Genomic DNA, 57,474 nt, shown 5'->3' on the forward strand with positions numbered 1-57,474 from the left:
CCCGGGGAACAGAGATCATACTCTGATCAGATCAGATTCTAAAAATGTCTTCTACATCCTGACAGTTTTCGGGGGAAAAGCTATGTTTCTATGTCAGTCGTTCTCGATTTTTCAAAAATAGCAGACCTACAAGCTCGCTATGAGCTTGTAGATCTGCTATTTTTCAATAGCTAAAGCATAACATAATGCTAACACCAAAAGGGTTTCCCGCCCAAAATGGGTTAAATTGTGTTTGATTTTTAATTATTATTTAAGTAACACATCAGTAAGACCACCTTGTCCAAGCAATGGACAGATCCTCTCTTACATCTCTCTCTCTTTCTTTACACATTATGTTAAAACATCAACACATTAACAAAACAACATTAACTTATTTATGGTATTTCTTTTGGGATTATCGTTAGTATTAGTATAGTATTATTATGTACCAAGAAAAGGTAAATGCATCTAAATGTGCGACTCACCCCATTGTGGTCTTGAGGGAACTCTTCAGAAACCAGCCATACGGAGGAAGAGACGAGCAGGAGAGTGTGAAGCAGAGACATGGAGGAAATGCACAGCAACAAGACTTGCATTTTGCTTCCAACTACTCATGGTCTAATATATCCATTTCATTCTTATATATATATATATATATATATATATATATATATATATATATATATACTTCCACTATATTCAAATACAATGATGCAAACTAATTGCTAATTAGTGGGCTATATATAAAGGTTTCTTTCATGGCATAATAAAGCATTATTCACCATGAGGTGATTTTGTGACGACATCACATCAGTGATTTCACTTCTGTATTTCTCCATTCCTCTCTGCTCTTATACCCATGTTCTTTCTTCAGTTCTCATTGAACAAATTTAATGAATGAACTTATAATTTACTTTGTAATTCAGTACACCGCATGGCTCCAGTTGCCTTCATTTTGGAGATTAAATAAGGCCTATCATTCTCAAGTATTCACTCTCAAAGGGCACCTACGGATGTCTGCAATTCGAAACTGCCCCCCGTAAAATCTGAATAATATGATATATTATGTCTTGATAAATGTAAATGCACAAAGGGTGCTATAGCACCTGTAATGCCAGGCTCTCTGTTAATTAGTTTCACTGGTCATTATGGATGCCGTTGAAAAACCACATCTCTCTTAATTAAATTAGTAAAACCCTAATGTTGAATGATGAATTGAAAATGGTGGACCATGTTGTAAACGAGTGCAACGTTTTATCATGTTGTTGTCCACAGTAACAGATTTTGCATTGACGTGTGCTTTTGTTTGAAATGTACCCGTTCTGCATAATACTGTTAAAACTATTTTCAATCAATCAATCGTCTCCGCTAGGCCAAAAGGCACGGCTGAGACTGTTTTGCACCCGGTCCGTAAATGGTAAATGCATGGTAAATGGTGCATTTATATATCGCCTTTATCCAAGGCGTTTTACAGAGATTGTGCATTACATTCACACACACATTCACACACCGATGGCAGCGGAAACCATGCAAGGCACCGACCAGCACATCAGGAGCAATTAGGGGTTCAGAGTCTTGCTCAAGGACACTTCGACACTAACTCTGGGGGAGCCCACAGGGTTCGAACTGGCAACCTTGCGGTTACCATCCACCCACTCTACCTCTGAGCCACCGCCATCCCTGGTCCGTCCGTCCCTCCGTCCGTCCGTCCAAAAGTCTGTAACACATGGCCACCAATCCCCAACACTTCCTGCTCCACTACTGCCTCTTCCTGTACACACTTCCTGGGGAGAGAGAGAGAGAGAGAGAGAGAGAAACCCCCTATAGCTCCTCTACACACTTCCACTTGGTTTGAGCATAAATATATCGGGAGGGGAATCCCAGTGCTGTCTCTATTATGTTATATATCTATACTCAAACCAAGTGTGTAGGGCGAGTGGCCAGGAGTTATTTCTAAAAGTGAGTGAGTGAGTGAGTGAGTGAGTGAGTGAGTGAGTGAGTGAGTGCGTGCGTGTGTGAGAGAGAGAGAGAGAGAGAGAGAGAGAGAGAGAGAGAGAGAGAGAATGAGAGAAAGAGAGAAAGAGAGAAGAGAGCGTGAGAGACATAGAGAAAGAGAGTGAAAGACATGTTCTGTATGGATAGAAATAGTTAAGTTAGGTTAATGTTTACCACACCCCACATTATGCAATTGTTTTCACAATCACAAACATGGAGTTAATTATATCCTTCTGTGTGCGTGTGTGTTTGTGTGCGTGTGTGTGTGCGTGCGTATGTAGGCGTGGAAGAGGCGGTGGTTCGTGTTGCGCAGTGGAAAGATGACGGGAGACCCAGACGTCCTTCAGTATTACAAACACCACCAGGCCAAGAAACCCATCAAGACCATCAACCTGGACCTGTGTGAACAGGTGAGGACAGCTTCATTCAGTCCTGTAACGTACATTTACTGTACTGTGTACCTACTGTACTGTTTTTTACTTTACCGGAGTATTTCCAATTTGCAGCACTTTTACTTCTATATACTCCACTACATCTCAGAGGCAAATATTATTATTTTACTAGTAACTTTAGTTACAAAACATGGACTAACCACTTCAACATGTTGGGCAGCTTGTAGATCTGCTATTTCCTAGTAAACTAGTACCAGCAAGGTCGACTGGTGGATTTACTAGTGGACTAGTTGCTTAAAGCCTATAGCATGCGCATAATTTGGCCCCAAAATATAAGGCACAAGGTTCAAAGACACAACACCACGCCCATGGGAGCACAGATGGGTACAGTAAGTACAGTAAGCGATTGGTTTTGGTACTTAGTGCACAACGTAGTAATAGTAATTAAACTTGTGCTGCGCCTTGCACCATTTTGTGCCAGGTGTAAGGTATCGCCCTCTGTCTGTCTGTCCCTTTCGATCTCTCTCCTTCTGTCTCTCTCTCTCTCTCTCTGTGTCTGTCTCTCTCTCACTCTCTCTCTCTCTCTCTCTCTCCTTCTGTGACTCTCTCTCTCTCTGTGTGTGTGTGTGTGTGTGTGTGTGTGTGTGTGTGTGTCTCTCTCTCTCTGTGTGTGTGTGTGTGTGTGTGTGTGTGTGTGTGTGTATGTGTGTGTGTGTGTGTGTGTGTCTCTCTCTCTCTCTCCCTCTCTCCAGGTAGACGCGGGCCTGTCCTTCACCAAGCAGGACGTGGCCTGTAGCTTCGTGTTCGACCTGAAGACAGAGGACAGGGTGTGGTACCTGGTGGCAGACAGCCAGCAGGACATGGACACATGGGTGTCCTCCATCTGTCAGCTCTGTGGATTCAACCCCACAGACCAGGGTAGGAGGGAGGGAGGGAGGGAGGGAGGGAGAGAGGGAGGGAGGGATAGAAGGAGGGATTGATTGATTGAAATATTTATCAACAGTTTGCAGAATTACAGTACATTTCAAGCACAACTCAATACAAAGACTGTTAACTGTGAGTGGACGACCCAATAAAGCATTACACTTGTTTTTCAAGAGGGTCCACCTTGTTCAATTCATCAAAACATTTAGAGACGTACAGATGGACACTTCTATATATAGCCAAAGAACAGAACAGGACTTCATCATAAAATGGATAGGAGGGGGGAGGGATGGGTTGAGGATTGGGCTATAGGGATCGTTTTTTAAATTAAATTCAGTGGGGGGGGGGAAATGACTTAAAAGAGTTATAGGTGATATTTCTTGTTAAAATAAGTGTTAGCTCTTTATTATTACAGCAATCACTGCTGTGCAGAGCATTTGGTCAGAGCATTTGTTCAGTAACAGGGACCTCTGCAGCTCTTTAGTTAAGAGAAAATAAATGTTCAGGTCAGGACGCCAATTTCCTCCAATCAGGAGAGGGTACAGGACTAGAGCGTACATAGGATAAATGCCAATTTCCTCCAATCAGGAGAGGGTACAGGATAAACAAGGGAAACTGTCTGGAAATTATGAAACACAAACATTTTCTGTTTCATATTTTACTGCCTATTGTGCCCAAACATCCATCATAGTGATTTCTCATTGGCTAAAGCAGTGGTTGTCAACCAGTGGTCCTTGAGGGGGTTCCATGTGGTTCCCAGCTAAATTATGGAGAGTTGGTAACCAAATGGACCCTTAATTAAAGATCTTTAAATACTACAAGATGTCGACACAATTAGAATGTAGACAATGATCAGCGTTGATTAAATAATGGGCCTTCACGTGGAAAAGGTTGAAAACCAAAAGGATTTTACTAGACATTGTTTTCTTTGTCTTTTTCTGCAGTTAATGAAAGGCCCCGCCCTGACTCCACCCCCTCTTCTGTCACCACGACAACCACCGTTGGCCACGCCCCCAGCTCTACGGTAACAGTAATGGCCTCGGTCCCGCCTCCTTATGACCCGGTGAGTGTGCGCCACCTGGAGGTCAACAGGAATATTGAAGAGGACTATCTCTGGTTGGATCAATGTCAGAGCCACAGGTACGTATACGCACGCACACACGCATGCACAATCGCACACACACACACACACACACACACACACACACACACACACGCACGTGCATGCCGCACGCACACACACACACACACACACACACACACACACACACACACACACACACACACACACACACACACACACACACACACACAGTGGTGGACAGTAAAATTTGTTTCATTTACTTGTCTGTAGTAATAGCTCATAGAGTAATATCTCAGCTATTGTCACTGCTTGTTTGTAATGATTTGGGGGGGAAAATAACTGGAATTTCAAAATAAATTGCACTATGCAATTTGTACTTTTGAATACCTTAAGTATTAAAAAAGTATTACTCTAGGCTTTTGCTATTGCTTTATCTGGAGTAAATGTTTGACTGAGCAACCTTCACTTGGAGTGTATGTAAACAGGGGTCGATTACTTTGCCCTCCACTGGACACATAATACTACTGCCAATATTACAGTATACAAACAGTGGTGGAATGTAACTAAGTACATTTACTTAGGTACTGTACTTAAGTACCATTTTGAGGTATTTCTACTTTACCTGAGTATAGTTTTACTTATACTCCACCACTATTTATTTGAAAACTTTAGTTACTAGTTAGTTACTAGTTAGTAGTCTTTTATTACAAAAGATACACTAAACCACTTCAGCCCTATATACATTTCAGCCATTTGAAAATATCAGAACTACAAGCTCTCCCCCTCTCCCTCTCTCTCTCTTACCCTCTCTCTCTCTCTCTCCAGACCCCCTCTTGTCTCCTCAGACAACTCCTCCTCCTCCCCCTCCCCCCTCCTCCCCAACGGCGTTGCCCCTCCTCCATCCTGCTGCACCGGCTCCACCCCCTGGACCGTCGTCGTCGCCGCGGCGACCGACCTCCGCGGCCAATCGTCTGACTCCGCCGCCAAATGTGACGACCTCGGCGGCAAAAGTGTGGAAGGCGCGGCGGCGGCATCACCTCGCCTCCTCCTCGCCTCCCGTCCTCTTCCTCGCCCGGTCCTTCCCTCGTCTCCTCGCCTCCTCCTCGCCTCCCGTCCTCTTCCTCGCCCGGTCCTTCCCTCGTCTCCTCGCCCGGTCCTTCCCTCGTCTCTTCGCCCGGTCCTTCCCTCGTCTCCTCACCCCAGGAAACTCTCCCTGGACTTCTCCTCGGCGCAGCCCGTGGCCATCTCGCTCGCCGACGACGACGACATGCACGACGCACACACTGCCGACGCACACACGTACGTCAACAACAACGCGCACAACACCGACAACGGCGGCGTTCCCCGTTCCGGCTGCGCCGCGCCCCGCCCGCTCGCCGCCGTCCACTCGGACACGGAGCCCTGCACGAGCCTGCAGACACCGCCGGCGCCCCCACCGCGACCGCCCAAACCCACCGCCAGAGCCAAGGGAGAGACGCCGGACGCCCGCTCGGAGCCAGAGGGGACAACAGGAGGAGGAGGAGGAGGAGGAGAGAGACAGAGGGACGAGACAGGAGGAGGAGGAGGAGAGAAACAGAGGGATGAGACAGGAGGAGGAGGAGGAGAGAGACAGAGGGACGAGACAGGAGGAGGACGAGGGGAGAGACAGAGGGACGAGACAGGAGGAGGAGGAGAGAGACAGAGGGACGAGACAGGAGGAGGAGGAGGAGGAGAGAGACAGAGGGACGAGACAGGAGGAGGAGGAGAGAGTCTAAAAGCTGTCCCCACGTCGTCTACGTGTTCAGGTGAGCTGACGAGGAATCAGACCCACATACTTACCCATTTAGACCTGGGGCCAAAAAAAATGGCTTCTAAATCCTGACAGTTTTCTGAAAACCCATGTTTCTATGTCAGTGGGTGCTCAACCTTTTTCGTGTCAAGGACCCCCAGAATTATCTGTATTTGGCCGCCGACCCCCATCTCAAAATATGTTGTTCCAGGAACCCTGCAGGGCAGCAAAGATTTGAGTTAAAAACATTCACTCTGAAAGATCTTTTTTTTCTTCAAAAATAGCAGACCTACAAGCTCGTTGCACTGCACTCTGTGCCACGCTACGAGCTTGTAGGTCACCAAAATTGGTTCCCACCCAGAATGGGTTAATGGTAAATAAATAGTGAATTGTGCATTTATATAACGCTTTACATAGATTGGGAGCAATTAGGGGTTCAGAGTCTTGCTCAAGGACACTTCGACACTAACTCTGGGGGAGCCCGGAATCGAACTGGGAACCTCCCGGTTACCAAGTGGCCACTGTTTCTCAACATGGTATAATTTACATGTGGTCAATGGGTGAGTTCGGGTGGTCCAAGTTCCACCATTTATCTCCACTAGAATGAACTAACCTATTCCTTCATACAATCTGTGCGTGACTAGATGGCGAGTGTTACTCTGTTCCCAAGTCGGACAGAAGCAACTTGTTTGAATTCAGCGACTGCTTCAACAAATACTTTGTAAGTTCATGCAGCATAAAAACTCTAGTACACATAAATATATAAATATACTCTCTAGCCTACTACATATAATGTAGACATAATGGTCTTACATACAAACACAGTAGAGACAACAGCATGCAATAATAAAACAGAATAAAGTGCAATAGAATAAATCAGTACATTCCAGTAATATCACAGATATATTCACTTTTTTCTCCACCTCTGTCTCTGTCTCTCTCTATCTGTCTGTCTCTCTGTCTCTCTCTCTCTCTGTCAGATGAATAAAGGCCTGCTTCCGCTGGGCAGTGTTTGCAGTGAGGATGCTGATGCTGAGGCTGATGAGAATTACGTCCCCATGAGCGCTGCCACCACAGAGCCCCCTCTGAGGACAAACACCAGGTGAGGAAGGTCAGCTCTGTTCTTCCAAACATACCGTACCAGCCAGGGACGTGCACACAAAGGGGGCTTCAGCCCCTGCCCTTTTACCCGTCTGTAAAACAATTGCCTTCTCCAGGCCACTCCTTTCCTTTCCATGCCATGCCGGAAGAAGGCAGTGTTCAGGGGAATTGCTTTTTCCCCCCCGAAGTCTCCTGAACTTGAACAACATGTATTTTGCGTTGAACAAATTTGTTTAGAAATCCATGTTGTTACACCGAATCTCCACTATAGCTAAAGAGTGCTGGGTTGCACCCCGAAAATAGCTGATCTACAAGCTTGTAGCTTAACGGGCCAATGAAGTAAACAGTAATATAGTGACACCACACTATCAGCCCCTCCCCTAACCCCTCCCTCTTTATCATACAACTACAGCTGTGGGTGCGGCTTCAGTTCAGGTGGATCACCACCCACCAGGCAAACCAGGCATGCTTAATGAACTGGTGGGCGTGTCCACATATAAGCGTGATTTTAACAAATACTGTACACTTTTTGGAAAAAAGTTATTCCCCCTTATATTGTAATAATACCTGATGATCATGTTTTAGGGTGGAAAAAAATGGTGGCACTCCATCTTTAATGTCTCCTTTCCAGGTCAGCCCCTCCTCCCCCTCTCCCGGCGACCATACAGGACCCCACCTACGTGTCCATGACGCCGCTCCCCCCTCCCCCTCCCCCGTCTGACCTGGCGTCGCTGGGTCGCCAGGTGCCGCCCCCTGTTCACCTGGGCTTCCGGCCCTCCACCCTGGGCCTCCTGCGCGCCCCGCCTCCCCGGAGACGACCACACCCTATTGGTGGGGAGTCGGCGCCGGTGGCTCCGCCCCCAGCGCCCCACCACCAGCCCCCGCCCGTCCACCGTAACCTGAAACCGCAGAGGAAGGGTGAGTCGTGGTGTCGTCAACGACGTGAGACGCACCGCATGCACACAACGCGACACGCACCAATGGAATGCATGCGCCATGCACAGGTCAGAGACAGAGTGTAGAGTAGGAGACATGCTTTGATAGTTCCACACATTGCTCCTATGGCTGGAACTATCCCATTGAGATAGAATGAGCACTTCCACATTCCATTGTTACAATAGGTGTCACCACTCTCTTACTATATTACTCTGGCACAGGTAACCCCGATTATATAGGCCTAGTGTATATCTCTCGCTCTATTTCACTCTACTGGAGTAATAATAAGTTATTTATTCTCTCTCTCTCTCTCTCACTCTCTCACTCTCTCTCTCTCTATGGTTAAATTATTTAACCATTTTTAGTTTTATTCATTGCACTGCACACACACAGAAACACTCACGCATGCACATTGGTTTGATGACGAGGTCAGATCAACAAATGGATTCATTTTTTTTGATAAGATATTTTTTGCGGCTTACCTTTTATTGATTTTTGAAGGGACAGACAGTAGGCTGACAGGAAACGGGAGAGAGATGGGGGATGACATGCAGTAAAGGCCATGTTGGGCTCGGGAGTCGAACCCGCGGCACACTGCGACTGGATTACCAGTCAGGTGCCCAGACGGTTATGCCACGGCCTGGGCGCATATATGGAGATCTAAGGGTGGCAGTGGGGAAGGGGGGGGGGGGGGCAGTGTACAGGGGGGAGCTTTCAGGAAGAAACCAAAAATACACAGGGTAGAAATATTTGAATATTATAACCAAACCTGGGGGTCTATTAGAGTAATGTTAACTCCATAGAGACAACACCTGAGGGTCTATTAGAGTAATGTTAACTCCATAGACACATACACAACACCTGGGGGTCTATTAGAGTAATGTTATCCATAGACACATACACAACAGAAAAAGTTTTAAAAAAAAATCACGGCATCCATCTTTAAGAAATAATCAGTCAGAAGCTTAGTTTAAGGGTTATTATTATGATGCAGAATGTGTTTCTTTTTGGTTACCTTTACATGTCCTCTCCTTTGTGTGTTGACTTCTAACCATCTCATCCAGTGCGGTCTAGTATTTATAAGTCCTCTGTTTGTTGACTGTTAGCTCACCATCTCATCCAGTGCGGTCTAGTCACTGCTAACCATCTCATCCAGTGAGGTCTAGTCACTGCTAACCATCTCATCCAGTGCGGTCTAGTCACTGCTAACCATCTCATCCAGTGCGGTCTAGTCACTGCTAACCATCTCATCCAGTGCGGTCTAGTCAATGCTAACCATCTCATCCAGTGAGGTCTAGTCACTGCTAACCATCTCATCCAGTGAGGTCTAGTCACTGCTAACCATCTCATCCAGTGCGGTCTAGTCACTGCTAACCATCTCATCCAGTGCGGTCTAGTCAATGCTAACCATCTCATCCAGTGCGGTCTAGTCAATGCTAACCATCTCATCCAGTGCGGTCTAGTAAATGCTAACCATCTCATCCAGTGCGGTCTAGTCACCACAAATATTTCCTGGGCTTTTTCCTCCTTTCTCTAGCATCTCCCTTCATGCACCTTAAAGTAACTGTAAACAGGAAGTCGGCCTATAAACAGGAAGTAGGTGTGCAAGCAGTATTGTGTATTCAACTTTTGTCAGAGCACAGAATGATATGTTATAACTCGCCCTGTCTAATTAGAATGATTTTAAAATGGTTGGTAGAGAATTCCACAGAGTAGGACCATATTAATGACTAAAAGCAACTTAACTTGATTTAGAGTTTATCCATTTTATATTGAGGAGACCTTTAGGTCGGGTGATCTAAGAGGTCGGGGTGGTACGTATGGGTCAAGCATGTCAGAAACATAAGAAGGAGCTAAAGCCATTGATAGATTTAAAAACAATGAGAAGCACTTTAATCCATTTTGGGATGGGAACCCCTTTTGGTGTTTTAAGCATTATGTTATACTTTAGCTATTGAAAAATGACAGATCTACAAGCTACTAGATCTGCTATTTTTGTTTTATTGTGAAAATGTGGCGCAAATATTTGAATATATATTCTTTCAGAGCGTACGTTTTTTAACTTTGCTTCTGGGAGGTCCCTGGAACAACATATTTTTTACATATTATTTTGGGGGTCCTTGACATGAAATATTGAGCACTACTGATATAGAAACAGGTAATTCAGAAAGCTGTTAGGAAGACATATTTTACATTTCGACGTCAGGCCTAAATGGGTTAAAATCAATTATTTGTTTCACTGTGAAAGAAAATATTTCAAAAGTAGAAGAAGCTAAATTAGTTATGAATATGGAAATCTAAATTGTATGTTGATGTGGTGCCATAATAATCAAAAAGGTTGCCCATGCAGCCCTGCTCTAGGCCTGGCGCAGGGTTCCCCAAAAGGTGGCCCGCGGGCCATTTGCGACCCGCAAGAGGCCCCTGTACGCGGCCCGCACCCCTATTTATCAGCATGCATGCCTGATTTTACATTCACTATATCTGATGGGAAAAAAATTACTCTCACTCTCTCTTTCTCTCTCTCACTCTCTCTCACTCTCTCCCCTCTCTCTCTCTCTCTCTCTCTCTCTCTCTCCCCTCTCTCTCTGTCTCTCTATCTCCAGCTAAGCCCCTCCCACTGGACATCACTCCATCGCAGGACTGGGAGGAAGTCCCGCCCCCTGTCCACTCACCCGTCACTCGCACCTTCACACGAGAGTAAGTGTGTGTGTGTGTGTGTGTGTGTGTGTGTGTGTGTGTGTGTGTGTGTGTGTGTGTGTGTGTGTGTGTGTGTGTGTGTGTGTGTGTGTGTGTGTGTGCGTGCGTGCGTGCGTGCGTGTGTGTGTGTTGACATTGAGTGCTCCTGTCACTATGCAAGAATGCAACAGTCAGACAGAAATGCAGAATCAGCTCAAATTAATTATTTATTATAATTGAGAAAGAGAGAGAGAGAGAGAGAGAGAGAGAGAGAGAGAGAGAGAGAGAGAGAAAGAGAGGGAGAGAGAGGCAGGTCCTGTTTGTGGACATTTCTGAAACTGACTCGAAGTGCAGAAATGCTGTTATAATAACCTACTCAAAGTCTCAAACCCAACCTGTGTGTTTGTGTGTGTGTGTGTGTGTGTGTGCGCGTGTGCGTGTGTTTTTAGCCCCTCCTCCCGGCCGTCTGTGAAGGGTGGCTCCGCCCACAGCTCCTCCCCATCCTCCGACTCAGATGACCCAGACGACAACTACGTTGCCATGACAACTGCATCCTCCCTCCACCACAGTACCGGAGAGTCGGTGCGCTATACCGCCTGTCACTCAAACTACACCGCCTGTCACTCAAACTATACCGCCTGTCACTCAAACTACACCGCCTGTCACTCAAACTACACTGCCTGTCACTCAAACTACACCGCCTGTCACTCAATCTATACCGCCTGTCACTCAAACTCACTTATAGGCTAGTGCATGGTTCTCAAACTTTTTAATGTCAAACAACGACCCCCAAAATGAAGGAGAATTCCGGATTAACCATTTTTCTTATAAACCAATGACGAGTGGTGCAGGTGAAATGTTACGTAACATCCATAACGCACTGCAGCACCCGACCGACCCCGCACTTTTGATTGCTCTGGTTTTTCTTTTTTCTACACATCTGTCTTTCATAATGACCAAATATGATGCACAGTGTTTTGTCCCAAAGGGGCTTCTGTAAAAGGGCCTCTGACCCATAGCACACACGCTCTGAGGTACGGTGCGTTCTGGATTTTTATTTTTTTCAATCATCTAATGTGATCCTGGGCTCTACACACCCTCCACCAACCTATATATGGGGGGCATGGGGGAGCAACGGACTTGAACTCATGCTTCCTTCATGCCTGAGTGTCCAAGTTGCTCCTTTACACCTGACAGGGGGGAGTTTCCCTGGTTGGACGTAGCGCATGGAAGGAACACGTTATTCCAACCAGTTCCTTTTCCCTCCATCAGGCGCCCCGGCTGGCCAGGGGGAGGCAGTTTAGAGACCAGGATTACTGCATGTTTTTTGTGAGGGTACCTACCCTAGGGGATGGCAGAACATGCAAACTCCACAAAGAAAGGCCATTTCGCCAACCCCGCCTTCGGGTGTGGGCACTGATGACGCGGAGGAGGAAACATGCAGTTGTATTTATTTTTATTTTTATTTTATTTTTTTGTATTTTTTCTGTGTGTGTGCGTGCAGTCTCTCAGGTTGATGTTCCATAGAAGCGGTGAAGGCGGGGCCAGCAGCCCCGCCCTACGGCGAGCCAGAGAGGTCAAACAAGTAGAATACCTGGATCTGGACCTGCACACTGGACCCACCAGAATGGTACGGTACAGCAACCAGCCACTAGAGGGCGGGCTTCACCATGCTTTTTAATTTACAACCTAAGATGCATTAGTCATAGTATAGGACTGTTGACATTACAGAAAATAATAATAATTACAGAAAATAATGAAATAACTCATGGAAATTTAAAGGGAGGTATTTGTACTTTAATTGAATATTTCCAATTTCCAGTATTTGTACCTCTACTCCACTAAATCTCAGAGCCACAATTTGTACTTTTACTCCATTAGAATTATTTGAAAACTTTAGTTACTAATAGTTACTTTGGAGATTTAAATTTTGATTAGAAAACATACATTAACCACTTCAACCCTATACATTTCGGCCATTTGAAAATAGCCGATCTATAAGCTCACAACGCGACGCATTGAGAGCTTGTAGATCGGCAATTTAATAGATTTTGTACACATTTTGAACTTGTGAAATGGGACATTCTGCAATATGAATACTTTGAAGTACTTTGAACTTTCAGTACATTTTGATGCAGATACTTTTGTACTTTTACTCAAGTACATTTTCAAATCCGTACTTTTACTTGTAACGAAGTAGTAGTTCTAAAAGTAAAACAATTGAGTACTTTCTCCACCACTGACAACAACGGGCATATATAGGTCCAGTACCCACAATTCACCGTGATTCCATTCCGTGTTTTCCAGAATCGGTGCGCGGTAGACTCTGGAGGCGGAGTCAAAGGCGTTGGCGTGTGTGAGGAGCGTACGGCCTGTGGCGGCGGCGGCGGCGGCAGGCGCTCACGGGTCGACTACGCCCTGGTGGACCCCGAGAGGACGCAAGCCCTGAGGAACACCAGGGAAGCATGGCATGATGGGAGAGTTTCCACGGAGAAGGACAAATAGTGTACTGTGTGTGTACGCACACGTACGAACGTACAGTACGCACGCAAGCACGCACGCACGCACGCACGCACAAAGGTGCTTCTCTAGAGCCAAATGGCTCTTTGTCAGGTCAAACAGTTTATTCATAAGAAGATTAGGTGCTGTCAAATCATCACTAACTCCAATTTAACCAAATGGACATATTTACACTCTACATTTGTACATTCTACAATTGAATATCCCTTTGCTATGATATAGTTCCCTATAGTTACCTCTCTGTACAACTTTGGAATCCAAACATGCTTCCGTTTTTCCAGAAATCCCTCCTGCTCCCATTAGATTATGATCATGTAAAATGAAGTATAGTTCCTGTTTGTTTGTCTCCCACTTATCTGTGACTCTGAAAATAAGACTCTTCACTTCCTGAAGAGTATGATAGTGAATAAATCGTGAAAATCAGTGGTTATTCTTGTGGTTATTCTTTATTTACAAATGAAAACTGGTATTTAAACCCAGACAATTATGTTTATGTGATTTTCATAATAACAAACAAACTTGATATATACAATATTTCCGAGTGAGTTGAAGTTTGAGATTGAGGCAGCAGGGAGGAGTGAACAGCTGTGTTTTATATTCCCCCTCTTGTGTATTTAGTTTTTCTCTTTAGCCAATAGTTTTTTGTTTTTTTTATATAATTTATATCCTATGATTTTGCAACCCTTTTTTATTCACCCACTGTCAATTATCTAATGTAATCCTGGGCGCTACACCTGGGAGAGCAACGGACTGACCTCATGCTTCCTTCTATGCATGAGGAGTCCAAGCTGCTTCTTTACACCTCACAGGAGGGAGTTTCCCCGGCCGGACGTAGTGTGTGGAAGGAACACGTAATTCCGACCAGTTCCTTTCCCCTCCATCAGGCGCCCTGGCTGGCCAGGGGGAGGTAGTTTTAAAGACCAGGATTACTGCATGTTTTTTGTGAGGGTACCACTACCTACCCTAGGGGACACGGGGAGAACATGCAAACTCCACACAGAAAGGCCCTTTCGCCAACCCCACCTCGGGTATGGGCACTGATGACGCGGAGGAGGGAACACGCCCACAGCGTCCCCAGCGGGAATCGAACTCTTTAGCCAATAGTTTGTTGTGGAAGTGAAGAGGAGGAGAGGGAGAATGGGGAGGAGGAGGGGTTGGGGCAGGGGGTCATGTGATCGTTGGGGCAGGGGGTCATGTGATCGTTGGGGCAGGGGGTCATGTGATCAATGGGGCAGGGGGACATGTTATCGTTGGGGCAGGGGGACATGTGATCGTTGGGGCAGGGGGACATGTGATCGTTGGGGCAGGGGGGGGACATGTGATCGTTGGGGCAGGGGGTCATGTGATCGTTGGGGCAGGGGGACATGTGATCGTTGGGGCAGGGGGTCATGTGATCGTTGGGGCAGGGGGACATGTGATCGGTGGGGCAGGGGGTCATGTGATCGTTGGGGCAGGGGGACATGTTATCGTTGGGGCAGGGGGACATGTGATCGTTGGGGCAGGGGGACATGTTATCGTTGGGGCAGGGGGACATGTGATCGTTGGGGCAGGGGGACATGTGATCGTTAGGGCAGGGGGACATGTGATCGTTAGGGCAGGGGGACATGTGATCGTTGGGGCAGGGGGACATGTGATCGTTAGGGCAGGGGGACATGTGATCATTCCAGGCAGGCTCCTCAAGACTGACCTCCATAAAACACTGGCTGGAACCCACTGGGAGAGGAGAGGAGAGGAGAGGAGAGGAGAGGAGAGGAGAGGAGAGGAGAGGAGAGGAGAGGAGAGGAGAGGAGAGGAGAGGAGAGGAGAGGAGAGGAGAGGAGAGGAGAGGAGAGGAGAGGAGAGGAGAGGAGAGGAGAGGAGAGGAGAGGAGAGGAGAGGAGAGGAGAGGAGAGGAGGTTGTGTCACAGGTTTTATCAAAGCTAAAGAATAGTAATCTAAATTGATTTTCAGTAACTGTTGGGAATTGATGATCCTTTATAGGCTGTAGAAGTAAAAGGTACAAACGCACAGACACACACATGCACGCACAGTCGCGCACACACACACACACACACACACACACACGTTAACTTACATGGATTGTTGTTGTTTGTGTTTTGCTGTTCAGTAAAAGACACGTCGCTAGGGCTCCCTGCAGAGCTCCCTGGTTGGTCGAGTGTCACGTCGTCGATCGCATCGACATCCAATGAGGAGTCAGTTACACTGCTCATGGGCGGGGTCTCCATGATGACTAATGCCTCCCCACTGGGAGCTGCGCAGATGGAGAAAGAGAGAGAGAGAGAGAGAGAGAGGTAGTAGTATAGGTAGTATAGGGCCTCCTGTCATTCTGACTCAGAACACAATAGTTCCGCCTTAGAGAATTTTGGTTCCTACCTAAACTACTGCGCTGCGCTATTTAATGCAGCTGGTAATTGAATATATATATATATTTTTTTACCATGATGTCCAGCAACGCCTGTCACTCCAGACTGTGTATCCTTTCCATTGGCTACTGGGGATGAGGGGGCGGGGCTATCACTGAACACACTGCCTAGGACGGAGGAGTTATCTGAGATGAGACACACGCACAGTCGCACACACACACACACACACACACACACACACACGCACGCACGCACGCACGCACACACACACACACACACACACACACACGCACACGCACACGCACACACATGCACACATCATCACATGTATATGGCAAGATGTATCCCTGCTTACGGAGACATATTTATACACACACAAATACGTACGCAACTACGCACACACGCACGCATGCACACGCACGTGACGCACACGCACGGTACCTAGGTCCTCCAGGTGAATGAGTTCGTAGGTTCCAGTGTGTTCTGTGAAGGGGGCGTGGTCTTCAGGTCCTGTCCAATGCAGGTCAAACGAATATGTCTGAACACGCAGACACAAACACGCACGCACACACAACATACACACACACACGTGTATCATTATTTGACATTGAGCCTGTGCTTCCCTCGTGTGTGTGTGTTTGTGTGTGCGTGCGTGCATGCGTGCGTGTGTGTAGATATATATTTTGTATAAACTATAAACAATCACAACTGCTGCAACAACTGAACATTTGTTCAAAGATTGTTGGACAACAACTTCAGAAACTTTATACATCCACATATGATAACAGCATCCTAAGGTTAGCAAGGAATATCACCTCTAATACTAAGCATGTGTTGTATGGAGAATATAGGTTGCTGCCTTCAGGAAGGAGATATGGTGTACCAGCATACAATAAGGTCAGACTAAAGAGGTCCTTTGTCTACCAGTCGACCTTGAGGCTTAATCAGGAGATGTAGTAGCCACAGGATAATCTAAGCGGTGGATATTGCTCATGTCTTTATGTATGTAAATTGTCTTGTTATTTGTGTTTTGTATATGTGTTTCTGCATACTTGGCTGCTGTGTCGCAAGACAAATTTCAGTGTGAACTGACAATAAAGTACTATATCATATCAATCTGTTCAACAATGCGAATAAAGGTTTGTACCTGCGAGTATCGTCTGAGGTAGTAGAGAATACCACACAGAACCATGACGGCCAGACAGAACATCACCAGAAGAACACGACCTGCAGACAGACAGACAGACAGACAGACAGACACAGATAGATTTTTTTTTAAATAATTAAGAAGTAGTGAAAATCGCTGATCTACAAGCTCACTGTGCGCTTGAACCACTTGAAAAATAACAAAATAAAAATAAGTTAAACAACAACAAAAAAACGATTCACAGTAGGCTTGTGTGTTATGTTCAAGAATAACAGTATTACAATGTGTGTGTGTGTGTGTGTGTGTGTGTGTGTGTGTGTGTGTGTGTGTGTGTGTGTGTGTGTGTGTGTGCGTGTGCGTGTGCGTGTGCGTGTGCGTGTGCGTGTGCGTGTGCGTGTGTGTGTGTCTCTGGGCACACTGAGGTTCTACCTCCGTGGCTGACTGCCGTGGAGGAGAGCGTTTCCGGGAATCTGTCCATCGCGTCAGTCAGCCGCGGAGGTGGAGCTTCTTTTCCATCCACCAGCTGTCTAAAAACTCGGAAATGACGTAAAACACAGCTTCTTCTGTCTGCGGCTGTCCGCTAAAGTGTGCCCAGAGGGTGTGTGTGTGTGTGTGTGTGTGTGTGTGTGTGTGTGTGTGTGTCCATTTCTCCTACCTGAATTGTTTATCAAAGTCTCTTCATTGGTGTCTGAGGTCTAGAACATGTTGATAGAAACACAGGTTAATCACAATCAATTTATAAACAACAAATACATATGTACTATATGTATATATTGGTGTATATATTTTTATTCTTTACATTTGGGGGTAAAATTATATTTTATATAAAGGTAGACCCACTTCTTCAGACAGCAACTAGACTAAAGGTGGCCTTACACTAGCCGATTAATTTCAATCTGAAATCTGATAGAACCACACACTACAGGATACTCGGGCCCGATGATCTTATCAGATTATTTTATACAGCACACACTACACGATTTTAAAACTGGCATGCAGCTCACACCACACGATTATCGGCTAGTGTAAGACCACTTTAAATCCTTTTATTTGGTGTGAATTCCTTATTCATTTGGTAGCTTTGTTTCAAATATAGTAATGATTTTATTTAACAGCTCTAACATTTATATAAATGTATATAGTGTACAGGTAGCAACTCTTTCAGTGTGTACGTTAACAATAAAACAAAGTAAAATGCCAAAGTAACAAAAAGAAAAAAAAAGATTTAGATAGATAACTGTGATTGGCTGCAGCCGTTACCGTGACAGCGGAGGATGGCTTCTCCAGCACTAGGGTGACTGAAGCCCAAGTGGAGGAGGTAGGAGATGAGGAGGTAGGAGATGAGAAGGCAGGAGATGAGGAGGTAGGAGATGAGGAGGCAGGAGATGAGGAGGCAGGAGATGAGGAGGCAGGAGATGAGGAGGTAGGAGATGAGGAGGTAGGAGAGGAAGACATGCTCTGGTGTTCAGCTGTAGATGAGATGCTGGAGTCTTGTGGTGCATCAGTGGCTATGATGAGACAGGCCAACACATTTCTCATTTTCTGTCACTCAATGCCCCTGCCCAGGGATGTGCACACTTAGCCCATTCTGACCTGAGATCAGATTCATACGAGGTTTCCACTGGACACACGCTGGTCTGACGAACCCATTCTGACCTGAGATCAGATTCTAAAAATGTCAGTCGCTCTTCGATTTTTCAAAAATAGCAGACCTACAAGCTCGTATCGCGCCACTCGGTGGCGCGATATGAGCTTGTAGATCTGCTATTTTTAAATAGCTAAAGCATAACATCATGCTGACACCAAAATGGGTGCCCGGTCAGAATGGGTTAGACATCAAAGGGAGCTTCAGCCCCAGCCCTTTTAAGCGTTATTTATAGTCTAATATCTTTGGTGGTGAGGTGACCACCGAACTACAACATGACGTCACTGTTCCGCGGTGAAGAGCAAACCACCACCGCTCTGCCCAGCCCCTTCTCTCTGTTTTTACTCACCACCGCTCCACGTTATTACAGCTCCGGTGGTCACCTCACCACCGAAAATCCAGACTATGAATAGGCCTTTACCCGTCTGTAAAACAACTGCCCTCTCCAGGCCACGAATGTAGCATTTACTAACATGGTGACAGAAATGCAAATGCCACTCCTCTCCTTTCCATGCCAGCATTCAGAAGAATAGCTTTTTTTCCCCCAAAGTCTCCTGAACTTGAACACAGTATTTTGCGTTGAACAAATTCGGAAATCCAATGTCATACATACCGCATCTCCACTAGCTAAAGAGTGCTGGGTTGCGCCCCGAAAGTAGCTGATCTACAAGCTAAATATAGAAATTAGTAGTGGAGGTACTTCTGTGGCCTACTGGCAGTGTACTGTACTGTACTGTACTGTACATACAAAGTGTGGTGCAGATTGGTCCAGTGGTTTGTGAGATTAGTTCAGGAAACACGCGCACGCGCACTAGCTGTAAAATGTGAATATTAAGAATAAATAAATAACCGTAGCATTTATAATTGACAGGACAGAGAGATGAATACTTACTGAGCACTACAACCATGTCAGTTTTGTTCTGTGTTCTGCCGTTCATCTCCGCAGAATATTCTCCACCGTCGTCTTTGGTCATGTTGTTCCCGTAGTCATCCACTGCAGTGATGTTGGGACCTGTAGCAGTTGAAGGAAGAAACTTATATCAGTCAGTTTGAACAGCTGATGTTGGCTACTGTAGGTCAGAGGGGTTCCATGCCAAGCACCCCCACAAAAACGAAATAGCCTTTGGCTGTATAGCCCTCTATTGCATGCAACACCAAACAACAGTGCAACACAATACAGCAATGTAACACAAATAATGCATGCAACACAACAATTCAAGGCAACGCAACAATGCAAGGCAAGGCAATGCAACAATGCAAGGCACACAACACAACAATGCAAGGCAACGCAACAATGCAAGGCAAGGCAACACAACAATGCAAGACATCTCTGTATTAAAACTTACTGATTGTAGCTCCAGTCGTGTTCTGAATCCTGGAGAAGAAAAATACTATAGCGGGAGAGGGAGAGAGAGAGAGAGACAGACAGACAGACAGACAGAGAGACACAGAGACACATGGAGTCAGTGGAACTGAATTCGTATGTCGTTACTGTCTCATGGGTGTAGCGTCTGTCCTGTAGGTCAGTATTCGTATGTCTTACTGTCTCATGGGTGTAGCGTCTGTCCTGTAGGTCAGTATTCGTATGTCTTACTGTCTCATGGGTGTAGCGTCTGTCCTGTAGGTCAGTATTCGTATGTCTTACTGTCTCATGGGTGTAGCGTCTGTCCTGTAGGTCAGTGCAAGGTTCCCAAACTTGTTCATGTCGAGGACCCCCAAAATGACTCATTATAGCCCGCAGACCCCCATTTGAAAAGATATGCCAGGGATTCCCCCCCATAAGAGAAGATTTGTACGGCTCTAGTAGTGATTCTCAACCCGTTTAATTTCAAGGACCCCCCCAGTGTAACATGCATTAGTCTATACGGACCCCCATTTAATGGCATTTCTATCTTGGAGACTCCAATCAATATTGTAAAATCAATGTTAATTTAACTCTGAGAGTGTACAAATGGAACCAATTTGGTTCCATGTGTACACTCTCAGAGTTACAGACCCACAAGGGCCCATTTGGTTCCAAACTATCATTTAGCTGGGGACCCCCTGGAACTCCCTCAAGGACCCCTGGGGGTACTTTGGGGTCTCTCTATGGCCTGTATGTCATCGTCAATATACTGTCCCGTTGGTCTCACTCACTACCGTCTCATAAAGCAAGTAGGCCTAATAATCATCCATTAATTAAGAGAACTTACAGAACAGACACAGGTGTTTCCATGTGATGATCATGACGACGATGACAATGAAGACCACCACGCAGCCTTCTCTGTCTCTTTATATCTCCACGTAGATGTGATGGTGTTGTTGCAGTAAGTTATAGTCAGTAAACCAGTAAAGTTGACCTAACGGTCCTAACCTAATAGGTAACTAATGCTAACTAATAGGTAGACGTAATAAGCTTATAGGCTTCAGTCTATGCCTTTTTTTCCCCAGACTAAGGAAAAAAACTGTGATGAACTAAGAATGTTTTTGTATGAAAAAAAAAACTAATAAAACTAAAAACTAAACTATCCAGTTTAGTGAACCAGTTTAAAGTCAACCCAGCTACTGTAGGTGACCAGTTAGTCGTTCACCCTGCAGTCAAAAGTCAAACTAAGCAGTCTTGCAGTCAGTTAGTCAACCACAAAAGAGACCAATAAAGGCTGCATGTCAAAAGTACAATGTGTGAACAGGATGCTGCCTGTCACCTCTCTCTCTCTCTCTCTCTCTCTCTCTCTCTCTCTCTCTCTCTAGCCCCCATCGCCCCTCCTCTTCTCTCAGTATGTCTTTCCGGTAATCTCCACATCGACATGATAATGTCAAGAGAAAAACGTACAATAATGAGTAGACATGTAAGGCATATATAAATATGCAATAAAAGGCCAAAGCCATTTTCTGCAGCAGATGTTTGATGTTGTTTTCTCATGCAGTTTGTGCATGAGATGAACTCCAAACCCACAGACATAATATCCAGCCTCATGCCTTGGGCGTCGTCTCCACTAATGTAATAATGCTCAAAGTCACTCCCAGATTGTGTGCTAAAGTTTTAGTTCATTTATTTGTCAATACAGGAGTGCATGCAATTATGATTTGAGTGATGTTACAGTGTACAGTACAAACAACTAAAAAGAGGATCTGTCCTGATCTTGCTTGGGGTCAACAGTGCTACTGTAAATCGAAGAACGTGTAACCTGTTATTGGTTTAAAACATACAGACGTCACCTATACACACATCACCCACTCAAAGATTCTGTTTTTTTAAAACGTGTGGTGGTGATGGAGGTGGTGGGGGGTCTGAGGGCAGGAAGCCAGAGAGGAGGGTAATAAGTTATCACCCTCCTCTCTCATCAGTTATCTGATCAGTTAGCTGATCAGTTATCAGTTAACTGATCTCGGTTTAATACTGACGTTTCAGCAGAAAGGACAGCCAGCATGTTTGTTCGTCCACATGCGTAATATAATATCCTCCTGGTGAAACGTAACTGTCTGGTGAAAAGACACTATAGTGACTTGATCCTCATCTACATCCTCATCTGTTTCCTCAAACTATGGGCCGAGACCCATTTGTGGGTCGCAGACACGTTTTTATGAGGCACGAGTGAATAACCCTTTTTTTTTTGTATTATTTGAAATTATTTGAAAAAATGAATAAAACAAACAAATAAAAACTTAAGTAGTGAAAATAGCAGATCTATATAAGCTCACATCGCGGCACGCACACAGACGCCTAAATTGGGGCCTTTTAAGTAATCACTAAATAGTAAAATACACACACTGATGACTTGTCGATATACCTACCTATGCATCAGTGGTGGAAAAAGTATTCAGATGTTTTACTTCAGTAAAACTATAAATACTGCACTGTAGAAATACTTACAAGTAAAAAATAAGTCTGGAATAAAAAATTTACTTGAGTGAAATGACCAAAAGTAGAAGGTACGCATTATGCAGAATGTCCCCTTTCACAAGTTTTCAAATGTTTCAGATTAGTTTTTATACGTCCATATAAAATCTTTTGAAAATTGCAGCTCACAATGACACATGTGACACAATCATTGTATGATATAGCACAGCTATTTTCAAATGGCTGAAATGTATATTAACCATTTAGGCGTCGACATAAATAAAAAGTCTTCTGAAAGAATATATATTCAAAGATTTGTTTTTGTTTTTTCACATTTTTTATGATTTTTCAAAAATAGCAGACCTATAAGCTTGTAGCGCTCCACTCGGTGGCACGCTATGAGCTTGTAGATCTGCTATTTTTCAATAGCTAAAGTATAACATAATTCATTTAGTTAAAACACCAAAAGGGGTTCCCGCCCAGAATGTATTAATAGGGGCTGAAGTGGTTCATGTATATGATTTGTAATAATAATCAAAGTTTTCAAATAATTATAGTGACGTAAAAGTAGATTTGCCTCTGAGTAGAAGTAGTCTAGAAGTATACTGAAAACTGGAAATACTCCAGTAAAGTAAAACAACCTCAACATTGTATTGAAGTACATGTACTTTGAGTAAAAATACTTTACAGTTACTTTACATCACTGTGCATCAGTGTTTCTACTGCTGCATGTCAGTGTTGATTTCGTCGACTAAAACTAAGACGAGAAATGTCCGTCGACTACCTTTTTTCACTGACGAAAAACTAAATGGAAACTAAATGAAAACTATAAGCTACGATGACTAAAACTAAGACTAAATGTATTGACAATTTCGTCAACAGATAAAAACGAAAATAAAATATTAGGAAGGGACTAGTGGACAAGAGAAGTAATTTTACACTTGGTTGCATGCTGAAAATAGCCGATCTCCAAGCTTTCAGCAAGTGTAAAATCAGTCATTAAGACGGCATCAAGGCCCAACAAAACACATTTTAGTCGACTAAATCAACTGTAGAGATATTTAGTCGACTAAAACTAGACTAACACTAAAACATTCCAGGTGACTAAAACTAAATGAAGTTTCAGTCCAAAGACTATGACTAAAACTAAAATAGAAATGTGCTGCAAAAAACAACACCCCTTTACCCCCCTTTCTCTCCACTACACCTCACTCTCTCTCTCTGCTGCATGTCATAGTCTCTCTACCATCCATCAGAGGTGCAGGAAGTGAGCCGTGGCGGTGGCGTGAACCACAGAGCTAGCTAGCGTGCAGCCGACCGGATGCTAGCAGCAGCAGAGCGCTTATACTCTCTCCCCTCCTTCACCTTTTGAATGTCGCTCAACCATCACATCTTATTGGGGGATTCATTCACTCACACTGAGTCGTCCGTTTGATTCAAACGTGGTCCCACGCTATAGCTGGCCACGATTCACATTGGCCTGGATTCTTTCCGCACCCCGAGTACAGTTCATTCAACTGGCCGGCGGCCTAATATTACCTATATTTTTGGGGGTCCTTGACATGAAAATGTCTGACATAGAAACATGGGGTTTTTTTCAGAAAACTGTCATGATATAGAAGACATTTGTAGAATCATTTTCTCAGGTCAAAATGGGTTAAATATCAATACAAACAGTGCTCTCTTCCTATTTCCGGGTCCCTTCTATACTTCCGCCACGTGTTACCGATGACACTAATGAAATGCTCTGTTCCATTTAAAGTTTTTAAATGTCAAGGACCACTCATAACTCCACCGTTTGTACACTCTCAGAGTTACACACCCGTATATACGTCGTACGGGACCGTTTGGAACCCACCCAAGGACACTTTGAAGCCCACTGGTGTAACAGTTTTTTTTTAACCCATTCTGACCTGAGATCAGATTCTAAAAATTTCTTCTACATCCTGACAGTTTTCTGAAAAAGCTATGTTTCTATGTCAGTGGTTCTTCGATTAAAAAAAATAATAGCAGACCTACAAGCTCGTAGCGCGCCACTCGGTGGCGCGCTATGAGGTTGTAGATCTGCTATTTTTCAATAGCTAAAGCATAACATAATGCTAACACCAAAAGGGGTTCCTGCACAAAACATATGTTTATTGATTTTTCTTTACAACATAGTATTTTCAAAGCAATTATTCACATATATATTTCCCCCCCACACACCCAAATATTCAAAGAATCATCAGGATATGTCCATGAATACAAAGCAAATAAAAACGAGCAAAGAAAAACCCCACATTACATACAGTTAAACAAACAAATCCCCATCACAGTTCCTTACCCCCACCCTACAGCTGACTACTCCAAATGAACCACTATACATCCAAAGCCTCTTCACCCTGACACGGGTTGACCAGAATGGAACAGAGCCTTCATTAAACAGTAAGCCTTAGCCCCCTAAGGTCTTCCACTGCTGGCCTGCTCGCTTTGCCTAGAAAAATGGCAACTAAAAAAATACGGGGAAGCAGCTTTTTGCTTCTACGGGCCGTCGGCATGGAACAAGCTCCCACTGTACCTTCGTCAGGCAGCCTCTGTAGACATTTTTAAAGCTCAGCTCAAGACCCACTTCTACAACATTGCTTTTAATTGATCTTTTATTTTATTTTGTTATTCATGTCCTCACTGTATTGCATTACTGCTTGTTTTTTAATGTCGTTGCCTTGCTTTTCTTTTATTCTCCATTGTTCTGTAAAGCACTTTCAGCTGCATTTCATGTCATGAAAGGTGCTATACAAATAAAGTTTTATTATTATTATTATTATTTCATTAGTATCATCGGTAACAACTGTGATGGAAGTATAGGGATCTTTCCAAAATGGCATATTATACTGTATGACATACATTTAGTTAGTTTATTTATCTCAGTCATTTACATTACAGTTGAACATTCAGAATGAGGGTTACACAATTACAGTTTGACTGAAAAGGTTTGGGCTGAAGCCGAAGCTTATTATGCCCACCTTATTACCTAATTAAAAAGAACAGAAAAAAACAAAAACAATGTGAGGACTGACAGACCAGACCAGACCAAACCAGACCAGACCAAGCAACCAGGACGGAACCAATGGAGGCTATGTGCATGGGCGGAGGAGGAAGAGGATACGGGCCCTTTGGTGGAGGGAGAGGAGACGGGCCCCTTGGTGGAGGGAGAGGAGACAGGCCCCTTGGTGGAGGAAGAGGAGACGGGCCCCTTGGTGAAGGAAGAGGAGACGGGCACCTTGGTGGAGGAAGAGGAGATGGGCCCCTTGGTGGAGGAAGAGGAGATGGGCCCCTTGGTGGAGGGAGAGGGGGGTGGGTCAGTGGTGCTGCCTTCATCATCGTCATCTTCACCGATGTGTTGGGGATCTCCAAGCGGCAAGGTGAGTGAGATGGCTAAAAGAGAGAGACAGGCAGACAAACAGATTGAGAGAAAACAATGAAGGCCGATGGAGAGACATACAGAGTGACAAAAAGACGTGCAGGCAGACAGACAGAGAATTGAAGGCTCCAGCTCAGCGCCACCCTTACCCCTTATCCCTAAACGTATTTGCCATTTTTAACTATTTTGAAAAACATTTTAAAATAGTTCAACTAGCCGATCTACATCGAGACATTGTGAGCTTGTAGATCGGCTATTTGAACTATTTTAAAAGGTTTTTTTAAATAGTAAAAATAAGGTTATAGGGATAAGGTTTAAGGGGTGGCGCAAGATATAGCCCTATATCTCTATCTCTTGCAGAATACCTGCAACATAAGAAACTGAACAAAGAAAGAATGATATTTCAACTCAAGCCTCTTCAGTCACAAAGTCACATGCAGGGTATTATTTGACTAAATCTAAATCAAAACTATAATAATAACCTTGGTAAGATGACTTCAGATCAGTGCAAAAATAAAGGAACTCACCTAGAATCAAAAAGTAGAGTTGCACCTTCAACATGATGGAAGTCTAGTCTCTTCTGTCCCCAGTGTGTCCGTCTGCTTCAACACAGGGTTGCTATAATTAACCCAAATTAATGAAATAACCTAAACTAGATTTTGGTTAATTGAAGAAAAAAAAGAAAGAAAAAAAGGGGTTTTAAAAAAAAACTATAACTATAAACTAAAATCACAGAGAAACTTTGCTCAGTTTTAGACTTTACCAGTTTACTTTTCTTTGACGACAATAGCAGATCTATAAGCTCAAGGACACATGCTATTTTTGAATAGCCAACACATTTTAAAATCACACAGAATGTTTTCCCTGGTTTTGATGGGTTAAGAACTAATCAAACCTTAACTGAAAATGAATAAATAAATAAAATAAATCAATTAAACTTTCAAAAAATGAAATTAACCTTAATTGGTCTCCAGCTTCTCTCCTTCTACTTGAGAATGATCTATCCTCTGTCTAGTGTCTCTCCTCACCTACAGTCTGTCCCGACAGACACACAGCGTGAACAGTGAATGGCTGGGTAAGGTTTACTCAGCCAGAGATGCTTATCACAAAATCATGCTATCTTCGTGATCTAATAACTTCCTGTGTTCGTTGCATTAACTACGTCATTTAGATATAATGCTAGTAACACAGGATGTAACCTACATTTCTGGTAAGTAGATCACAATCACACATAGATCATGAGTTCTCGAATTCGGGTCCACGGAGGGACTATCAAATGAAAATCTTGAAAGAGTTAGAACAGGGGTGCCCAAAAGGTAGATCGTGATCTACCAGTATAGATCACAATTAAAGGCTGTGCAGGTAGACCACATGACATGGCCCTAAAACATATATTCATAAACAAAAATCACAAAAAAAAGAAATTGGCATCCGTCACTTCAATTAAGGTGACTTGATTGACTGACAACAGGGCCTGTCACCCGAAAACATACGACTAGCACTGCACATAATGGGCTGAAGACGTTTCTCCCCACTTACAACGCCAGTGCCGCTATTGCAGGTCAATGTTTTGGGGGTGGGGTAGATCATGTTTGAGCTGCCCATTTTAAAAGTAGTACTCAAGTCCAAAGACTTAAATAGCATTTGATACAGACTTATGTTATGATTTTATATTCTAAGTACTTGGACCCTCGTCTGGTTCTGGTGTGTGACGACCTGGTTGACCCTTCCATGGTTACGGCGGCGGACAGACGGACAGACGGGCAGGCCTGCTCCGGGAGAACAATAATTGTACGTGAATATGCAATGTACTTATATGTATGGTGCACTGCCTGAACTGTAACATACTTTAGGGCTGTGTTAGGGGCACGCTGAAGGCCGCGTGCTGCAGGCAGTGATTGTGATGTCTAGTCAGTGACGTCAGTAGGACATGAAGTATCCAAGCTATATAAGATTCTGTATGTATAATAAACTGGGTGAACGTTTTAATGTGACAGTCGTCTCGTGTCATGTTATTGTTCTCTCCCGGGCCGGCCTGTCCGTCTTGCCCATGGAAATGCCAAAGGTCGTCACACACCAGAACCAGACGAGGGTCCAAGTACTTAGAATATAATCATAACAACTTATAGCATGTTATGTAGACAGCACTAGAATTGCATTGTATGTAGTCATAGCACATAGTATAGTATTTTTCTTCTCATTAACTAGTCAACTAGTACCAGCAAGGTCGACAAGTGGATTTACTAGTCGACTAGTTGAATAGTCGACTAGTTGCTTAAAACCCTAGTACTGTGTAGTACATACTTCTCCACTTATCGTCGCCGCCCCAGAGGAGCTTTTCCTCCAGCTGCAGCGCTTTGTGTTTTAATTCATCACGTGTTATTGTATGCAGAGTATCTTCAATGAACCCCAAGAAGACGAGGGATCCATTCCATTTAATAAACAATTGTCTTTAACCCTCAATAATTGTGTGATGGTTTCTTGCAATTGAACAGTGATGGAAGTAAAAGTTACTTAAAAGTAAAAGTATCAATACTTAAATCTCTCTTAAAAATGTACTTGAGTAAAAGGTACAAAAGTATTGTTATCAAAATACTTAAAGTACCAAAAGTAAAAGTATAGCCTAATGATTAGGCCTATGCAGAATGTCCCATTTCAAGTTTTTCAAAATGTATACAAATCTTCTGAAAATGGCAGATCTACAAGCTCATAACGCTGATCTACAAGCTCATAACGCGTCGCATCGCGAGAAATGGATTCATGTCAAACCAGAATCTGGATTTGTGTCACATTCAGGATCAGAATGTCTCTAGAAGGTGGAATAATAAGCAGAAAGGACAATCTACTGGGCAGCAACATACAACAGAAATACAATGCCCCCTGGTGGCGATTCAAAGACATCACCTGCCATGACCTGCCTGCATACTCTGGCTGAAGTCAAACCATTTTAAAGGGGAATGTAAAAGCCTGCATTGTGAACACATCTAGTCTAATGTCTATCTTAATATTATCGCAACCTGATTTGGTGACGACGGGGGAAAGGCGGTCAGATCAGAATCAGATCCAAATCATCCAACTCATGTCCAGTCCACCAAGTAGATGAAGTGGTTTAACCTCATTGTAATAGTATTGGTTTCCAATGCACCTTGTGTACCGGTATATACAGGCATCTGTTATAACACACCCATATGTACATTTGTAACCCTGGCCATTTGGAACCCTGGTGTAACTACAGTGTTTCCAGTGAGCCGACATGCACAATAGCTGCAGCACCCTGACACTGCTTTTTTTTTAAACATATGTTTATTGATTTTTCTTTACAACATATTATTTTCAAAGCAACTATTCACATACTGTATATATTTCCCCTCACACCCACATGGAAGCATGAACACTAAACTAAATCTTCAAAGAAACATCAGGATATGTCCATAAATACAAAGCAAAGAAAAACAAAAGAAAAACAAAGAAAAGATAAAAAAGAATAGATGGGCGGCTTGGTGGAGGAAGAGGAGATGGGCCCCTTGGTGGAGGAAGAGGAGATGGGCCCCTTGGTGGAGGAAGAGGAGATGGGCCCCTTGGTGGAGGGAGAGGAGACGGGCCCCTTGGTGGCGGGAGAGGATATGGGCCCCTTGGTGGAGGGAGAGGAGACGGGCCCCTTGGTGGAGGAAGAGGATATGGGCCCCTTGGTGGAGGAAGAGGAGATGGGCCCCTTGGTGGAGGAAGAGGAGATGGGCCCCTTGGTGGAGGAAGAGGAGATGGGCCCCTTGGTGGAGGGAGAGGAGACGGGCCCCTTGGTGGAGGGAGAGGAGATGGGCCCCTTGGTGGAGGAAGAGGAGATGGGCCCCTTGGTGGAGGAAGAGGAGATGGGCCCCTTGGTGGAGGAAGAGTAGTCAGTGGTGCTGGTGCTGCCTTCATCATCGTCATCGTCATCATCGTCATCTTCACCGATGTGTTGGGGATCCCCAAGCGGCAAGGTGAGTGAGATGGCTAAAAGAGAGAGACAGGCAGACAAACAGATTGAGAGAAAACAATGAAGGCCGATGGAGAGACATACAGAGAGACAAAAAGACGTGCAGGCAGACAGACAGAGAATTGAAGGATCCATCTCAGCGCCACCCTTACCCCTTATCCCTAAACGTATTTGCCATTTTTTAACTATTTTGAAAAACATTTTAAAATAGTTCAACTAGCCGATCTACATCGAGACATTGTGAGCTTGTAGATCGGCTATTTGAACTATTTTAAAAGGTTTTTTTAAATAGTAAAAATAAGGTTATAGGGATAAGGTTTAAGGGGTGGCGCAAGATATAGCCCTATATCTCTATCTCTTGCAGAATACCTGCAACATAAGAAACTGAACAAAGAAAGAATGATATTTCAACTCAAGCCCCTTCAGTCACAAAGTCACATGCAGGGTATTATTATTATATATTATATTATATATTATTATTATATTATATAGTTGACTAAATCTAAATCAAAACTATAATAATAACCTTGGTAAGATGACTTCAGATCAGTGCAAAATAAAGGAACTCACCTAGAATCAAAAAGTAGAGTTGCACCTTCAACATGATGGAAGTCTAGTCTCTTCTGTCCCCAGTGTGTCCGTCTGCTTCAACACAGGGTTTATAATAACCAAATTAATGAAATAACCTAAACTAGATTTTGGTTAATTGAAGAAGAAAATATTAAACAAAACTATGCTAACTATAAACTCAAATCACAGAAACTTTACTCAGTTTTAGACTTAAATTAAAATTACACTGATGTTTTCCCGGGTTTTGATGGTTTAAGAACTAATCAAACCTTAACTGAAAATGAATAAATAAATAAAATAAAACAATTAAACTTTCAAAAAATGAAAGTAACCTTGGTCTCCAGCTTCTCTCCTTCTATATTGAGAATGATCTATCCTCTCTCTCCTCACCTACAGTCTGTCCCGACAGACACACAGGCAGCGTGAACAGTGAATGGTTGGGTTTACTCAGTCAGAGATGCTTATGTAGCCATGCCGCAGTCAATACTTGGTTCCCCAAAAATGTATCCTGCATCATTTACAAAAGACAATCTACAAGGAAGCACAGGGGGGGGGGGGGGGGGGGGGGTCGTAAATACAAAAAGAATACAGGGACCTTGTTGATTTCTGTTTAGATACAGTTTACAGATCTGATTGAGTGACCGGTTAGGGACAGTAGTCCACGTGTGTAGCAAGGATGGTGCGAGACCAACTTGTGAAACTAATACCGCCGACGGACCTGTCATGCTGAAAACGGAATACTGTAGTGTAAATAGTACCTTACAGTACATGCAACAAAGCCCACTGGGAGGGACGCCTGTTTTATTTATTTTTATTTTTATTCCACGGATATAATTAAGGGCTGATATAATTCTGATACTGCACTATGGTATATTGGGAATGAGTTAGGACATTGCCTTTGGTTGATGATATAATCCATTGAATTAAATCCTTCAATCAGGTAACGTCATTGACTGGGATGCAAATGGTAAAATGAAAAGAGAATGATCTGCCACACAAAGATCAAGTGCTTTTCAAATGCAAGTCTCCCCTATGGTTTAATCCTGCAGAGTCCTATATAAAAATTAGTAGAGCATTAATAACTCTGAGCAAAGATGACTTGTCTATAATGGAGTCAGTGTTGGGTTCAGCTCATACCTTCCCATATTATACACATCAGCCAATGTGTGTTCAGTATCAGTATTATTAAATAATATGGCCTAAAGCCCAAAAGTATACAGTATACCCAGCCCGAAATGAATTGTGCACGTTCAGCGACATGGCAAACCCCACCCAGGTATACATTTGACAAACACTGAGTCAAGCCTGGTGGTCCCTCAACCCCGCAAAAGGGGGGAGGGGGTCAGTCACCCAAGTGCTGTGCTATCACCCTATCATTGCCAACTGTTGACCTGCAGGTCTGCCAGACAGCATCAGTGGGGGGGGGGGGGGGGGGGGCAGCATCACAAAGTGCTGCAAGACATTATTTTCTAGCCAACCAACTGGAAAATATATAAAGGCTCAATGATGTTGGTATCCAATGAATTGTTTGTAGTTTCTTTAACTGTAGTATCGAGACAAAACTCTGACCTCTACCTAAACAATTAAAAATGTAACTACATAACCATAGGTTCTAAGCAAGAGGTTTATGTTTTAAACCATAACTAGATCAGTCTGTTGCCACTCCGGCAGGAACAAGTGAAGGCATGTATTGGCTCATACAAATGACATTATTTCGAGTAAAACACAAAAATATCTAAAAGAAACACACCCTCGTCAAGTGGGTAGGGTCCATTCACTTGTGTTGATTAATACTAGTTGGAAAGTCTTTTTGTAGTTTTTGGTTCTAACAGTAGTTTTTGGTTCTTTTGTTTTGTTTATTTCATTTTGAGCGGCTTAATCCTTCACCAAGAAGCCGATCTCTAGTGCTACCCGTCCTAGCTAGGTCAGGAGGGGTCACTTTCACTTAGCCCCTGAAATGTAGATAAGCTGAGACACCAAGTTCCTTCCTGTGAGCCAACACTTCAGTGGGCCCTCTCCTGCGCCCTAGCTGACCTAGGGCTGACCGGAAAACGACCTTCTTTGCCCAAGCAAAGCATCCATCAGCGTAAAATAGAGAGAAGTCTTGATAAAGCACCGTCACTGGAAACATGGATGCGCATCGCGTCACAGAATTGGCTCTGACCAAGAGTACAATTGAATAACAACAAATGTGGATTAAAACTGTGTATGCTATGATATTCTGTGACCTAAGAATGTATACTGTACTACAAACAATATTTTAACTGTGACGTTTCTAAAGGTGATGGTTCTCCTGTAAAGTACATTTCTTGATTTCTGACTTTCTATTTGACCCCAACCTGTCATGTTTGGTAACACACATAACTTATTACATCTTCTGCTATACAACTGATCTACAAGCTCATAGCACGGCACAGAGTGCCACGCTATGAGCTTGTAGAGCTATTATTTTGTAATCGTGAAAATAGTGCAAATCTTAGTTTTAATATTATAATTAATTCTTAGCAAAACGTACTTACAAGACGTTTTTAGAATCGGCCTCAGGTCTAAATTGGTTAACCAAGGACTTTATATGATGCACCTTTATGCACGTTATATTTCACACTGTTCATAGAATGTCTGACCTGTTTTGCTGTTCCTTGCCTTCTCCCCCCCTCTCTCTCTTTCCTTCTTTCTTCAAACTGCAAAAATAATTTCACTAACTTTCACCTGGGCTGGAAGTGATAAGGGTTTACAAGCAATGCTGACGAGAACATAGTGGAAACAACATTTATTTCACTCCCTCATAAAAAAAAAAGAAAGAAAAAACAATTTTGACAGTTTCAAGGCATTTTTCAAAGCTCCGTTTACAAAATACACCATACTACCCACCCCTAAAGCCCAATTCCCCAGATCATATATCACCAGTTGTAATTCACAAAGTTCTCCCTGCCTGGTTGTTTGTTTGTTATCGGGGGCTAGCCTGCATACCAACAGTCTACAGTTTCTTCCTCTCGTAACATCATAAACCTCATGATGATACCGCCGCGATATCTTTCACGCTGGTTTCATAGAGCATACATCAAGAAAAACAGAATGCATTGCACACATAATCAATGTGTGACCGTATTCATTTCAGAAATAACACAAGGAATGCAATCTGTCAAATGCAACCTGGACTTTAACTAGATTCTGTATGCTATAAATGATCATGTTCAAATTCTATACAATGATTCTATCAATCAATCATTCATTCATTCTTTCAGTCATTGCAGCTACAGTAACATAATTTTGCCACAAGGTGTCACTAACTACAAACCACACTACTTCCATGATTGAAGTGCATTGTCCAATATGGCATTGTCCAGTATAGTTTCATTATTGTTATCAGTGTTAAAGAAAAATACTGTGTCCCCACGTGACTGACATGTCTCAGCCACAGGACATCAGAAACAGAATGCCATATTAGCTCAAGATGGTCGGTTATTCATAATTAATGCTAGACCTACAAAAATGCACAGAACAGATTTCACAAACAGCTAAAATAACGTACTTAGCAGCCGAGAATGCTCAGTTTTTGGCTTTTAAGTGTTGAAAGAAGACGAGGAAAGGAAGAAAGAATACTATTGAGACACAGCCATACGCGAGACCTGGTCGGATTACAATTCTAATACCCTTATAACTGCAACCAGTGCCTTCTATCATTGAGTAGTTGATTTCATTGAAGATTGAAGTGAAAACTGCTTTCAAGCCCGTTGCAAAAACAGGCCGTTTGGCGGTCCTTTACCCATCCAGGTCTTCTGTGCTGAATGATGTTCACTGGACATGACTTTAACCCATGAGGTATCCACTGAAAATGGTAAAAGAAAGAAGAGAAAAGTGAGAAAAAGGGTAAATTGTAAGCACACAGTAACACCCCAAACATGTTCTACTGCAAATGCCTTTCGTGTGACACAAAATGTTATGATTAAAGTAACTTGTCAGCTTCCTCAACATTAACACTGCATATTTTGACAGTGCGGCATGTATATAATCTATTTTATACTTTTTGTAATAAACAATTGCACCGTGAAGATATGACAAATAACTGAAATAATTATATAAAGACTTTTATTACTTGCCTATTCATTATTTTTTAATATACTTAAATAAAGGGTAAAAGAAAATAGCAGAAATCTACAAGCTGTAAGCTTGTAGATTTCAGCATTTTTTTTACGTACATTCCGAACTTTTTTCAACATGGAAACGATGACAAAATAATTGCAATCATTTCAAATCATTGCAATTAGACGATTATGTAATAACTGCGACAGACCTAGCAGGAAAAACCAGAGAAGAAAACCAGCACTCACGGCAATGTCACTTATTTATTTTTGCAAGGTATAGGTAGGTTAGGTATGGCATTTGCAAACAAGCAGCACACAGCGAACGAGTTTCACATTTATAGTGTCCGTGGTTATGTGACTGCACTTTTGGTAGTTTGTATTGGCTGGACGTTGTTGGACAGGGGATGGTGTTACAACCACGGACACTGTAAATGTGACACCACACATTTGGGCATGTACAACTTCCTGGTCTCAACTGCGCATGTTTCTTTCCTTCCATGGAGCACCATGGAGCAACATGGCGTCGCCCGTACGGTCTTCGCGTCTCATCCTCTTTAGACAGTCCTTGCCGTGCACCCGGTAAAATGATTAAAGTGAGTGAGACGAGATAAGAGTCGTGCATGCTGTGCATACCTATTAGAAAAGACTTAGCAGGAAGACATTTTTATGTCTCCTTGAATGCCAGAGGAGAGTTGGCAATCTTGACCTCACGCTGCTGCAGTGGGAAGACTTTTTGGATAGACAGGTTCAGTCACTTAACTTAACCCATTAAAAACTAAACAGGAAAGCCTCCGTGTCATTCTGGATTTTTTTGAGTTGGCTATTCAAAAATGGCAGATATACACAAGCTCACAGCGCGCTCACTTTGTGCCATGTTGCAGGCTTGTACATCAGTTATTTTGTAAGTGTTTTTGAATACTTTTGCCTTATGAAAAGGTTTGAGAACTACTGATTTAGAAGGCATTCGTAGAATCGGCCTCAAGGCTTAAATTAATGGGCTAATGGTCTTTATGAGGGAATCTGCCCCCCCAATTTCCTCTTGCCAATATTTCATTTCATTATACTCATTCCACTATATTTACAGATTTACTTTTTGAGGGGCGCTAGCCCCTCCTATATACAGGTTTAATGTTTAATTCCTTAGACAAACATTAAAAACGCCATTGACAATGAACAGAGTTTAATGTTTGTTTTCTCACTTAGGCCCTACACACACCGTCTGCGAACGCTGCGCGTCAAAACAGCCGCCTACGTTATTTTCAATGAACCTATCCCACACCGGCAGCGTCCGACGCGCGTTCACGCCTCGCCTGACGCTCCGATACGCCACTGTTCTATTTTGCAAGGCCTGTGCCGCTGCGCACCTGGGCTTAACACAGACATTAAATGCCATTGACAATGAACAGAATTTAATGTTTGTTTTGTCTGTGTTTGTTTTGTCCTCGATGTTGTAAGACGGGTGTGACTTTTTTTGAATAGAAACAAAATACTTCAAATTATTAGACATTCAAGTTTCTAAAGCATTTAGGTTGGCGGGGGAAGAGAGCTAGCGGTGGCTCAGGGGGTAGAGTGGCTGGATGGTAACCGCAAGGTTGCCAGTTGGAACCCTGTGGGCTCCCCCAGAGTTAGTGTCGAAGTAGCCTGAGCTAACGTGTTAGGTTTCTGGTCTAGAGGGGCGGGTCGCGGCTCAGATTTGCACACGCCCTGATTGGATCTCATCGATCTGTCCATCACCCCAGGCCCCTCCTCTCCCCCTAGTGCAGCGCTACGTCACATCATTTGGAGTGACTCCCACCCGGAAGGGTTGACTCCCACTTTTAGACCAGAGCGGCCAATGCGTTCCTCCAGGCTTTCAATTTTTGCACCAACAAAAATTAAAGCCTGGTACCGCTAGTGTCGAAGTGTCCTTGAGCAAGACACTGAACCCCAAATTGCTCGTGATGTGCTGGTTGGTGCCTTGCATGGTTTCCGCCGCCATCGGTGTATGAATGTGTGTGTGAATGTAATGCACAATCTCTGTAAAGCGCCTTGAATAAAGGCGCTATATAAATTCCACCATTTACCATGTAAGAGAGCGAGACTTACGGTAGTTTCATCCTCATGAACACCCTGGCCATGAAGAAGCTCAGCAGCACGCTGACGAAGCCGATGAAGAGCAGCAGGAAGCGGTTGAGCTTGGGAATGTTGGGCGCGTTGGAGCGATCCAGAATGATGAAACCCAGGCCCCCCATGGTGAAGAGGAAGCTGGACGCCAAGCCTTCCATGATGTACTGACCGTTCACTCTGGAAAAACAACAAGAGAAGCCTTCCATGATGTACTGACCGTTTACTCTGTCAAACAACAAGTCACGTTGTGTATTAGATCATAGCATGCATGTTTAACCCATTTAGACCTGAGGACGGTTCTACAAATGTCTTCTAAATCCTGACAGTTTTCTTGAAAGATCCATGTTTCTATGACAGTCGATCTCATACATTTTCATGTCAAGGACCCCCAAAAATATATGTAAAAATGTTCGCTCTGAAAGAATATATATTCAAAGGTTTGCACCACATTTTCAGGATTTAAAATAGCAGATCTACAAGCTCATAGCGCCGCGCTATGAGCTTGTAGATCTGCTATTTTTCAATAGCTAAAGTATAACATAATGCTTTAAACACCAAAAGGGCGCCCAGCTAGATCAATAGGTTATCTCCCCAAAGTAACATGAATAATCACAAATATTAATAAAAAAGGTAGGTGGGTGGCTTGGTGTTTGCAGTTTGCAACACACTTCAAAGACCCTTTAAAATCACAATTTAGCATAAAACAATTCAATGTCAAAGTCTCAAAGATAAAAACTAAAACAAATAAGAAAAATATCCAGTGATGAACTCTGCATTTTCATAAATTACACCTCAATCAATGCCTTTAATGTACGTTATATGGGGACAAATACAATGAAAGACATCCAATCCAACACTCTCTGTAGTGTAGTCTTGAGGAAGTCAAGACATTGTAGTCAAAGTGTCAGAGAGCGATCAGGAGTTCTCCACTCAACCAAGCAGGGGTTTTAGGATGCGTCCTTGTGGACTTACATGGAGGTCTTAATATGTGGCCTAAATACTGCACGCTTGAACTCTGCTAATAATAAACCACAATGACTTACATTCAGACACTGACGTTATGCGATTCACATATTTCAGCAGGTCACCAATTCAACCACCATGCTGGAGTGGCAGTGACTGAGTGTAAGTGAGCGAGTGGCCGAGATTTTGGGTATTGGAATTTGTCTCTTGTTGTGTTCTCTGACTCACTGACCTGTAGGCCAGAAAGGCCACTGGCCGCTGGTGACCGTGCTCATCTGTCATCGAACCCACACTCGGTGGTTCCACAATGACGTCGTAGATGATTCCTGCAGAAAACAATCACAGAGACAAACATTGCATGAGGAACACACTAGTTATTTATTGTACAGTATGTGTGCTGCTTATTTATATATTTAATGTATTTATTTTTACCTAATACAAATTAACCAATCATCAATCAATACAATTCTACTTAGAAATCTAGCTAAGTAGGTTAAAGCTTGATGAATTGAACAAGGTGGACCCTCTTGTAAACAAATGCTTTATTGGCTGTTAACTCAGTTAACAGTCTTTGTATTGAGTTGTGCTTGAAATGTACTGTACTGTAATTCTGCAAACTGTTAATAAATACTTCAATCAATCAAACAAATTGATCTTGTGTATAATTAAATGGGTAGTTCCAACAAATCACTCTTGAAGACTGAAATACAAATGTTAGGAAGCTCGCTTCAAATTACATTGGACTGCTAGCCCACTGCAGATCAATTCAAGACTCTCGTAGTTTTTCAGTATTTCATCGATAAAATACGAGTCTCTTGATCCATCATTCTAAAAGGTCATTAGACTACCATGATTTTGTCCATATCCATGCTCTCTCTCTCCCATTATCATAAAAGCACATAGACTTTTGGGATTATGTTTTATTATAACGACACGCATACCGAAGTCTCTTCTTGTATTATTGTGTTAACCTTAGTAGAAGAGCTGGGGTTTTTTTAATCGCATTTCAAACAAATCAAAGTCAACGGACGGTTCTATTTCAACAATGAATCATGGAGGCACATGAATCAACAACAATAGACACATCATTATTATTAGTATCTCCTGTAGCGTTATAGTTAGCATCTTACCTCCAGTGATGAGAAAGTAGGACACAATAACGATAGCATAGACCGTCATTGCAGACGGCATGTGCAGCCAGGACGGTTTCTTTAGCTTGATGTTCGGACATTCTAGCACGGCGAACGGCATACCGTAAAAGGACTCCATGATTTATTAATTAAAAAAACCCAAATAACAAAAAATAACACGTCTTGTTTCGGGTTGGAGTCTTGAGTTCGCAGCCAGCAGCTGAGTTGACGTGTCCCGGAAGCTCTCAGTGTGACGGCAGCGTCTAGTGAGCTAATCTAGTGAACTAATTTAAGACTTCCGGTGGACGATCTCTTCAAAATAAGAGTACCCTCTAGAGTATTGAAAAAAAGTTTAATTTGCACATTAAAACTACAAATTAAGCATTTAAATGATGCTATATGATGCTATAAGACACACATTATGTTTCTGTGTAAGAATAAGTAATTAAATCCTTATAATAATAATAATAATAAAGTTATCTAAATGGATAAATGCTATTCACTGGAGTGCATGGACTTTATAAAGTGGACACTGGACAAAAGACGGCTCCGCAAGGCAACTATCTGGACATACCCACGCGTTCGGGGAGATGTCCTATACCACACCCCCACTCTCCGCTAAGCGGGAGAGGTGTAAAATTCACAGCAGCAGACCTTCTACTGGGGTCAAGGCTGACAAAAAGTACCGTTTCCGGACCCAGAATGGACACTGGACAAAAGACGGCTCCGCGAGGCAACTATCTGGACATACCCACGCGTTCGGGGAGATGTCCTGTACCACACCCCACTCTCCGCTAAGCGGGAGAGGTGTAAAATTCACAGCAGCAGACCTTCTACTGTGGTCAACGCTGAAAAAAGTACCGTTTCCGGACCCAGAATGGACACTGGACAAAGAGGCCTCCGCGAGGCAACTATCTGGACATACCCACACGTTCGGGGAGATGTCCTCTACCACACCACACTCTCCGCTAAGCGGGAGAGGTGTAAAATTCACAGCAGCAGACCTTCTACTGGGGTCAATGCTGACAAAAAGTACCGTTTCCGGACCCAGAATGGACACTGGACAAAGAGGCCTCCGCGAGGCAACTATCTGGACATACCCACACGTTCGGGGAGATGTCCTCTACCACACCACACTCTCCGCTAAGCGGGAGAGGTGTAAAATTCACAGCAGCAGACCTTCTACTGGGGTCAAGGCTGACAAAAAGTACCGTTTCCGGACCCAGAATGGACACTGGACAAAAGACGGCTCCGCGAGGCAACTATCTGGACATACCCACGCGTTCGGGGAGATGTCCTGTACCACACCCCACTCTCCGCTAAGCGGGAGAGGTGTAAAATTCACAGCAGCAGACCTTCTACTGTGGTCAACGCTGAAAAAAGTACCGTTTCCGGACCCAGAATGGACACTGGACAAAGAGGCCTCCGCGAGGCAACTATCTGGACATACCCACGCGTTCGGGGAGATGTCCTCTACCACACCACACTCTCCGCTAAGCGGGAGAGGTGTAAAATTCACAGCAGCAGACCTTCTACTGGGGTCAACGCTCAAAAAAGTGCTGTGCCTTGGGGCATTGACATGAAATCACTTTCTCTACGCAAGCTAAGTCAGGTCAAGGAGTTACCTCTAGCTTTGGAATGGGTGTCACTTGTGTGCGTTGATTGCATCTGTCTGTGCATTTATGCATTTGTTTGTCCTGACGAAACTTGATTATTTCTCGACTGTTTATTTTCTCGTATGACACGACATAGAAACTACTTGTGACTACTGTCTTTGTGTGCTGTCGAGCGGATGTTCTTTGCATCAAAGGTATAGCCTGCTGTGTCATTCGATTCATTTGTCCAGATATGCCATTTATGATCTTTAAGGATGTACAATGACGCATATGGTGGCCTGTCGAAAAATACACACATACTGGTCAAAGAATACTCATTTTGGTGGTACAGACAGGATAAATTGAACGTTTTTGGAATTTTTGTGCCAGCTCTTAACAGGAGAAGTAAGGTCTGTGGGCTGTTAATTACTTCATATGTTGATAAGCTCTTTTCCTGCTGACATGTTTCACATTGTTCAGATTGAGCAGGTAATATTTGTGCAATAGTGTCTAAGATGCCTTTTTGTGACACGTCAAGTGGCTGCACTATGAATTGTGACATGTTCTTTGTAGATGGTAAGGCCTTGTCACCACATTGAGTACAACTATACAGACTAAGACTTTTCAGGCAAAGCAGGTCATCTCCAAGGAAAGGAGACCGAAGTGTGTATTCTACAAAGCTGTTTAATATGGTGCATTCTTCTGTCCTAGAACATTTCTGAGACACTAATGACACTGATGTGTTGGCTAGATTGAATTTCTCAAGTTTCCGTCTAAATGTTGAGTCCTGCGCTGCTGCTTCTTCAAGCCGTGTGTGACATTTTTTGATAGCAGATGTCTGTTGTAGAAATGTTAGAATTGGTAATGGTATAGCTTCACACATATTGTCATTTAGACTTTCATTGCATAAAACCACATCATCATCATCTTCTTCCAAATTGTCCTCCGTTATTGTTCTGTTAATTGCTTTCAACTGTCCAGGCACAGAATGTACAGATGTCTGTATGTTTTGCTTGAACAACTGTGTGGACACCACACATACTCAACCAAACTACTAGTTTGTGTATAAAATCTAATGGGTCATTGTGCATTCCTAAGGCCAAGTAAGATGCTATTCACTAGTTGTTGAGTGACACCACAGATTGTTTTGCAATCAAATGTGTGACCTGGATTTTGAAAAAACGCTTGAATGAGAGCTGCTAAATTCCCCGGCATAGATGACAACTGAACCATCGAAGTAGGTGTCAATGGTTTCAATTTATCTTGTACTACTTGTAGATGCAGTATACCCACGCGTTCGGGGAGATGTCCTGTACCACACCCCACTCTCCGCTAAGTGGGAGAGGTGTAAAATTCACGGCAGCAGACCTTCTACTGAGGTCAACGCTCAAAAAAGTGCTGTGCCTTGGGGCATTGACAATTATTTAATTAACGAATTAAATAACCTTATTTTATTCTGAAGGCAACCGGATGTCTTAAATTAGCTAGCTCTCAGACAGGAAATTCTAAATTAGCTCATAAGACGGAGCCAAATATCTGTCTGAGAGTGGAGCCTGCCTGGCAAATTACATGGGGGGTCCTTTTTGTGGGCTTGGCCGAAAGTGGGCGTTACCAAAAGGTGGGCGTGGCCATGGCCGCCAGAAGTCTGTCAGATTTTGACAGCTTCAAATTAGTGTTAAACATAATATAACCCAATTGACTCCAGTCCTCTCTGTTTAATATATCTATAATGAAACTATATAAACTATGCATATACCATGAAGTGCTATGACTACTAGGTCTGGTCCATAGCTCTAATGCGTTTCATTTAGAGCTATGTTACTCTAAACTTCCCCGCTCGCATGAATGCAGACCAGCCTCTACTCTTTGGCGTAAATAAAAAGAACGTTTTTGCTACACATAAAAACAAAGGCGAGTTGTGTCATTAGAAAGCCTACTTTGGTAATTGGTTCTAGTTCTAGTGAACAGAAATAATAAATAAATAGACTTGGTAACCTAACTGTAGGGAGTGCAAACACATTAAAGAACCTGGGGGTTATCATCTATGAAAAGGCAACACAATGAGCAGAAAATAAAAATGAACCATGTAAATACAACAAATTGAGCAGAGCACTGCAGGGAGTTGAACCCCATTCCGGTAAACCAGAAGTACCACAACCAGTGCCTTGGTTTTTGTTTTGTTTTACGAGGTCCATTGGTTGAAATGTAAATGTTGCATTGCAACGGTAAAGTAATTTCACAATTGACATTGTAGGCAATAATTAATAACGGTATGGCACCAGGCCAAAGCCATGGGGATAGAGTATGTTTTGCACTCTGAGTGAGTGTGTGTGTGTGTGTGTGTCCGTCAGTTTGTTAACAGCTAATCTCCAGCACCATTAACCCGGTCGATGCCAAATTTTGCACACACACTCCCTGGATGCCAACGATGAACCTCTGTCCCAAATTTTCCAGAACGGCCTGTATAGCACCACACATTTTTGTATGCCCTCCGAGACTATGGACTATAGCCTTTCGCTTTTCCGCGATTTAACCTTTTTTCAAATCGTGAACAATGATGAAGAATCGCGCACTATAGCATGCCACTTAATGACCTTGGGGTCATCAAGGTCATTGATATTGATCAATAACCTTGAGCAGTATAAATGACCTTCAATAAGACTAGTAAATGACCTTGACCAGTATAAATGACCTTGACAAGTACAAATGACCTTGACCAGTATAAATGACCGTGACCAGTATATGACTGACCAGTATAAATTACCTTCATGAGACTAGTAAATGACCTTGACCAGTATAAATGACCTTCATAAGACTAGTAAATGATCTTCACCAGTATGAATTACCTTGACCAGTATGCGATCCGTGACCATGGACTATAGCCTTTCGCTTTTCCTTGATTTTCACCTTTTTTTTAAATCCTCAACAATGATGAAGAATCGCACACAATAGCGCGCCGCTCAATGACCTGAGACCATGGACCAATGAACCATGTAAATATAACACATTGAGCAGGGCACTGCAGGGAGTTGAACCCCGTTCCGGTAAACCAGAAGTCCGACACCAGTGCCTTAGTTTTTGTGTTGTTGTTCATTTACAGGTCCAGGTGTGCATACGCATGTGCGCCTGTGCGTGTGTAGGTGCATTTGTGCATGTCTGTGCACGCTTCAATGACCACTGTTGGACCCCATGGGGATCAAGGACCTCAGGGAGCCACCCATAATTCACAACGGTCACAGCGAACTCTGTTGCATCACAACTGGTGGCCAACAGTCGTAACCAACACCGCCACCGACCCACAGGAGAATACCATCGCACAGTGGTATCAGACCAACCACAATCAGCCAGCCCTCAAACCAAACCCTTCGACCTAGAAGAACTCGAAACTGCAATGGGAAAGTTGAAACCCGGAAAAGCAGCAGGGATTGATGACATACTGGCAGAAATTATACAGCACCTGGAACCTAACGCAAAGACCTGGCTCGTAGGGATGCTGAATACATGCATGGCACTGCAGAAAACCATCCCTTCTGTCTGGAGAACGGCCAAAGTGGTTGCAATCCCTAAACCTGGCAAAGACCCATCATCCCCAAAGAGCTACCGACCCATTTCCCTCCTCTGCATCACCTACAAGAGAGGCTGCTACTCCAACGCCTCATGCCACTCATAGACACCAAACTGACTAAAGACCAAGCTGGTTTCCGTCCCGGCCGCTCCTGTGCTGGACAGAGCTCAACCTCACCCAACACATTGAGGATGGGTTTGAGGGAAAACAAATAACTGGAGCAGCAACTGGAGGGCGAAGCAAGCACGCAGGCAGCTTGTGCCTGCCTGCCTGCGTGCGTGCCTGCCTGCCTTCCTCATGTGGAAGCTGCGTAGTTGAGTTTGTGTGTGTCTTTCTTTTTCTGTCTTTCTTTCTTAGGACGAAGATCAAGGTAGACGCCGTTGGAAGGCTCAACACAAGCCGATGCCCCTAGAGATCCATCCCAAAGCTTCCCTCAGGGAGTCCAGCAAGCCAGCTAGCCAGCAAGCCCGCCCAGTCAGCCAACGCAGCCAGCCAGCTCCGCCAGTCAGCCAGTGTAGAAAGTCAGGCTGCCAAGCCAGCGCACATCAGCCCTTGCAGTCAACCATTGTAGCCATACCAGCCTTGCTCAGTCAGCTCAGCCAGGCCTCTCTCGAGGCCTGGCTCTCTGTCTGCCTGGCCCGGTCTGCCCCGCCCTGCCTTGCAGCAACAGAACCAGCCTTGCTGGCAAGCCAGCCAGCTCAGAATACGAGCTCAGCAAGCCAGCGCAGCTGGCAAGCACGCAGTTAGTCTAAACCAGTTTCAGACTGGCAGGCCAAGGCAGACAGACAGGAAGACCGAGGCGCCTAGGCAGGCAGACAGGCCAGGAAGGCAACAAAGTGCAGGCAGGGGGACTATCCGGCCTACGGCTGCGCTGCAAGGGTTGGAGCCTGGCCAGCTCCTGCTGGTCTAGACTGAGTGGCTGTGGCTGCACAGTAAGGCTGCGGTAACCTAGTCTGGGCTTGCTGCTGCACTGGCTTGCTCAGCTCGCATTCTGAGCTGGCTGGCTTTCCAGAAAGGCTGGTTCTGTTGCTGCAAGGCAGGGCAGGGCAGACCGGGCCAGGCAGACAGAGAGCCAGGCCTCAAGAGAGGACTGGCTGAGCTTACTGAGCAAGGCTGGTATGGCTGCAATGGCTGACTGCAAGGGCTGATATGCTCTGGCTTGGCAGCCTGACTTTCTACACTGGCTGACTGGCGGAGCTGACTGGCTGCGTTGGCTGACTGGGCAGGCTTGCTGGCTAGCTGGCTTGCTGTGCTCCCTGAGGGAAGCTTTGGGATGGATCTCTAGGGGCATCGGCTAGTGTTGAGCCTTCCTATGGCGTCTACCTTGATCTCCGTCCTAAGAAAGAAAGACAGAAAAAGAAAGACACACACAAACCCAACTATGCAGCTTCCACCTGAGGAACCGAGACGCAAGAAAAGAACTGAGCGTCACTTGGGATGGTCACAAACTCTCCAACCATACCCACCCCATGTATCTTGGAGTTACACTGGACAGGACACTCTTCTTCAAAAAAACACCTGGAGAACACAAAAGCCACGGTCAACACCCACAATAACATCCTGTGAAAACTAGTGAACTCCCAAGTGGGGCGCAGACCCACAAACAATCCGTGCAACTGCCATGGCCCTGTCTTTCTCTACAGCAGAGTATTCCTGCTCAAGCTGGAGCCGATCACGTCACACCAAATTGGTCGACACAGCCCTAAATGACACCTGTCGCATCATCACGGGATGGGTCAAGAAAACACCTGTCCCGTCCGTGCCTTTATGCGCTAGCCGGCACCTCCCCCCGCACATCAGACGACTGTGTAACGCTCAAGATGAATGGAAAACACAGGAGATAGACAGTGAAGTCTGGAATGAAATGATAGAGAACACCTCACACACACAGTTTCCTTTCGTGGCTGTTTACATTCGAGGGTCGCCGGTCCTCTCAAACGGAACAGTTTAACGTCATGCCCAGGACGAAAAGATATAGAGAACACCATAATGACAAATGACAAATAACAGCAGGAAGGCATGGGCCACAATCCACCGTCTTGGCAAAGACCACACCACCCATAATTCACAACGGTCACAGCTAATTCTGTTGCATCACAACTAGTGTAGGTATTGGATGGAGCCCGCACACCACAGGTATAAGAAAGACGTGATGCAGAGGAGGGAAATGGGTCGGTAGCTCTTCGGGGATAATGGGTCTTTGCCAGGTTTAGGGATTGCAACCACTTTGGCCTTTTTCCAGACAGAAGGGGTGGTTTTCTGTGCTGTGCATGTGTTCAGCATCCCCACAAGCCAGGGCCTTGAGTTAGGTCCCAGGTGCTGTATCATTTCTGCCAGTAGGTCATCAATCCCTGCTGCTTTTCCGGGTTTCAACTTTCCCATTGCAGTTTCAAGTTCTTCTAGGTCGAAGGGTTTGGTTTGAGTGATGGCTGATTATGGTTGGTCTGATACCACTGTGCGATGGTATTCTATGTGGGTCGGTGTCTGTCTGGAAAAAGGCCAAAGTGGTTGCAATCCCTAAACCTGGCAAAGACCCATTATCCCCAAAGAGCTACCGACCCATTTCCCTCCTCTGCATCACCTACAAGCCTATCCCGTCACACCAAATTGGTCGACACAGCCCTAAATGACACCTGTGGCATCATCATAGGATGCATCAAGACAACACCTGACCCTGTCCCAACACCTGTTTACATTCGAGGGTCGCCGGTCCTCTCGAACGGAACAGTTTAACGTCATGCCCAGGACGAAAAGATATAGAGAACACCAACATGACAAATAACAGCAGGAAGGCATGGGCCACAATCCACCGTCTTGGCAAAGACCACACCACCCATAATTCACAACGGTCACAGCAAACTCTATTGCATCACAACTGGTGTAGTTATTGGATGGAGCCCGCACACCACCAAAAAAAAGAAAAACAACATACTATAGTATGCCCTCCGTGACCATGGACTTTAGCCTTTCGCTTTTCTGCAATTTAACCTTTTTTCAAATCCTCAACAATGATGAAGAATCGCGCACTATAGCGTGCCACTTAATGACCTTGACCAATATCAATGACCTTGAGCAGTATAAATTACCTTCAATAAGACTAGTAAATGACCTTGACCAGTATAAATGACCTTGACAAGTACAAATGACCTTGACCAGTATAAATGACCTTCACCAGTAGAAATGACCGTGACCAGTATATGACTGTGACCAGTATAAATTACCTTCATGAGACTAGTAATTGACCTTGACCAGTATAAATGACCTTTAGAAGACTAGTAAATGATCTTCACCAGTATAAATGACCTTTAGAAGACTAGTAAATGATCTTCACCAGTATAAATGACCTTGACCAGTATGCGGTCCGTGACCATGGACTATAGCCTTTTGCTTTTCCTTGATTTTCACCTTTAAAAAATCCTCAACAATGATGAAGAATCGCACACTATAGCGCGCCGCTCAATGACCTGAGACCATGGACCAATGAATGAAATACAACACATTGAGCAGGGCACTGCAGGGAGTTGAACCCCGTTCCGGTAAACCAGAAGTCCGACACCAGTGCCTTAGTTTTTGTGTTGTTGTTCATTTAAAGGTCCAGGTGTGCATACGCATGTGCCCCTGTGTGTGTAGGTGCATGTGTGCATGCTTCAATGACCACTGTTGGACCCAATGGCGATCAAGGACCTCAGGGAGCCACCCATAATTCACAACAGTCACAGCGAACTCTGTTGCATCACAACTGGTGGCCAACAGTCGTAACCAACACCGCCACGACCCACAGGAGAATACCATCGCACAGTGGTATCAGACCAACCACAATCAGCCAGCCCTCAAACCAAACCCTTCGACCTAGAAGAACTCAAAACTGCAATGGGGAAGTTGAAACCCGGAAAAGCAGCAGGGATTGATGACATACTGGCAGAAATTATACAGCACCTGGAACCTAACGCAAAGACCTGGCTCGTGGGGATGCTGAACACATGCATGGCACAGAAAACCATCCCTTCTGTCTGGAGAAAAGCCAAAGTGGTTGCAATCCCCAAACCTGGCAAAGACCCATCATCCTCAAAGAGCTACCGACCCATTTCCCTCCTCTGCATCACCTACAAGAGAGGCTGCTACTCCAACGCCTCATACCACTCATAGACACCAAGCTGACTAAAGACCAAGCTGGTTTCCGTCCCGTCCTGTGCTGGACAGAGCTCAACCTCACCCAACACATTGAGGATGGGTTTGAGGGAAAACAAATAACTGGAGCAGCAACTGGAGGGCGAAGCAAGCACGCAGGCAGCTTGTGCCTGCCTGCGTGCCTGCCTGCCTTCCTCATGTGGAAGCTGCATAGTTGAGTTTGTGTGTGTGTTTCTTTTTCTGTCTTTCTTTCTTAGGACGAAGATCAAGGTAGACGCCGTTGGAAGGCTCAACACAAGCCGATGCCCCTAGAGATCCATCCCAAAGCTTCCCTCAGGGAGTCCAGCAAGCCAGCTAGCCAGCAAGCCCGCCCAGTCAGCCAACGCAGCCAGCCAGCTCCGCCAGTCAGCCAGTGTAGAAAGTCAGGCTGCCAAGCCAGCGCTTGCTGCTTGCTGCTGCACTGGCTTGCTCAGCTCGCATTCTGAGCTGGCTGGCTTTCCAGAAAGGCTGGTTCTGTTGCTGCAAGGCAGGGCAGGGCAGACCGGGCCAGGCAGACAGAGAGCCAGGCCTCAAGAGAGGCCTGGCTGAGCTGACTGAGCAAGGCTGGTATGGCTGCAATGGCTGACTGCAAGGGCTGATATGCTCTGGCTTGGCAGCCTGACTTTCTACACTGGCTGACTGGCGGAGCTGACTGGCTGCGTTGGCTGACTGGGCAGGCTTGCTGGCTAGCTGGCTTGCTGTGCTCCCTGAGGGAAGCTTTGGGATGGATCTCTAGGGGCATCGGCTAGTGTTGAGCCTTCCTATGGCGTCTACCTTGATCTCCGTCCTAAGAAAGAAAGACAGAAAAAGAAAGACACACAAACCCAACTATGCAGCTTCCACCTGAGGAACCGAGACGCGAGAAAAGAACTGAGCGTCACTTGGGATGGTCACAAACTCTCCAACCATACCCACCCCATGTATCTTGGAGTTACACTGGACAGGACACTCTTCTTCAAAAAAACACCTGGAGAACACAAAAGCCACGGTCAACACCCACAATAACATCCTGTGAAAACTAGTGAACTCCCAAGTGGGGCGCAGACCCACAAACAATCCGTGCAACTGCCATGGCCCTGTCTTTCTCTACAGCAGAGTATGCCTGCTCAAGCTGGAGCCGATCACGTCACACCAAATTGGTCGACACAGCCCTAAATGACACCTGTCGCATCATCACGGGATGGGTCAAGACAACACCTGTCCCGTCCGTGCCTTTATGCGCTAGCCGGCACCTCCCCCCGCACATCAGACAACTGTGTAACGCTCAAGATGAATGGAAAACACAGGAGATAGACAGTGAAGTCTGGAATGAAATGATAGAGAACACCTCACACACACAGTTTCCTTTCGTGGCCGTTTACATTCGAGGGTCGCCGGTCCTCTCGAACGGAACAGTTTAACGTCATGCCCAGGACGAAAAGATATAGAGAACACCATAATGACAAATAACAGCAGGAAGGCATGGGCCACAATCCACCGTCTTGGCAAAGACCACACCACCCATAATTCACAACGGTCACAGCAAACTCTGTTGCATCACAACTGGTGTAGGTATTGGATGGAGCCCGCACACCACAGGTATAAGAAAGACGTGATGCAGAGGAGGGAAATGGGTCGGTAGCTCTTCGGGGATAATGGGTCTTTGCCAGGTTTAGGGATTGCAACTACTCCAGCCTTTTTCCAAACAGAAGGGATGGTTTTCTGTGCTATGCATGTGTTCAGCATTCCCACAAGCCAGGTCCTTGCGATAGGTCCCAGGTGCTGTATCATTTCTGCCAGTATGCCATCAATCCCTGCTGCTTTTCCGGGTTTCAACTTTCCCATTGCAGTTTCACGTTCTTCTAAGTCGAAGGGTTTGGTTTGAGGGCTGGCTGATTGTGGTTGGTCTGATACCACTGTGCGATGGTATTATATGTGGGTCGGTGGCGGTGTTGGTTACAACTGTTGGCCACCAGTTGTGACCAAGACCGCCACCGACCCACAGGAGAATACCATCGCACAGTGGTATCAGACCAACCACAATCAGCCAGCCCTCAAACCAAACCCTTCGACCTAGAAGAACTTGAAACTGCAATGGGAAAGTTGAAACCCGGAAAAGCAGCAGGGATTGATGACCTACTGGCAGAAATGTTACAGCACCTGGGACCCAACGCAAAGACCTGGCTTGTGGGGATGCTGAACACATGCATAGCACAGAAAACCATCCCTTCTGTCTGGGAAAAGGCCAAAGTGGTTGCAATCCCTAAACCTGGCAAAGACCCATTATCCACAAAGAGCTACCGACCCATTTCCCTCTGCATCACCTACAAGGCTATATGAGAAGCTGCTACTCCAACGCCTTGTTGCCACTCATAGATACCAAGCTGACTAAAGACCAAGCTGGTTTCCGTCCCAGCCGCTCCTGTGCTGGACAGAGCTCAACCTCACCCAACACATTGAGGATGGGTTTGAGGGGAAACAAATAACTGGAGCAGCATTCAGAGATCTCTCTGCTGCCTACGACACTGTCCAACACCGCACAATGGTCAGGAAAAGCCTCCTCAACAACAGGCGCTTCTATGTCCAGTTAAATGACCAGAGGAGTAAATGGAAAGCCCAAAAGAACGGCCTCCAACAAGGTAGCGTGCTCGCCCCCCTCCTTTTCAATATCTACACAAACGACCAGCCACTACCCAATGCCTAATGCCAGCGTTTCATCTACGCCGACAACCTCTGCATTACGACCCAACAAGCAGACTTCCAGAAGATTGAGTCTGTCCTTGAAAGTGCCCTCCAAGAAATGTCAAGCTACTACAATACAACCACCTGAAACCCAACCTATAGAGAACACCTCACACACACACATAATTTCCTTTCGTGGCCGTTTACATTCGAGGGTCGCTGGTCCTCTCGAACGGAACAGTTTAACGTCATGCCCAGGACGAAAAGATATAGAGAACACCAACATGTCAAAAAACAGCAGGAAGGCATGGGCCACAATCCACCGTCTTGGCAAAAACCACACCACCCATAATTCACAACGGTCACAGCAAACTCTGTTGCATCACAACTGGTGTAGGTATTGGATGGAGCCCGCACACCACAGGTATAAGAAAGACGTTCTTTGTTGAAATACTGACAGCGTTTCGATCCATTTGATCTTCATCAGGTCATGTGTACACAAAACATACACTTTTATACTAAGGGAGTGCCCCCATTAAACAATCAAAATACCACATTTTGGTGCCCCTCCCATCACTGCAGGTGTGACACGTCAACCCTGAGTGAGTAGGTGGGGACCCAGACATATTGATGTAAATATAGTCTGTTCAGAAATTGTAGTGCCTCTCATAGAGCTTGTAGGTGATGCAGAGGAGGGAAATGGGTCGGTAGCTCTTCGGGGATAATGGGTCTTTGCCAGGTTTAGGGATTGCAACTACTCCAGCCTTTTTCCAAACAGAAGGGATGGTTTTCTGTGCTATGCATGTGTTCAGCATCCCCACAAGCCAGGTCCTTGCGATAGGTCCCAGGTGCTGTTGGCCACCAGTTGTGACCAAGACCGCCACCGACCCACAGGAGAATACCATCGCACAGTGGTATCAGACCAACCACAATCAGCCAGCCCTCAAACCAAACCCTTCGACTTCCAACTCATATCTCTATCAATAGGCCTATAACCTCTTAAATAGTTGTGTATAAAATAAACTGTTATAACTTATTTTTTAAATAAAACATTAAATGTTGCATAGTTGTTTGTTTGTTGTTTTGTTGGTGAGAGAGAGAGAGAGAGAATATATTCCAGTCCAGTTGATGGCGGTAATGCACGTAAATAAGACTTCATCTTCTACCCTGTGATTGGTTCCGTTCTATCCATCCAATGAGGAGCAGGTAATTTAAACAGTGGGGCCGGGCTCCCTCAGATCAGCTGTGTGTCCACTCTGTCCAGTGGTTTTGGTTTGTTTGGGGTAAGTGTTTTTAATTCTCTCCAATTCCTTACTAGTATGACGTGACCTGTCCAACCGCAACACTTCATGTAATAATGTTTCGGTAAACAACGTGGTTAATGTGTTTTTATGAGTGAACAACAAATCCAGTCGCCTGCGAACATTGATTTGTTTACGACTACGAGACATTAGCGTTAACATTAACGTCTACATACAGTACGTAGGTATACTACCATACATCTTGGCAACTGTCCTATCCTCGTTGGCTGCCTTGAATAATCTTTTTAAACTAGCTCAAACATTTAGACTCGTCTAAACCATGGCCCTTTTCTCCACTCTAGCTGTGGCTTAGCCCTGAAACATGACTCGTGAAGTACGAGCGTCATGTGAAACATAATGTGGCTGCTCAAATGAAATGCAAATTCTACACGCATGTAGGCTAAATAAAGGCCTGTGTCGACTGAGCTGTCATAATTTAGTGTAGATTTTCTTTTAGCAAAATTGTAAATCAGTTCCAAAACTTTGTAATTTTAAAACTGCAATATTTGCAAGATGGGGAAAGCCCTTGTAAAACAGTCTACAAATGTTCAGGGTTTTGTGTTGATTCTATGCAAACTATTGCTAACATTTGCTATTTATACTTCACCATGTATTTAAGGTACAATAACTCAGTGAGAAGACTACAGTTTTAACTTGAGAGGTGGACAAGGATCAAGACGACTATACAAATGTAGCCTAGTTAAATGTACTCACTCTTGTGTTGATCTAAACCACTTTCTTTTCTATAAAGAAACAGTATTTTATTTGCGAGTAATCTTTTGAATCTACATTCACAGGTGGAAATAAGAAGCCAAAATCAACATCATGGCCCCGCTGTTTGCTTCCTGATCTCACCCCAGTTTCAAAATCCTTGCATTCAAAACGGAGAGTTCTGACTGATGTCAATAGCCCTGAGGTCGTTCTGATAAAAGATGAGATTTTTCCAGAATTCTCATTTGATACTTCCACCGTAGACAAAAGCTTCAATCAAGATGGCACATTAGCAGAGCCGATTGGTTCATGCTACGATCTCCAGAACAGGCAAAATGGTTGCTCTGACTAAGACTTTGGATGCTGAAGCTGACCCTGCTGAACTGGCAGTCTCTGAAGCAGAGCCTTGCAGCAATACCATTGAATCTGCTTCTGCACTTAGCACAAATTATTTGCTTGAAAGCCATACGAGTGTTAACCAACTTAACCCCCAAAACACCTTCGATGTGGACTGTTCCAATCTCGAGTTGAATCACCAGACCACTACTGGCTCTATGAGAGTTGACCCAGACCCACATAACACCTTCGATATGACAGGCTCAACCAATCTCTCCAACCACCAGACCACTACTGGCCCTATGAGAGTTGACCCACATAACACCATCGATATGGAAGGCTCAACCAATCTCTCCAACCACCAGACCACTACTAGCCCTATGAGAGTTGACCCAGACCCACATAACACCTTCGATATGACAGGCTCAACCAATCTCTCCAACCACCAGACCACTACTAGCCTGATTAGTGTTGACCAACAGAATACCTTTGACGTTGACAGCCCTGAAAACAAGACCTTTGATGTCCAAATACCTATTCCCTCAAGGTGTACTAAAAATACAACGGTTGACGCAGATGTGGTCTCTGAAGATGAGCCAGTAGTGGTGGTCTCTGAAGATGAGCCAGTAGTGGTGGTCTCTGAAGATGAGCCAGTAGTCTCTGAAGAGCAGCCTGTAGTCTCTGAAGAGCAGCCTGTAGTCTCTGAAGAGCAGCCTGTAGTCTCTGAAGTTCAGCCTGTAGTGGCAGTCTCTGAAGTTCAGCCTGTAGTGGCAGTCTCTGAAGATGAGCCTGTTGTAAGGGCAGTCTCTGCCACGTCCTCTGGTTCAGCTTCAGTTACTGGACCTGGTAACAGTAAAGACTATTCACAGACGAGCACTTTAAGTATGTCAGAATCCTATGACAGCTCGGTTGTGAATTTCGCACATGGAGTGAGCAAACTGGACGACACTTTAGATTTGAGGGAACACGCCCAATTCACATCGACGCCCATGCCTCACCGCTACGCAGCTGAAAAAGTAGAGGAGAACCCCACTGTGGTTCCACAAAGACTTTATCCATCACACTCACAGTTTGTTCCTGCAACAAACTCTGTAGCGTCACAGTTTGTTGACCCAGACCCACATAACACCTTCGGTAGGTACCCTCACAAAAAACATGCAGTAATCCTGGTCACTAAACTGCCTCCCCCTGGCCAGCCGGGGCGCCTGATGGAGGGTAAAGGAACTGGTTGGTATAATGTGTTCCTTCCACGCGCTACGTCCAACCAGGGGAAACTCCCCCCTGTCAGGTGTAAAGGAGCAACTTGGACACTCAGGCATGAAGGAAGCATGAGTTCAAGACCGTTGCTCTCCCCTTGTCCCCCATATATGGGGACTAGGTTTGTGGAGGGTGTGTAGAGCCCAGTATCACATTAGATGATTGACACAGGGGTGAAAAATGGGTTACAAAATCGTGGGATAAAAAATATAGTAAAAAAAAAGTCCCTTAAATGGTTCCATACTTCCATTCTGGTATAGGTTGATTTATTTTTGCCACCTAATGTGTCAAGAATCTTAGTGATTCTATTATAGCTAGCTGTAACCACTAAAACCCTATATACTTTGTTCACCTGGATCCACCTAATGGTCTATTTATTTTGGTTGGATGCCTCGATCACATTTTTTCCACTCCCGATCAGATGCCAATCAACCATCAAAACCAATTCAATATCTATCTGTGATCGCAGCACCTCTGATTTTGGTCCTCTTGTGGCTCTAAATTAAATCTGACAATAGCTGAGCTACAAGTTACGTTTTTCAGAATCCAATCTGACTTTACTTATAGAACACATTTAAAAACGACGGACGAGTGCTTTACAGAAAATGTCGAGACACAAGCGTACAGAATAAGCAGCTTAACCCTACTTCATTTCTCTCCCTGTGATTTCAGATGTTCAGGTGCCATCCTGTAGTGCTGCAGGTCCTTCCCAGACAGGTAGGAGGTGCTGGAAGTCTGATCTTGGTGTCATCAAAACTCATCAATTACAGCTTATTTTGTAACTGGGAAGTAATGATATCAGTGACAATATGTGGTGTCATTGGTGGTGCAATGAATTGACATGACACAATTGGCATAATCCAGTGCATTTGCTTTTTTCTTATTTTTTTTCTCCCCCTTGCCTTCAGTTAAGACTGGCCAATCGCAAACCCTGAAGAGGCCTGGCAGTAGACAGGCTTTCCTCGGAGCCAAACGGAAAAAAATGGGTAAATAAAGGGTTTGTTTAAAGTCTCAAATTACAGTAGTAGCGTCCAGGTCCTGCCCACCACTGCAGAGACTGTTAAAGGCAAGCACTTGTGTTGATTAGAACCCCAAACACTAGACGGTATGCGCATGCTTAAAGTGAATGGCACATCGAGTGGCAAAGCAACATGCAAAGTGAGTTTAACATTGTTTAATGCAATCAGATAGGACGTTTCTGTTTGAATGCAAGGCCAGAAAGTATTATTATTATTTTTTTTGCCAGTCTGTAGGCATTCCTGCATAACTTCCGGGTTTGATGTCACATGCTCTATTGGCTGTCATATTTGTTTTTGTGTGAATCCCTGACTGTCTAATATCTAAAGAAAAGGGTTGACATTTTAACTCTAAACAACTGATCAATATTCTTCTGTTTCAAAATGTTTCTATTGAGTGGCACTGAGGAAACTGTTGCGCCTTTCTTCGTCCTTTTTTTTCTCTCTTCAAACTTAACTACGGTAGCGGTGGTCTCAAAAATATAAGGAAAACTTTGACTGGAAAAGACTCGCTCACCGTATAGAAAAAGAAGTAAAACTCCTTAGACTGAGACTTAGAAAAATATATTTTCTTTTATTTTATCATGCTGTGCTCATGGTGCTCTGTGCTCATGGTGCAATTAAAAAGCAAACGTTTCGGTCCTCAGACCTTCGTCAGTGCTATGGTTTTTCACAGACAAAGAACATACTTTTAAACAACTCAAACAATACAGCTCAGGTGCTGAGAATTACTAATTGACATCACCTGATTGTGGGCGTGGACATTACAAAAAGGATATACAAAATCACAGTTATATAGGAAACAAGAATATTACATACATCACATGTTGACAGACTTATATAATCACTTTTTGAATATAACTTTTTACTTTATAGGTAGCACTGGAGGGAGAGATCTTCATTTAAGCCACCTGGATTGACAGACTTTAAATAAAAAATCCATCTAGATTCAGTTTGGAGGAGTTTAGTGTCTAAATCACCCCCTCTTCTAGATTTCTTAATTTGATCAATGACTGTGTAAGACAGATCTGCTGTGGAGTGACCGGCTTCCATGAAGTGTCTGGCGACAGGAGATTTGATGTCCTTGCGTCTGATGGCACTCATGTGTTCTATGATTCTATGATATTGAGTGGCAAGCAGCATGGTATGAACCCAGATCATTTGCTATACTACTTTGGTAGTTTGGTTTAATTGTTTTTAGCTGCATCTAGTCCTAATGTGACTGGCATTTTAATTCCAAATACTGTAGTCTATGCTAGTCGTCGGAGTGATTTGTATGCATTTTTATTTCTCACACAGTTTGTTGGCTGTGCAGGTATGCCCATGTGACACTACCAGTGTGCTCTGTTCTGGGAATGACTAATTGTTGGCACGTCCTACACGTTAGTTGGCTTTCTTTCAATCATTGTCAGCCTTTTCAGTGCTTTTCATTTTCAAATGTGTATATATATCTGTATTGTGTAATTTTCTTTTTTGCAACAGTTTGGGAAGTCTCTAGCAGCAAATAATGAAAGCCCAAACCTTAAAAAGAGAAACAAAACCTACAGTACAAATGAAGTGTTTGCTTACACATTTTACAGTTAGAAATTTGCCATTTCCCTGCAGAAGTCCTTTATTGACACCTTTCAATCTAGATGGACTCATCCATGTGTCATAAATGTATTTGCAGACTGTGCCAACTGTGCAGAGTCACAAAAACGACTGGAAGAGGCACAGAAACGACTGGAAGAGGCACTGCAAGAAATCAAGAGGCTTCAAGGTATGATTTGTAAATCAGGAGTTTATTAATCCAGTGAGTTGCAAGCCATTGCTTTAAAGCACAATGGCATTGACTTCCCATTGTAAACGGAGCCAGATGTCTCCAATTGGACAAATTACTTCATGACATGATAACCACACAACCTAAACTTCTAGCCCAAACATTTAGATTCTCGTAGAGGTTTTTTTTCGATTCTGACGAATCTCTCTACGAGAGTCTAAAAGAAACCCCCCCCCCCTTTACCGTCGAAAGTTGAACGTTTGTGCCTCAAAATCACTCTTACCTTGTACAAATGCAAAATCTAAGCTGCTTTTAATGTTGCCCCACTTGTTTGTGAGGTGTACGGATTCAGATTAAACACGGAACATGCTTATTTTTCAATAAAAAAGCTATTTTAATCCACTCTGTCTCGGAATCTGGTGGCCATCTTGCTTTTATCTCCATTGTAAATGCGCAAGAGAACCCTGGCCGCTAGGGGCGCGGGCAATATTCTGTTGCGCCGTTTACCGCATTTACAATGGAGGATTCA

At 44.3% G+C, this 57,474-nt stretch overlaps 2 protein-coding genes and 1 long non-coding RNA gene across 3 annotated transcripts in view; 2 read left to right on the forward strand and 1 right to left on the reverse strand.

Moving 5' to 3' along the window:
* Positions 1-13,815, forward strand: part of LOC310875591 (GRB2-associated-binding protein 1-like) — an 18,648-nt gene extending 4,833 nt beyond the window's left edge. Inside the window, exons 2-13 of the mRNA XM_083788883.1 lie at positions 2,256-2,384; positions 3,119-3,284; positions 4,235-4,430; positions 5,200-5,857; positions 6,008-6,158; positions 6,787-6,863; positions 7,123-7,244; positions 7,875-8,161; positions 10,783-10,876; positions 11,305-11,437; positions 12,360-12,485; positions 13,163-13,815. Of these exons, the coding sequence (XP_083645009.1) occupies positions 2,256-2,384; positions 3,119-3,284; positions 4,235-4,430; positions 5,200-5,857; positions 6,008-6,158; positions 6,787-6,863; positions 7,123-7,244; positions 7,875-8,161; positions 10,783-10,876; positions 11,305-11,437; positions 12,360-12,485; positions 13,163-13,360 (2,337 nt within the window). The 3' untranslated portion in view covers positions 13,361-13,815. The remainder of the gene's footprint in view (positions 1-2,255; positions 2,385-3,118; positions 3,285-4,234; positions 4,431-5,199; positions 5,858-6,007; positions 6,159-6,786; positions 6,864-7,122; positions 7,245-7,874; positions 8,162-10,782; positions 10,877-11,304; positions 11,438-12,359; positions 12,486-13,162) is intronic.
* Positions 13,816-33,648: 19,833 nt separating this feature from the next.
* Positions 33,649-38,814, reverse strand: ostc (oligosaccharyltransferase complex subunit). The gene is made up of 4 exons (XM_083789119.1): positions 38,578-38,814; positions 37,680-37,773; positions 36,464-36,661; positions 33,649-34,122 (listed from the first exon to the last, which is right to left on the reverse strand). The coding sequence occupies exons 1-4, from the start codon at positions 38,714-38,716 to the stop codon at positions 34,104-34,106; spliced, it is 450 nt and encodes a 149-aa protein (XP_083645245.1). The 5' UTR covers positions 38,717-38,814; the 3' UTR covers positions 33,649-34,103.
* A 16,027-nt stretch (positions 38,815-54,841) lies between these two features.
* LOC310875776 lies at positions 54,842-56,900 on the forward strand. Its single transcript, XR_014570685.1, has 3 exons — positions 54,842-54,887; positions 55,079-55,156; positions 56,856-56,900. It is a non-coding gene; the product is annotated as an uncharacterized lncRNA (long non-coding RNA).
* The last annotated feature ends 574 nt before the right edge of the window (positions 56,901-57,474 follow it).

The sequence above is a fragment of the Protomyctophum parallelum genome, assembly GCF_964188405.1.
Source record: "Protomyctophum parallelum genome assembly, chromosome: 18".
In the NCBI taxonomy this organism is placed as follows: Eukaryota; Metazoa; Chordata; class Actinopteri; order Myctophiformes; family Myctophidae; genus Protomyctophum; species Protomyctophum parallelum.

Coding starts and splice junctions, on each gene's coding strand:
- ostc (XM_083789119.1), bottom strand. CDS start 38,716: ATGGAGTCCTTTTACGGTATGCCGTTCGCCGTGCTAGAATGTCCGAAC. Junction 37,774..38,577: donor CTACTTTCTCATCACTGGAG/GTAAGATGCTAA, acceptor TGTTTTCTGCAG/GAATCATCTACGACGTCATT. Junction 36,662..37,679: donor GTGGCCTTTCTGGCCTACAG/GTCAGTGAGTCA, acceptor TTGTTTTTCCAG/AGTGAACGGTCAGTACATCA.